This window comes from Staurois parvus, unplaced genomic scaffold, assembly GCF_062004578.1.
Source record: "Staurois parvus isolate SC_StPar_1 unplaced genomic scaffold, SC_StPar_1.0 ptg000151l, whole genome shotgun sequence".
NCBI classification, from domain to species: domain Eukaryota; kingdom Metazoa; phylum Chordata; class Amphibia; order Anura; family Ranidae; genus Staurois; species Staurois parvus.
Window position 1 is genome coordinate 4,111,922 of NW_028317947.1, and position 60,948 is coordinate 4,172,869.

Consider the following 60,948-nt stretch of genomic DNA (forward strand, 5'->3'; position numbering starts at 1 on the left):
AAAATGCAACGCTAGTGGGATCAGCCCCGACACCTACGCTTACCCCCCCTTCTCCCCCAGCAAGTGCAGTGTCAGTAGGTCACTGTCACTTGATACATTGCACACAAAACCACAGTGTTGGCAGAATCAGGCCTGATCTCTGTTAGCACTTGTCAGTAACTTTTGATGACTCTCATATGCAGCAGAGTGTCAGTACTAGTGCCACGCTACCTTTTGGTGAACTGGCAAGTACTAGTGGCCTATTACATCCTGGTCTCTCACATATCTCTTAGATTGTGGGCTCCTAGGATCAGGCCCTCTAACCCTCTTGTATTGAACTGTATTGTTCTGTATCGTCTCCTGTTATATTGTAGCGCTGAGCAAACTGTTGGCGCTATATAAATCCTGTATAATAATAATAATACCAGCACTGCAGTATCACTTGGTGATGTGGCGAGTCCCATAAGTCCAGTACAAGCCGGTGCGGTGGCGAGCACAAGTATTGTCCCGCAACCACCAAGAATTCGCACACAGGCCTGTAGAGCCCCTAGTATCCTTCCAGATGTGCTTGCAAATCCCGATTGACAGCCCACAAATTCTGCAGCACCCGTACTTCCCCCATTCACTGCTCAACTCAGAATTCAGGTGGAAATAACAAATTTAACTCCTCCCCTTGATTTTTCTAGCTGTTTTTCACGGAATATCTGTATGCGTTGATTGTGAATCAAAGCAATATATATGCACAACAATTTATCGACGCCAACCCAAATTCAAACCTTGCCAGACCAGTTGCATGGAAACTCATTACGGTTTTAGAATTTAGATTTTTTGGGGGGCCTAACCCTCAACATGGGCATTACTAAAAAAAATGAATTCCGGTTGTATTGGTCCGCAGACCCGATTCATCATATGCCGTGTTCTTTGCTGCCATGGCCAGGCATAGATATGAGAGTATAATATGTTTTCTGCATTTCAACAACAATACACTCTGTCATCCTCGGGGTAACCCAGAATTTGACCGGCTCCACAAAATTCAGCCCCTCGTAAATCACCTTAACCAAAAATTTGCAGATGTCTATACTCCCCAGCAAAACATCTGCGTTGATGAGTCCCTGATGAATTTTTCTGGCTGCCTTGCATTCAAAAAATTTCTCCCCAGCAAGCGTGCCAGATATGGGGTCAGGATGTAGAAGACCTGTGAGAGGGCAACAGGCTATACTTATAAGTTTTGGATTTGTGAGGAAAAAGATAGTCACGTGGAGCCCCCCGGATGCCCAGACTACATGGGGAGCAGTGACAAGATAGTTTGGGACTTGGTGACATCATTTTTCCATATGGGGTACCACTTATACGTGGGCAATTTTTATTCAAGCGTGCCACTATTTAAACATTTGTTCAATCTTGGAACTGGTGCATATGGCAAAGTGTGACCTAATGTGTGCCCACCATTAGAAGTGGGTGGATGCAGGGCGGTATATCCTAATGGTGGGCATACCACACACTTTTTCTGGCAGAGATTTCTTCTCTTTTTTTCATTCAGTGCACAGGCTGCATACAAAAAAAAAAGAACATAGCATATATACCCTACAAGGACCAGCGACATACTGGTACATCACTGGACTTTGAATGGTTATATCAGGATGATGCCTACAGCTGCAGGCATCATCCTAGTATAATTTTTTTCAGCCGGCGATCGGCTTTTATGTAAAAGTGGCTAATTAGCTGCAGGATTTCTTTTACAAACAGGGAGATGACGCCCCCCACAGCCTTCTCGGGCAGTCCCGTGCCACCTGAGAGTCCCGTGGAACCTGAGAATGCAGCCGGTGTTTCTGCCAGCTGACCATAGAGCTGATTGGAGACTGGAATGGTGCCAATTATCTCTATGTTTAAGAAATCTGAACTTGCGAGTATTTCATCATTTCAGTTTTGCAGGATATAAACAGAACCATTTGTAAATTGGGAAAGCATCTGATCACACCGATCTTGGTTTGATTAGATAATGTAAGGGCAGAGGAGATATCCAGAGTCTGATAGACCCCAGATTTCTCAAAAAAGAATATATGACAATGCCCATTGAAGTTATAGAGGATATTTGCATTTCCTGTGATAGCATTAAAAGTGATAAAAAAAAAAATGAAAGGTACAGTGTAAAAATAATAAAATGAAAATAACCTAAAAAAAAATTAAAAAAATAAAAAACTCGCCCCTCCCATGCGCGCACACCTGTGTGCACAAGCGTTGACCCTGTGCCGGTATGTAAACAGAGGTTGCACCATGCATGTGAGGTATCGCCACGAACGTCAGATCAAGGACAGTAATTCTAACACTAGACCTCCTCTGTAAATCTAAAATGGTAGCTTTTAAAGGCTTTAAAAGCGTTGCCTATGGATATTAAAAATGTATGCAGTTTGTCGCCATTGCACGGGGCATGCGCAGTTTTAAAGCATGTCATGTTTGGTATCTATTTACTCGGCATACCATTATCTTTTATACTCTACCAAATAATTGGCCAATATATTGTGTTTTTGTGCATTAAAAGTAAAAAAGTGTATTCTTTAAAAAAAAAATTGCTTTTGAAAAATCGCTGTGCGAGTACTATGTTCCATAAAAAATTGTAGCACCCACCATTTTATTCGCAAGGATTTCTGCTTTAAAAAAATATTTAATTGTTTAAATTAAATATTAATTTAATAATGTTTAAATTAATTTCCTAGCAAAAAATACATTTTTTTATGTGAACAAAAAGTGTCAGAAAAGGCTTGATCTTCAGGTGGTTAGAAGTGTGAATGATGTGTGGCATAAACTTCTAATGATGGGCATAAAACGCCCTCACCCCCCAAAACGACCCCTTTTTGGAAAGTAGACACCCCAAACTATTTGCTGAGAGGCATGTTGAATCCATACAAGAATTTATTTTTTACCACAAGTTTTTGGAAAATGACAAAAAAAAAATAATTTTTTTTTTTACACAAAATTGTCACCTAAATGATTTACTGCTCACACATGCCATGGGTATATGTGGAATTACTCCCCAAAATACATTCTGCTACTTCTCCCGAGTGGGGGGGTACCACATGTGAGAGACGTTTTGGCAGTCTAGCCAAGTACAGGACCCCAAAATCCAATAAGCACCTACAGGCTTTTAAAGGGCTTTCTTTCCTCATTACACTTCCAGACTACCTATCACAGTTTCGGTGGCCCTGAAATGCCAGGATAGCACCTAACCCCCCCAAATGACCCCTTCTTGTTCCCACAAGTTTTTGAAAAATGAAGAAAAAAAACAAAAACATATTTTTTCTATTCTTTTTTTATATTTCAAAACCTTGTGAGAAAAAATTAGATCTGCAAAATACTCACCATGCCTCTTATTAAATTCCTTGGGGTGTCTACTTTCCAGAAATGGGTCATTTGGGGGGGTTTGGTGCTATCCTGGCATGTCAGGGCCTCCGAAACTGTGATAGGTAGTGAGGAAGTGAAATGAGGAAATTACGCACCTTCAGGCTTTCAAAGTGGTCATTGGATTTCAGGCTCCTGTATGTGGCTAGGCTCCCAAAAAGTCTCACACATGTGGTATCCCCATACTCGGTAGAAGTAGCAGAATGTATTTGGGGTGTAACTCCGCATATGCCCATGGCTTGTGTGAGAAATAAATCATTTAAATGACAACTTTGTGTAAAAAAAAAAAAAGGTTGTCATTTTCCAGAAACTTGTGGAAAAAAAATAAATCTTCCATGGACTCAATATTCCTCTCAGTAGATAGCTTAGGGTGTCTACTTTCCGAAACGGGGTCATTTGAGGGTGTTTTTACTATCCTGGTATTTTAGCACCTCAAGAAATGTGATGAGCAGTCAGAAAGTAAAAGCTGTGTAAATTCCATTAACTATACCATAGTTTGTAGAAGCTATAACTTTCACACAAAGCAATAAATATACACTTACTGGGATTTTTTTTAACCAAAAACATGTAGCAGAATATATTTTGGCCTAAATTTATGCCGAAATTTTAGTTTTTTTGGATATTTTTTATGACCGAAATGAGAAAATATTGTTTTCCTTAAAAATATTTTGTTTTCAAAACTTTTTGTTTTTAGCACCAAGAATAAAAAGTGCACAGGTGATCAAATACCACCAAAAGAAAGCTCTATTTGTGCAAAAAAAGGACGTAAATTTAATTTATGTACCATATTGCATGACCGCACAGTTCTCAGTTAAACTAGTGCAGCGCTGTATAGCAAAACAATGACATAAATTGCAGTATCTATACCACAGTTTGTAGATGCTATAACTTTCGACCAAATCAATATACACTTATTGGGATTTTTTTTTACCAAAAACATGTAGCAGAATACATTTTGGCCTAAATGTATAACTAACTTTGAGTTTACTATATATTTTTTATAGCTGAAAGTATAAAATATTGTGTTGCTTAAAAATTTTCAGGTTTTTTTTTGGTTTATAGTGCGAAAAATAAAAAGCACACATGTGATAAAATACCACCAAAATAAAGCTCTGTTTGTGTGAAAAAAGGACGTAAATTTCGTTTGGGTACAGCATTGCATGACTGTGCAATTATCAGTTGAAATAGTGCAGCGCCGAGTAGCAAAAAGAGGCCTGGTCATTAAGGGGGGTAAATCCTCAGGATGGCAAGTGGTTAAACACGCTCCCGCCTCAGTTACTGGCGCCTAACAGAAAGCATCGATCAATACTTGCAATCGGGAGCTTTCTTATCATGTACAGTAACTGCTGTGACAGCCAACCACAGTGGTCGCATGATCATAAAAAAAATAATTAAAGGAAGAAAAAAAAATTAAAGGAAAAAAAATAATTTAAGAAATGAAGGACTTGCTGAGCAGGAGGGCTGTACTGTCTTATTGCTGACACCGGTGACTCTCGAGGATCCCCCTGCAGCGCTGCCGGCTTCTACTCCTTTCTCCCTCCAGCTGCATTGCAGGGGGGTCTGTTCTAGGATCTGTACCCCCTTCCACCTGCTGTCAGATCGCTCCTGTGCCCATTCATCACTGAATGCATAGTGAACTGTGTTTATTAAGATTCAGTTTTTGAATGATCAGGAAGCCTCAGAGCACTTCCCATTCATTCGCTGTTCAGTGCAAATATGCCTGATGATTTGCAGCCTGGATCTGAGACTTATTTTCAAGGTTCCAGTCTTCTCACACTTTTTAGGAGGTGGTAGAGTCACCAGGCTGACTGGCACTGACTTCCTCTGGATGACACTCTCCTGGAGGAGTCCTTTTCGCCTGTTCCAGATCCACGGCTTCCAGAATCACCTCTTCCAAGCCTGTCTGTTCTGTGCCTGCCTGTTCCAACGTTCTCTTTTTGAATTCCAATAGTTGTTTGTGGTCATATAGTTTCTGATAAAATTAAAAAACAAACAAAAAAGTTGTAATCCGTGTTTGTAAACAAAATTTAAAATTTTGAAAAAAAAGAAGAAAAAAAAAGGTATTTTATTTATTTCAGGTACTTACATAGTGCTGTTAATTTATGCAGTGTTTTACATATATATTATACATTCACATCAGTCCCTAACCCTCAAGGGATGTACAATTTAAGGTCCCTAACTTACATTCATACATATACATATTAGGGCTGTCTAAATTAGTCAGGATCCAATTAACCTACCAGCATGTCTTTGGAGTGTGGGAGGAAACCAGAGTACCCGAAGGAAGCCCACGCAGGCACAGGGAGAACATACAAACTCCAGGCAGGTGGTGCTGTGGTTGGAATTGGAACCAATGACCATAGTACTGCCAGGAGGAAGTGGTAACCATTTAGCCACCGTGCTGCCCCATATGCTTCTACGTACCAAAAGGACGATGTTCAATCCAAGGATAATATATGCCAGGGCTACAATCGTCACTGAAACAGAAACAAGTACTGTAGGGTTTCCAAATGCTTCAGTAATTCTTTGGTCTGCTTTCTTTAGTGCAGTTCTTAACTCTTCTATGAAAAAAAAAAAAACAACATAACAATGTTTTAGCTTCCTTTTACATAAAATGTTTGATTTTTATAAGAAATATATTCTGTATATCGGTTTTGGACAAGCACTTTCTATTGCTTTATTTCCATTAGTTGTAAGACAGTCAAAAAGTTCTTAAAACATTCCAATTGTGAAAGTTATTTTTATCAAATGATGGGTTCACAAACAAGCATGATCCTTTACTCAGGTGACAGGGATCAGTTTCACTATAAGTTTCTTATTTTTTTAACCACTTGCCATCTACCCTATAACAGAAGTACTGCTACAAGGTGGCACAGCTGCGCAAAATCATGTGTGTGTGTATATATATATATACAGTATCTCACAGAAGTGAGTACACTCCTCTTATTTTTGTAAATATTTTATTATATCTTTCCATGTGACAACACTGAAGAAATTACACTTTCCTACAATGTAAAGTAGTGAGAGTACAGCTTGTATAACATGTAAATTTGCTGTCCTCTCAAAATAACCCAACACACAGTCATTAATGTCTAAACCGCTGACAACAAAAGTGAGTACTCCCCTAAGTGAAAATGTCCAAATTGGGCCCAATTAGCCATCTTCCCTCCCTGGTGTCATGTGACTCGTTAGTGTTACAAACTCTCAGGTGTGAATGGGGAGCAGGTGTGTTAAAATTGCTGTTATAGCTCTCACTCTCTCATACTGGTCACTGGAAGTTCAACATGGCACCTCATGGCAAAGAACTCTCTGAGGATCTGAAAAAAAGAATTGTTGCTCTTCATAAAGATGGCCTAGGCTATAAGAAGATTGCCAAGACCCTGAAACTGAGCTGCAGCACGGTGGCCAAGATCATACAGCAGTTTAACAGGAAAGGTTCCACTCAGAACAGGCCTCGCCATGATCAACCAAAGAAGTTGCGTGCACGTGCTCAGCGTCATATCCAGAGGTTGTCTTTGGGAAATAGATGTATGAGTGCTGCCGGCATTGCTGCAGAGGTTGAAGGGGTGGGGGGGTCAGCCTGTCAGTGCTCAGACCATACACCGCACACTGCATCAAATTGGTCTGCATGGATGTTGTCCCAGAAGGAAGCCTCTTCAAAAGATGATGCACAAGAAAGCCCGCAGTTTGCTGAAGGCAAGCAGATTAAGGACATGGATTACTGGAACCATGTCCTGTGGTCTGATGACACCAACATAAACTGATTTGGTTCAGATGGTGTCAAGCGTGTGTGGAGGCAACCAGGTGAGGAGTACAAAGACAAGTGTGTCTTGCCTATAGTCAAGCATGGTGGTGGGAGTGTCATGGTCTGGGGCTGCATGAGTGCTGCCACCACTGGGGAGCTACAGTTCATTGAGGGAACCATGAATGCCAACATGTACTGTGATATACTGAAGAAGAGCATGATCCCCTCCCTTCGGAGACTGGGCCACAGGACAGTATTTCAACATGATAATGACCCCAAACACAACTCCAAGATGGCCACTGCCTTGCTAAAGAAGCTGAGGGTAAAGGTGATGGACTGGCCAAGCATGTCTCCAGACCTAAACCTTATTGAGCATCTGTGGGGCATCCTCAAATGGAAGGTGGAGGAGAGCAAGGTCTCTAACATCCACCAGCTCCGTGATGTCGTCATGGAGGAGTGGAAAAGGACTCCAGTGGCAACCTGTGAAGCTCTGGTGAACTCCATGCCCAAGAGGGTTAAGGCAGTGCTGGAAAATAATGGTGGCCACACAAAATATTGACACTTTGGGCCCAATGTCGACATTTTCACTTAGGGGAGTACTCACTTTTGTTGCCATTGGTTTAGACATTAATGGCTGTGTGCTGAGTTATTTTGAGGGGACAGCAAATTTACACTGTTATACAAGCTGTACACTCACTACGTCACATTGTAGCAAAGTGTCATTTCTTCAGTGTTGTCACATGAAAAGTTATAATAAAATATTTTCAAAAATGTGAGGGGTGTACTCATTTTTGTGAGATACTGTATATATGTGATTTGCATTTTCGCTATTGGCAGCTGGAGCTGTCAATAACTGGGTCCCGGCAGGTGAATCCCGGTTGGCACTGGTTGATCATAGGCAAAGCTGACGGGAGAGACCTGTGTGTAAACAACACAGGTCTCTCTCCTGTCAGCATGGACATGCTGCTTTGTATCTCTGTACACAGCACAGAAATACAAAACAGCATGTCTTCCTAGTAAAACACAATACAGCACACAGTTAACCCTTTGATCACCCCACATTAACCCCTTCCTGCCCAGTGTCATTAGTACAATGTCAGTGCTTTTTATTAGCACTGATCACTGTATTAGTGTCACTGGGGATGTCAGTGGCAGATAGTCAGTTCCCACCCAGTGTCAGAATGCCCACCTCAGTCCCGCAGTCCCACTATAAGTCACTGATCGCTGCCATTACTAGCATAACATTTTTTTTTTTAATTCCAGTATATATACTGCCATTTGTAGATGCTATAACGTTCACGTAAATCAATTAATATACAGTTATTGGGATTTTTTTTTAGCAAAGACAGTAAGCAGAATACATTTTGGCCTAAATTTATGATGCAATTTGATTTTTAAAATTTTTTTATTGGACATGTTTTTAGTAAAAAGTCAAAATATTGTTTTTGTTTTTTTTTTTAAATTGTCGGCTTTTTTGGTTATCACGCAAAAAAAAAAAAAAAACGCAGAGGTGATAAAATACCACCGATAGTTTCAATAATAAAAATTGATTATGGAAAAAAAAAATACCACAGAAAGAAAGCTCTATTTGTGGGAAAACAGGACATAAATTTCATTTATGTACAGCGTTGCATGACCATGCAATTCTCAGTTAAAGTAACACAGCGCTGTATCGCAAAGAATGGCCTGGTCAGGAAGGGCGGTAAATCCTCGAGGGCAAGTGGTTAATTAAAGATATTGCGGTTGATTTGCTAAAGGCATATACACTGTGCAATTTGCGCGGTTGCACTCTTCATGGGCATTTGCTTCAGAGCTCAGTAACTGAGAGGACTGAGAGGACTACCAACTGCTGACTACCATCATCCAGTCAATCATGTGCAAATAAAAATGCTGTTTTTCCTTGCATGTGATTGGGTACGCTTTGCAAAGTGAAGCTTCATCTTATTTACGAAATGCTTTTGCTGAGTGCAACTACACATGTAAAGTGGTTGCTTAAAGTGCAACTGTGCCAAAACTATCAACGTTAAAAGTAGAACTATAGACAAATCTATAAAAATACTTTAAAATGTTTATATATTCTTAACAAGCAGTAAAAGACCTTCAACACAATATCCCCGACCTTTCTAGATGCTTGTACTATAAAGTAGTTCCTTCTCAAAAATCACAGCAAAGTGACTGAACCTGTTGTGTATTTTCTTTAGAGAGCTGGCAGGCTGCAATAAATGTGTGAAAAGGTGCATGAACAAGTTTGCTGTGCATAGGACAACCCTCTAAAATGAATGGGTTGCCCCATGCTTGTAGTGCAACAACACAAAGAGAAAGCACATATGCATAACATCTTGTCACGTGTCATAGTGTGGATGGACCCTAAGGGGAAAAAGCTAGAACTTCTGTGCCTCTGTTGTGAATTTTGAAGATGAATTTCTCCACAATGCTTATAGATACAGAGGTTATTGTGGGCTTGTTTTAAAGTGGTTCTAAAGCCTTAAGGTATGTTTACCGTAATGCATTAAGGTACGAAACCTTCTGTGTCCAGGATCCTCCTTAGCACATCCCTTATACTTACCTGAGCCCAATTCTATCCAGCGCTGCTGTCAATCAAATCCTATGATGAGGGATCAGGGAAGCAAGCAGTAGGGCTAGGAAGAGAGCCTGAGCAAATGCCTTCATGCCTGACGATGGGGTCCTGCGCTGCTCCGAAACGTTGCACTTTTGTGATGTGATCTTTTTTAAATAAAAACCTTCTTTGGACCATATTGGAGATCCGTGGTGTACTGGCAAATATGTACGTTTCCTTCATAAGAAGAGGCTTCCTATGGGGGCACTCACCGAAGAGGAGGAGCGCCAGCAGGGGACCCCAGAAGTGGAGGATGAGGGCTGCTTTTTGCAAAATCATTACACTGAGCAGGTAAGTATAACATGTCTACTAGTAAAAATGAAAACGAAGGGAGAGAATCACTTTAACCCCTTCACGACGGCGCCTCCCGGCCCTTTAAGAGTTTCAGAAGCCGGGAGGTGGGGCGGGGTTTAGGGTCATGTGACGCGCCATCACGGTGGTCACATGATCGGGAAAGGTCCCAATCGAAAGAGAAGATCGGGACTTTTCCGTGAGTACCGGACACGTGTGCTGGGAGCGCCCAGGGCGCGCGCTCTCGGCACATATGACCTTTTTTAATAGAACGCAAATGTGCGGCCGCTCGGCGTCTAGGCCCAGACACCGGGAGGCCGCACATTTGCGTTTGGTCAGTGTGAAGAGGTTAAAGTGTCTCTAATGCTTGTTCAAAAACATGTCTATAATTTAATGAGCAAGTCTGGGCACAGGTTCACTTTAACCTCCCTGGCGGTATTTCTGAGTGTAGCTCGGTGTAAACTTTCAGTACCAAAAGCGGTAACCCCGAGCTACACTTGGGATTACCCTGCAGTGTTGCTCTGGGATTCCCTGTTTTACTTACCTTGTCCTGTGCTCCCGCGATGTCCCCCCTGCAGCGTCCCTGGCCGATGCCAGCATCCATCTTCCGGGTTCCGGTCCCTGCAAGCGACGGGACGTACGGGGGCCGGAAACGGCAGGAAATTTAAAAATGTTAAAAAGTGACATTCACTAAATACATTAAAATCACATAGTAAAACATTACTGTATCAAACCATTTCACAAACATTTTGTCCCGAGTGCTTTGTCCTGTGCCCTGCCTGCATTTTTACTGTTCTTTCTGCCTGGAAACTGAGAATCGTCCATGGCACCTAAAAAGCGTCCCTTTAGGTCAAAAGCGGTTTTAGACCAGCTAGAGAACAGCGATAGTAAATTAGAACTACTTGCAGAATTGAGTGATAATGATTCGTGGGGGAAATTCGTCATCAGACACTGAAAATGATTTTGCGACTAAGCTCAACGATATGCGAACTTGGTGCTCTATTTCAAATTTCAGTGTTTTTGGTTTTAATAATATTGAATTAAATTTATTATTATTATTATTTTTCATGATTATTTATTATAATATAATTTATTATTTCAGTTTCAAATTTTATCATACCCGGGATGTTTACTAGACTCTTGTTCGAACAGATTTCAGTGAGTTATTCCTACAAATTACAGGCCGACAGTAAAAAAACGACATATTGCCATGCAAAAAAAAAATCGCTATGAGCACAGAAATATTGACATAATCATACCGCTAGGGAGATAAATAATTAAAAAAATTAAATAGGAATACGTTTGAGGCAGTGCTCAGCAAAGCACCGCAATCATCAAAAAGCCATAAGAACAAAGGATTTCTACTAGTAAGGATGATGTGATGATTGAGAATATACCGAACACTTTTTCAATAGATTAGAGAAGGGTTAAAACCTCTGTCAGGTCTGCTGTCTGCATACCCTTAAAGGGGAGATTTAGCTCCATATCCTGTCCCAGAGATGCAACAGGATTTAGAAGAAATCTCCCAAAGTGAGGGAGACAGCTGTCAACAGCTCCAACAGCTGTCAACAGAACAGGTAACAACTGTCACACCTCCTGTCCTAGCGACAGCTCTAAAATTTTGGATTGCTCCTCTCTTTTTCAGTGATAACGGTCACCAGTGACTGACAACAATAAAAACCTACCAGAGGGGTCCAACTCTTGCTCACTCTAACCAAACTTTACAGTAAATAAAATGTTTTGCCTATACATACCCTTTTAAAGAGAAGGCAAAAAGGTATTTTAGAAAAAAACAAAAAAACACAATAAATGCATATATCTTACTTTCTTCAACAAGAGCTGACCTAGTAGGTTGTGGTTTCAGGGTTGGTTCATCATAATCATCGTCAAAGATGTCTGAAGAAGAATGGAGGAAAAAACAAGTTGAAACCGATCAAGTGTTAACTGCATTTAGAAAAAAAAAAAAAAAAGATTCAGTAATGTTTGCCAATACAGGCGTACCTCAGTTTACGAACGCCTCAGTTAACGTAATTTTCGGTTTACAAATGAAAAATCCATTGAAAATAATGCTTCTGTTTAGGACTGTTTTTTCACAATACGAACGGATTAATTGGTTTTCAATGCATTTACGAATTGTTTTTTAATCATGTCCCTGTACAGTACTATGCCTTTATAAAGAGTTTTGAACAGATAAGACTTTGCTTGACTTTTTCAAACCTCCGGAACGGATTAATTGGTTTTCAATGCATTTACAAATTTTTTTTATCATGTCCCTGTACAGTATTTATGCCTTTAAAGTGCACTTTATAAAGAGTTTTGAACAGATAAGACTTTTTTTTACTTTTTTCTGACCTCCGGAACTGATTAATTGGTTTTCAATGCATTTACAAATTTTTTTTATCATGTCCCTGTACAGTATTTATTATTATTATTATTATTATTATACAGGATTTATATAGCACCAAGAGTTTGCTCAGCGCTTATTTATGCCTTTAAAGTACACTTTATAAAGAGTTTTGAACGGATACATTTTTTTTTTACTTTATTCTGACCTCTGGAACGGATTAATTGGTTTTCAGTGCATTTATGAATTAATTTTTAATCATGTCCCTGTACAATATTTATGCCTGTAAAGTGCACTTTATAAAGAGTTTTGAACAGATAATTTATTTTTTTACTTTTTTCTGACCTCCAGAACAGATTAATAGGTTTTCAGTGCATTTACGAATTAATTTGGAATCATGTCCCTGTACAGTATTTATGCCTTTAAAGTGCACTTTATAAAGAGTTTTGAACAAATAAAATACTTTTTTTTTACTTTTTTCTGACCTCCGGAATGGATGAACTGGTTTTCTATGGCATTTCTATGGGAAACCGCATTTCGGTTTACGAATTTGTTGCAATACGAAAAGTCCCGCAGAACGAATTAAATTCATAAACCGAGTTACACCTGTACTGTCTGGCATTTCTGGATTGCCTATTGATAAGCGTGGTAGGCGTTTATCATCACCTTCATCAGAATACTATTTTAACTAGGTGATTGCATTACATTTCTCCTCAACCTTCCTAAGGATATTTAAATACCGGTGGCCTTTTCTAAAGCAGAAGCTATAAACAGGAACCGGGAGGGACTTACTGCTGTCCCAGGTGGTGGTTTACTAGCGTCACCAGTGACACACACACTTTAATCTAGTTTTCTAGCATGTTTGCTGTATTCAATGTTGTCACCCATTATAGAAATAAATTGAACATTTAAATGTTAAAACATATAACCTAAGAAAGCCATAATTAGTTATACATAAACTATATATCTTAGTTATTAGCCTAAGAAGGTCATAATTAAGGTGCTGACAAATGTTTATCAGCTACAAGTTCTATATGAGCATTTCTGGTGCACGGCTGTTTGTTACTAGAAGCCCATAAACCAGATCTACCAGCACAGCTGATATCAGAAAAGGTACACAACTTACCTTGTTTCTTCTTAGGTGGAGAAGGATGCTTGGGAGGCTTAGTTGTGGGCCTGCCAGGTAAGTACCCGGCCTCGGGACCTACAAAGTCAGCCCAATCGGGTACGAATACGGCCTCGGGTGGCATGTTGTCACGCTCGACAATTATCCATTTGCCGTCAGGAGCTACATACTCGGTATCGGAAGGTATAGATTCAGCCATGGAAGGTGTATTGTTAACCTGAGAAACCTTGGGAGGGTTTTCATCAGCCTTGGGAGGGTTTTCATTGACCTTGGGAGGGTTTTCTTTAGCCTTGGGAGGTTTTTCATTGGCCTTGGGAAGGTTTTCATTGGCCTTGGAAAGGTTTTCATTGGCCTTGGGAGGGTTTTCATTGGCCTTGGAAAGGTTTTCATTGGCCTTGGGAGGGTTTTCATTGGCCTTGGAAAGGTTTTCATTGGCCTTGGAAGGTTTTTCATTGGCCTTGGAAAGGTTTTCATCGGCCTTGGGAGGGTTTTCATTGACCTTGGGAGGGTTTTCTTTAGCCTTGGGAGGTTTTTCATTGGCCTTGGGAAGGTTTTCATTTGCCTTGGAAAGGTTTTCACTGGCCTTGGCAGGGTTTTCATTGGCCTTGGAAAGGTTTTCATTGGCCTTGGGAGGGTTTTCATTGGCCTTGGGAAGGTTTTCATTAGCCTTGGGAGGTTTTTCATTAGCCTTGGGAGGTTTTTCATTAGCCTTGGGAGGTTTTTCAGTGGCCTTGGAAGGTTTTTCTTCGGCCTTGGGACCTACGTCCTCCATTCCAGGAGGCAGGTCTTTAAGGTCAGGAGGTTTATTTTTGTCCTTGCTAGGTACATTTTCAGCCTCAGGAGGTATGTTTTCACCCTCAAAAGCATTGTATTCAACCCCTGGAGGTATGTAAAATGATGGTTCTTCTAGAATAGGAGAGAAGAAATCAAAATAAAATATCCATTTTTAGAGCTTTGATTTAGTTTAAAATCTCACATGAATTTTTATAAAAATGTAGTAGTACTTCACTGGTAGAGCAACAGATGATATAGTAAAATAGCGTTGATGAATTTGGATCCTCCCCTGTTCTTGATATTCTATAACTAAAGCCTAGGCATTTGGTCACGTGACTGGCATTAGTAATAGCAATGGCTGCATTTTCTGCAGGCCAGGCATGTATTTCAGGATGTCTCCTAACATCTACAGTAAGTTGTCCCACTCATGCAATGAAGGCAAATTAAACCGGGATCACTGATTGAGGCTCCATGCACACGGGGCGTTTCAATAACGCTGGTAACGTTAGTTGTGAAAAATCACATTAAAAACTTGAGTTTTTCAGTTTTTTTAGTGTTTTTGCATTAGTGTTTAACCGCGTTTTTCCGTGTTTGCGTTATTTAGCGTGTTTTCTTTGTCAAAAAAGTCCAAAAACGCGGGTTTGCAGTGTTTTGCTGCGTTTTTTAACGTTAGAGCATTTTTACAGCTAAAAATCTCCTGTAGAAACCCACTAATCCTGGGTTTTTTGTCCATCCAAAAAACGTCGCAGCCAAAAAAAATTGATTACAGTCTATGTGTGCATGGGCACATAGGATAACATGCTGGGGAGTTTACTGGTTATAGAAAAAAACATCAAAATCCAAAAACAGCCACTGTAAAAACGTGAAGTGTGCATGAGGACTGAGGGTTATTAGCAACTTATGCTGCTGCTGCCCTGCTAACACAACCAGCTGCATCCAATGAAATGTTAAAAGCAAGGGTAGAAATTCCTGATGATAGAATGTGCTATTATGTGATATCACCAGGCCACGATGATCTTGTAACCTCTGTGGAGATCTGACCATGTATAGCCAGATTAGATCAAGGAGAGCTTCCTCCTTTGTGAATGGGTTGAATGTTTAATTACACTGGTAGCTTTTATACATATCATGGCTGTGACTGCTTCACAGTGATCACAAGGTACAGAGCCACTCTGACTGACTCTGTACATTTTATCTCTGATCTGTTCTGCCCGATGGCAGCTCAGATCACAGTCTTTCTATGAGTTCACTGGGTTGCTCCAGAATTGTAGTAGGCTGTGCCCTCAGGCGTATTATCATAGATCATAAAATAATGCCCTTTTCAATAACAGCATGAGCTTGACAAACAAACTAGTGAAACAATATAAACTAGCAATAAAATCTCTGCCCTAAGGACTTACTAAAGCTGAGCCTTGTCATTCCCCTTTTTTTTGTGTGGGATGTTTATCAGATTAAAGGAATACAAATTATAAAGTTCAACATACCAAGATAGATGCGGGATCCAGACGTCAGATCTGCAGGGACTGTAAAGAAAAAAATGGAAGTCAGTAACAGAATAAAGCCTGGTGAATTTAAAGTGGAACTGAAGTCTTCTGTATGACAGACTGCAGGCAGGCAGGCTATTATTGCAGAAGAGACATGCAATGTCTCTTCTGCAATAACATGCACCTACCTGCCTGATCATAGTAATCCCTGCATGTAAAACAAGCTGTGCATGCACAGCTCAGCTTACAGCACCGGGTTGATCCCTGTGTGCCATGGTGACTGGCTCATGCGCATGCATATGAAGGAGTGGCTTCATCCTGAAATGAAAATGTCAGAAGACTGGCACACAGGAGAAGACAAATATTGAAGACATCCACATGGAGGAAAAATATATTTTTTAAATATTCTTCCTAAATATATTGACATATATTTGAAATACTACAATGTTGGCCATATTCAGTATATTTCAAAATATATTTCAATAATTCAATAAATAAATATATATATATACATACACTGTATGTTGAAATGCTTTTTTATTACAAAATATATGAAAAATATTTAAAAAAATACATTTTCAAATATACTGTATGTCTTTAAAAATACATTTTTGGAATGCATTTACAAATATATGTAAAAATATGTTAAAATTACCTTTTTATATGTTAAAAAAAATCTGAAGAATATATTTACAAAAATATATTTAAAAAATTATTTTTCATATATAAAAAATGCATTTCAACATTCTTGCTGTATTCAATGTTGTCACCCATTATAGAAATAAATTGAACATTTAAATGTTAAAACATATAACCTAAGAAAGCCATAATTAGTTATACATACATACATACAGTTATACATAAACTATATATCTTAGTTATTAGCCTAAGAAGGCCATAATTAAGGTGCTGACAAATGTTTATCAGCTACAAGTTCTATATGAGCATTTCTGGTGCACGGCTGTTTATTACTAGAAGCCCATAAAGACCATATCTACCAGCACAGCTAATCTGATATCAGAAAAGGTACACAACTTACCTTGTTTCTTCTTAGGTGGAGGAGGATGCTTGCGAGGCTTAGTTGTGGACCTGTCAGGTAAGTACCTGGCCTCGGGACCTACAAAATCAGCCCAATCGGGCCCAAATATGGTCTCAGGTGGCATGTTGTCACGCTCAACCATTATCCATTTGCCATCAGAAGCTACATACTCGGCCTCAGAAGGTATAGATTCAGCCATGGAAGGTGTATTAATAACCTGAGAAACCTTGGGAGAGTCTTCATCGGCCTTGGGAGGGTTTTCATTGGCCTTGGAAAGGTTTTCAGTGGCCTTGGGAGGGTTTTCATTGGCCTTGGGAAGGTTTTCATTAGCCTTGGGTGGTTTTTCATTAGCCTTGGGAGGTTTTTCATTGGCCTTGGAAGGTTTTTCATTGGCCTTGGGAGGTTTTTCTTCGGCCTTGGGACCTACGTCCTCCATTCCAGGAGGCAGGTCTTTACGGTCAGGAGGTTTATTTTTGTCCTTGCGAGGTACATTTTCAGCCTCAGGAGGTATGTTTTCACCCTCAAAAGCATTGTATTCAACCCCTGGAGGTATGTAAAATGATGGTTCTTCTAGAATAGGAGAGAAGAAATCAAAATAAAATATCCATTTTTAGAGCTTTGATTTAGTTTAAAATCTCACATGAATTTTTATAAAAATGTAGTAGTACTTCACTGGTAGAGAAGCAGCTGATATAGTAAATAGCGTTGATGAATTTGGATCCTCCCCTGTTCTTGATATTCTATAACTAAAGCCTAGGCATTTGGTCACGTGACTGGCATTAGTAATAGCAATGGCTGCATTTTCTGCAGGCCAGGCATGTATTTCAGGATGTCTCCTAACATCTACAGTAAGTTGTCCCACTCATGCAATGAAGGCAAATTAAACCGGGATCACTGATTGAGGTTCCATGCACACGGGGCGTTTTGATAACGCTGGAACGTTAGCTGTGAAAAATCACGCTAAAAACTTGAGTTTTTCAGCTTTTTCTTAGCGTTTTTGCATTAGCGTTTAGCAGAGTTTTGCCGCAATTAGCAGTGTTTTTGGGGGGTCAGAAAAAGTCCAAAAACGCTGGTTTGCGTTTTTTTACCACATTGTGCCGGGTTTTTCAGCATTAGAGCATTTTTACAGCTAAAAAACTCCTCTAGAAACCTACTAGTTCTGTTTTTTTTTCCCAGCCAAAAAACACCTGTGCCAGAAAACGTTGATTACAGTCTGTGTGTGCATGGACACATAGGATAACATGCTGGGGGGTTTACTGGCTGTGGAAAAAAATGTCAAAAGCCAAAAACAGCCACTGTAAAAACATCCAGTGTGCATGAGGACTGAGGGTTATTAGCAACTTATGCTGCTGCTGCCCTGCTAACACAACCAGCTGCATCCAATGAAATGTTCAAAGCGAGGATAGAAATTCCTGATGGCAGAATGTGATAACACCGGGTCACAATGATCTTGTAACCTCTGTGGAGATCTGACCATGTATAGCCAGGTTAGGTCAAGGAGAGCTTCCTCCTTTGTGAATGGGTTGAATGTTTAATTACACTGGTAGCTCTTACACATACCCTGGCTGTGACTGGTTCACAGTGATCACAAGGTACAGAGCCAGTCTGACTGACTCTGCACATTTTATCTCTGATCTGTTCTGCCCAATGGCAGCTCAGATCACAGCCTTTCATGAGTGCACTGGGTTGCTCCAGAATTGTAGTAGGCTGTGCCCTCAGGCGTATTATCATAGCTCATAAAATAATGCCCTCTTCAATAACAGCATGAGCTTGACACGCTAGTGAAAATATATGAAGCTAGCAATAAAATCTATGCCCTAAGGATTTACTAAGGCTGAGGCTTGTCATTCCCCTTTATTGTATGTGGGATATTTATTAGATTAAAGGAATACAAATTATAAAGTTCAACATACCAAAATAGATGCGGGATCCAGACGTCAAATCTGCAGGGACTGTAAAGAAATAAATGGAAGTCAGTAACAGAATTAAGCCTGGTGAATTTAAAGTGGAACTGAAGTCTTCTGTATGACAGACTGCGGGCGGGCAGGCTATTATTGCAGAAGAGACATGCGATGTCTCTTCTGCATTAACATGCACCTACCTGCCTGATCATAGTTATCCCTGCATGTAAAATGAGTTGTGCATGCACAGCTCAGCTTACAGCACCGGGTTGATCCCTGTGTGCCATGGTGACTGGCTCTTGCACATGCATGTGCAGGAGTGGCTTCATCCTGAAATGAAGATGTCAGAAGACTGGCACACAGTACACCTGTGTGAGGGTCATGTTTTGCCGGCACAGGATTCACAGGTGTTCCGTGCATCCACATGCAGATAGTGCTATTCATGTCAATTGGGACATGGGTTGATTTACTAAAGGCGAATAGACTGTGCACCTTGCAAAGTGCAGTTGCTCCAGAGCTTAGTAAATGAGCAGACGCTCTGCTGACTTCCATCATCCAATTATGTGCAAGCAAAAACACTGTTTTTTTTATATTTTTCTTGCACATGATTGGGTATTCTTTGCAAAACATTGCATAGTGAAGCTTTCCCTCATTTACTAAGCTCTGGAGCAGGGGTGGAGTGACCATTTGGAAACTCGGGCACTGCCCAAGGGCCCGGGGTCAGTAGGGGGCCCCATGAGATGCCCCTGGTACCTTTTTCATAGGCTTTTTTGAGTTTGGGCAAGGACACAGGGGCCCCATGATCCTCTATTGCCCGGGGGCCCCATGAGTTGTCAGTCCGCCCCTGCTCTGGAGCAACTGCACTTGCAGCCTATTTGCCTTTAGTAAATCAATCCCAGTGGCTGCAGGGACACCCGTGTGGGTGCCCCAAACTCACACGGTCTGCATTTGGGGACCCACTCAGATGTCAAATTGGAAGCAGCGACTTTTTCTGTGCATCAGCTGTGTCCCAATTGGAATGGAACTGCCTGCTTGGAGATGCGTGGGATACCACATTCCGTGCAGGCAAAAACACAGCCTTCACACAAGTGTACACTCAAGGATACTTGTGTGACTGAGGCCCTTGTGAGTGGGGGAGGTAACTTGCACATTTTATATATATATTTATATATATATATATACACACACATATTATATATATATATATATATATATATATATAAATACATAATGTACAAGCATATTAAATATATATATATATATATACTGCACACACACATTATTTATTTAAATATATATATATATATATATATATATATATATATGTATATATATTAAAAAAAATATATATATATATATAATGTACAAGCATATTAAATATATCTATATATATATATATACACACACACAGATTAATTATAATTTTTTTAAATATATTCTTCAGAAAAAAATCTGAAGAATATCTTTTAAAAATATATATTTATAAAAATATATATTTTTTAAATATATTCTTCAGATTTTTTTTAACATATAAAAAAGTCATTTTAACATATATTTGTAAATACACTCCAAAAATGTAGATTTGTATTTTTAAAGACACACAGTATATTTGAAATGTATTTTTAAAAATATTTTTCAGATATTTTGTAATAAAAGCGCATATCAACATACAGTGTATATATATATTTATTGAAGTATATTTTTAAATATATTGAATATGGCCAAAATTGTAGTGTTTCAAATATATGGCAATATATTTGGGAAGAACATTATAAAAATATATTTAAAATATATTTTTCTTCTATATGGGTAGGGAGCGGGATAAAGGCAAGCAAAGGGCCACATCCGGCCCCGTTTGGAGACCATTGTATTAGAAGATCCTTACAATGGATGTCAGCTTTGTGACATGAGCATGTTTTCTTGAATGTACAGCCACCATTCCTATAAAATCTATAGGAGATGACTAAAAAACAATATGAAGGTTTTTAAATATAAAAATACACAATGTTTCACAAAATAATTCTACCTGGCCACCCCTTCGAAGGTTGGTCCACTGAAATCGCTGTAACTAGAAAAATAATCGCCAGTTTCCTGCAGAAATCCATGTCGCGTGTGGAGCTCTCTCTCAGGGATGCATAGGGCACTGCTAGAACTGTTATGCTGTAAACATGGCTGCAGCTGCCATTTGTTAGAAACAGCCCCACTGCGGTCATGTGACCTCTTCTGGAGCAACTGTGCCTAGCAACCAATCAGCTCTTCTCTCAGTCTGTGAGTCAATGTGCTGATATGAATGGAGCCCAGCACTCCATATACATCACATTATATAACCGCTTTCCTGTCTGTCCTACAGCATAAATACTTCTACAGGGCAGCATGGGTGCGCAAAATCATGTATATATACGTGATTTTGCAGTTCCGGGTAGGGGTGCGCGCGTGCCCTACCCAGGGGTGTATTTACCACAAGGCAAACAAGGCATTTGCCTAGGGCGGCATTTTTCAGGGGGGCAGCAGCTTTTTTCAGGGTGACAGTACCATCCCCTGAAAGAAGGAAAGAAAGAAAGAAGGGACACACGCAGCACAGGGATCTGAGAGAGGCTGCAGGCTGTTAATGGTGTCGGTGGAGCCTAACTCTTGTTTCAGGGGTTGTCTGGAGCTGTGAAGGTGAGTGGCTTATCTCTTGCCGGAGTGGGGGGGGGGGAGTGTTTGTCGGTGTATGGGGGCAGTGGTAGTAAAAGGCTCTCTCTGGTGGGGGGGCTGGGGTGTTGTTGGTCAATGTTAGGCTCTCTTCATGGGGGAGAGGGGGTGTTGGTTGGTGTCAGGGTCTCTCTGTGGGGGGGGGAGCCAATTATTGTGTTGCCTAGGGCAGCATGAAACCTAAATACACCACTGGCCCTACCCGCGCCACTATTCATGGCCTCGGCTGTCAATCACCAGGTCCTGGCTGGTGATTACTCGCCAGCACCCAGTGATTGAGGAGCATTACCGATGGGGGGGGGGGGAGAACTGTATGTAAACAATACAGATCTCTCCCCTGTCAGCTCCTGCACACTGCTTTGTATGCCTCTGCATAGCACAGCCATACAAAGCAGTGTGCTTACAGTTGAAAGCACAGACACAGCACACAGTTAACCCTTTGATCGACCCCACCTGTTAACCCCTTCCTGCCCCCAGTGTCATTAGTACAGTTTCAGTGCTTTTTATTAGCACCGATCACTGTATTGGTGTCACTGGGGATGTCGATGACACCAAGTCAGTACCCCCAGTGTCAGAATGTCCGCCGCAGTCCCGCTAAACAAAATTGATATTAAACAGCCTGTAGATCACAGTCTGAGTTCACAAAGCTATATGACAAGGACAAGGATCTGTTGTTAGCCATGTAACTGTCAAATTTAACCCTTGTTGTAGCCATGAATATTAAATCCCAGATGCAGTATATTTTCTGAAACCATAGACCCTATAGTATAAAATGGTGGTAATTGTAATTTTTTAAGTTGCACTTTATTTGCGCAGCAATTTATCAAGCGTAAAATTTCAGTAAAAAATACATTTAGGTTTATTTTAGGGCTCACAAATGGAATATATTACCAATTTTTTTTGGTACAATATAAAAGATTAGGTTGTGCTGGGTAAATATACGCCTATCATGTCAAGCTCTAAATCTGCACGCACCCGCAAAACAAAAATATTTTCCATAGGTGGCGCTTTAAAAGCCACTACAGGTCTACCGTTTAAAGATAATTGTGAATATTTCCCACATGGAAGAAAAGTATATTTGAAATATATTTTAAAAAGATTCTTCCAAAATATATTGACATATATTTGAAATGCTACAATTTTGGCCAGATTCAATATATTTCAAAATATATTTCAATAAATATATATATATATATATATATATAAATATGTATACACTGTATGTTGAAATGCGTTTTTATTACAAAATAAATGAAAAATATTTTTAAAAATACATTTCAAATATACTGTTTGTCTTTAAATATACAAATCTACATTTTTGGAATGCTTTTCCAAATATATACAAAAATATATGTGAAAATTACTTTTTTATATGTTAAAAAAAAATCTGAAGAATATATTTAAAAAATATTATAAATAATATATATATATATATATATATACAGTATATATGTATATATATATATATATATATATATATATAAAATAAATAAATATTTTAAATATACATATATATATAAAAAAAGAAGTAAATATTTTATATATATAAATATATATATATATATATATATATATATATATATATATAAAATGTGCAGGTTACCTCTCCCGCTCACTAGGGCCTCAGTCACACAAGTGTCCTTGAGTGTACACTTGTGTGAGGGCTGTGTTTTGTGGTATCCCATGCATCGCCGTGCAGGCAGTTCCATTCCAATTGGGACACAGCTGATGCACAGAAAAAGTCGCTGCTTCCAATTTGACATCTGTGTGGGTCCCCAGATTCACATGCCTGATGAAAGGGTCCTGCAAAACTCCAAAACTTTGCCTTGCTGTAAACCTTCATTAAAGCCTTTTCGGACCCACATTGGAGATCCTTGGTATGCCGGTGACATTCCTCTCTGTTGACTCTGCTCGGTTCCAGCCGGCGGTCGCTGCAGCACCCACCTATGAATATAAGTATGGGGCAGGGGCAGGGGCGGACTGACCATTAGGAAACTCGGGCACTGTCCAAGGGCCTGGGGTCAGTAGGGGGCCCCATGAGATGCCCCTGGTACCTTTTTCATAGGCTTTTTTGAGTTTGGGCAAGGACACATGGGCCCCATGATCCCCTATTGTCTGGGGGCCCCATGAGTTGTCAGTCCGCCCCTGGTATTGGGATACCAATCTGCAGTCTGTAATTGACTTCTCTACTTTCTGAGTCATCACCATTGAACAAGTATGCAGATCAGCCAGAGGCAGCCAGGCGACTAGTATTATCAGAAGAGGGTCAGCATTGGCGACTTCATTTCCCTCCCTACATACAGCTTTTACTTCAAAAGCAGATGAGTAAATCTATGTATTGTGCATGTGTGACCTCTACTGGCAGGTCCAGGTATGTGCAGCTTTGAAGAAAAATATTTCTCTTCGTACTGTTCATGTGCTGCCGAAAAAATAATAATAAAAGCAGATCTTCACCCATATTTTCAGCTTTTGATGATCATAATGCCCAGCCATAGCACAATAACAAATGGATATTATCAATACTTTATATAATATTTATAAGTACCTTTTTTTTTTTTAAGTTGGCACTTCTGGTCGTGTCCGCCTAGGCGATTACATCATTAGGCGATCCCGTTGACTCCTGGGATATCGGCATCATCTATCCCAGGAGTCTTCAGGTAGCCTAATTGTCTAGTCTGCTGTATTTTCAGACAGGAAAATGGCACAATCAGGAGGAGTTAGGCGCCATATTTTCAAAAAGAGGATCTGCCAGGAGGAAGTACAAGCTCTGTGATGCGCAAAAATGGGAAGTATATGCTGGATAGCCAGCTGCACTTCATCCCGGAACTCACTGGCACCGGCTTTGGATGCCCACAACTAAGATGGCTGCCACCAGCATTTCAACATAGGCCAGTAGACAGGACATGACATTTGGCAAGCAAGGAAGCTAGTTAGAATATTGATCATATCCAAAGTAAAAGCAGTGAATTTTAAGGCTCGAAAGGATTTTTTTTTGAGTAGAAGACTGTAGTTTCTCTTTAACCACTTACCCCCCTTCTTGACCAGGCCATTTTTTGCATTACGGTGCTGCGCTATTTCAGGTGGTAGTTGCGTGGTCATGCAATGCTGTACTCAAACAAAATTTATGCCCTTTTTTGTTACACAAATACAGCTTTCTTTTGGTGGTATTTAATCACCTCTGGGTTTTTTTTTTATTTTTTGCGCTATAAACAAAAATTTAAAAAAAAAACAATATTTTCTTATTTCTGTTATAAAAATATCCAATAAACTCAAATTTCACCATAAATGTAGGCCGAAAATGTCTTGCAGGAAAGTGTGTGTTGGGATTGTGCATTTTCATCAGAGGTCTAAACAGATCACTGCTATCTCACCTTGGAGATAGAGAAAGGAGATTGAGGACACAGCCTTCACTCTCCATCTCTGCAGCCTCAGCTGCACAGAATGAATGGACAAGAATAGCTCTGTACAGAGCTTCCCGTTCTTTCAAAAACCGAAGCATAGTAAACATCAACAATATCTCCAATGCCAAGAATATCCCTGCTGGGCCTGGTTGACCACCTAGCCCTACAATAGCTGAAAGGACACTTCTAGGCCTATTGCTATTCTATTAATCGCCATGTACTGGAAAAAAAAGTTCCACCTCCCTCTGTTATTTTTTGGAAATGGTTAGATCAAACCTTTCTTTATACTGGGATACGTACAAAAATCAGGGTTGCAAAAGAAAATTTAACAAAGTGTCGGCATGCTGGCTTGAGGACCTATCAACCACTGTGGACCCAGCCTCAGAGGCATAACTAGAACCTTCAGGGCCCGATGAAAAATGATGAAGGGCCCCCCTGGCCACTGGCCAGGGCCCTTCCCACTAATCCCTTACTAGTCGTCGGACCCTTTATTACAGTCCCATAGTGGGCCCTCTTCCTGCCGTCTTTTAATTCCCCCAAATTTGGCAGAACACCAGGGACCAGTCACAAGTGCAATCTTTGGACCCTGGTGGTTCTGTCAGTAGTTTTTTTTATTTTTGTTATTTTATTTTTTATAACTTTTTTTATCATTTTATTTATTTTATTTTATTTTTTTTCATTTTTGTAGGAACCCCAGTTGGGGGGCTTTGGTGAAATATCACAGGTTTAAACAGACCTCTGATGTTTCACCTTTGAGGCACAGAAAGAAGATTAAGGACAATTCACTCTCCATGTCTGCAGCCTCAGCAGCACAGAATGAATGAACAGGAATAGCTCTGTACAGAACTTCCCGTTCATTCACAAACTGAAGCATAGTAAACACAACCTCAGCTTTGAATGAATTTAAAAAAAAGTCATTGTTTCATCTCTCCATACACCGGGATGCTCAGTATGCTTTTCTTCATGGTCCCATACCGGGCCTGTTAGCTCACCTGCAGAAGTTGGCTTCCTATTTGTTCTTGTCGGCCACTAGAACAATTGTCAGGCATGGAAGAGCCCATCTGTCCCTCTTCAGGGGGTTTGGGACCGTATGACCACTCTGATGCTCCATGAATAGATGTCGAGTATCTGTAATGACTCCCAATGGAAATTTTTGAAAATATGGGAGGCGTGGTTGACATATGCTTTTCCCATGCTGCCCCCTGGCTAGTCTGGGGTTGTGATGTTGTTCTGTGTTGGTGTCCCTGGACCCCGCTCCTGGTCTTGTCTTCTTCCTTTTCTACTTCTTTTTCCTTTCTATTTTGTGAGGCGGTGGATAGCTGCCTTTGGTTGGAGCTACTGTCAGTGTTATATCACGGTTTTTGTAATTTATGTGCCATTGATAGCTTGGCCAAGCCGCTGCATCCAAGCCTTTTGTTGTATTTTATTTTTATATTGTATATATTTATATTTTATTATAACGCACATTGCATGCATTAGAGCATTGTGGTGCATTTCTTTTTTTTGGGGGGGGTGGGGGTGTTAAAATGGAACTAACTCCCCTTATGGAATAAAGTTCCGCTTTAAGCTGCCCATACACTATACATTCTAATAGTACCATCTCTTTTATATCTACCATAAGCTCTATACTACAAAGGCCTGCCTGATTTATTACCGGTGGAGGGGATGGTATCGTTTTAGTAACGCGAAAGAAGATTATACAGCAATTGTGCAATGAGATGGCATAGTGTATAGCCACCTTATTAATTATGGAACTTAAAGTTGTACCCGTTCTCTATCCTGAAAAAGTGCAATGACTAGCTCAAAACTATGAGAAATAACTACAGGACCCTATGGCCTGCCATCACTGGAGCAAGTAGTAAGTAAGTTTATCATAATTTAATAATAAATATTGACTAGCAATATTATGATGATGTTGATTAATATTATTATTACTATGATCGTGGTTAATAATAATCATAAAAAACTATATATATATATATATATATATATATATATATATATATATATATATATGTGTGAATACTGTAATTATTATTATTCATTCTTTTTTATTATTATTACCTATTAGTTAAAAAATAGCTCACTGTCCACTGAATGACTTACTAATGACGTGTTCTTTTCCCTAATTCATTATAATTAATAAAACCAATAACTAATAACCAATAACTACAGGACCTTTGTACTGCAGGACTGCTTGTTCCAGTTAAGGAACCTTATTATAATTTATTAATAAATATTGACTATCATTATTATGATGGTGTTGATTCATTTTTTTATTACTATGACAGCAGTTAATAATAATAAATATGAAAAAAAATAAAACTACTACTAATAAAAAAAATATATTATTATTCATTATTTTTTATTATTAATACTTATTAGTAAAAAACAGCTGTTTGTTCACTGAATGACTTATTAATGAATTGTGTTCTTTTCCCCAATTCATTATAATTAATAAAACCAATAACTACAGGACCTGTGGCCTGCCATAACTGGAACAAGCAGTAAGTAACCTTATTATAATTTATTAATAGATATTTACTATCATTATTATGATCACGTTGATTACTTTAATTATTATTATGACAGTGGTTAATAGTAATATTCATGAAAAATAACACTAATAATAATTAAAAAAATATTATGAATTATTCTTTATTATTGGGCAGCACAGTGGCTAAATGGTTAGCACTTCCGCCTGGCAGTACTAGGGTCATGAGTTCGAATCCCAACCACGGCACCACCTGCCTGGAGTTTGTATGTTCTCCCTGTGCCTGCGTGGGTTTCCTCCGGGTACTCCGGTTTCCTCCCACACTCCAAAGACATGCTGGTAGGTGAATTGGCTCCTGTCTAAATTGGCCCTAGTATGTGTATGTATGAATGTGAGTTAGGGACCTTAGATTGTATGCTCCTTGAGGGTTAGGGACTGATGTGAATGTCCAATATATATGGAAAGCGCTGCGTACATTGACTGCGCTATATAAGTACCTGTAATAAATAAATATTATTAATACTTATTAGTAAAAAACAGCTGTTTGTCCGCTGAATGAATTATTAATGACTTGTGTTCTTTTCCCCAATTCATTATAATTATTAAAACCAATAACTACAGGACCTATGAACTTCCATAACTGAAGCAAGCAGTAAGTAACATTATTATTATTTATTATAAATATTTATTATGATTATTATTTAATATTATTATGCACTATTATTAAAGCGGAACTTCACTCTAAAAGGGAAGTGCTGCTTTATGCCTCCCTCCTCTTCTTATTTTGGAACCTTTCATTTTTTTTTAGGGGTGGGGGGAGTGGGTACCTGGTCTTGACAGGTACCCGCTCCACTATTAGTCAAATTGCCTAGGCAATGCCACCCGATGTCCCCCCCTTCCTCCTTTCTGGTACACTTCATTGGTCCCAGAAGGCTGCAGGACCATTCGCAAAGCACAGAAAAGCTCGCCCATGTGCAGTGGGAAGCCAGATGTGCAGTTGCAAGGAGTCACAGCTGGCTTCCCACAGTTATCATGCCGGCCCCGGGACATGAAGACCAACCAAAAACTGGCCTGTGTGAGGACAGTGCTGGATCCCTGGTTCTTTGATTATAAGTTAGCAGCTACAGTATTTCTAGCAGTAGCTGTAGTTATTATTATTAAATCGGAAATTCCTCTACTTTTTGGAACTTTTCTTTTTTGGGAGAAGCGTGTATCTGGTTTTGACAGGTACCCACTTCCATGTCCAGTTGGATTGCCTGGACGATTTCACTGGAAGTTCTCTCCATCATCTCATCTTCTGGGATAGATCCCAGAAGGCTGCAGGACCATTCACAAAGCGCAGTGCATGTGCAGTGTGAAGCCGGCTGTGAAGCTGCAATGAGTCACAGCTGGCTTCCTACAGTTAATGTGCTAGCATCGGGGATGCAAACAATGTTGAAAAACTGGCCTGGGTGAGGATGGCGCTGGATCCCTGGACAGATAAGTGTCCTTTTATTCAAAGTCAGCAGCTACAAAATTTGTAGCTGCTGACTTTTAATTTTTTTCAAACACAGTGTAGAACCTCTATAATAATAATGATAATAATTTTTTTTTTTAATAATTATTTATTATTATTACTTACTAATAAAAGACAGCACACTGTTTGTCCACTGAATGACTTATTCGTGTTCTTTTCCCAAATTCATTATGACTACCAAACCAGATAGTATAAGAATCATAGACATGGCTTGATCATTACCCTTACATGACCGTTAGAAGTCAACAATAAATAATAATCAAGAATAATAATAATAATAATTATTATTATTATTATTATTAATAATAATAATAATAATAATAATAATAATAATAATAATAATGATAATAATAATAAATAATTAAGAATAAAAATCAAGAATAAAACACAGATGCTTTTGTAGTCGGGTCATGTCTGCATGTCCAAGCGTTCTCTGGTATTTTTGGTTAATATAAGAGAGTAATTGTAAACTCCGGGTTCCTAAAGGTTAGGGTCACATAAAATATGTAGCACATTGAAAAATCCAGCTCATTATACTGTAGTCGCTGACCTGTTAAATAAATTAACCTGTGCGTAATTAAAACTGTCCTTATAAAACCCTTTTCCAGTTCTAAAACTTACCTTATTTGCAATAAAAATACTTAAAAAAAACCATAATAATAGTCTATGTGACTAATATGGTGTGGGCATAAGAAATTAATTTTTATGGATATCTTCTAATTGGCTGCCTATGTAATATCCCATTATTTATGGTTTATAGCGTGTGTTAAAGGGAAAATGCATTCCTCAATAAAATATAAAAAAACAAGAATTCACCAAATGCTTTACGGAGCAACCCCCAGTGCCAAATAAAATCAGTCAGTGATAAAACCTGTTCCTGACATATGTTTAAACACTAGTATTGTATTGTATATGTAGATGGAGTAAAGCTAATATTTCCAGAAATGTTTGTAGCTGTGCTAAATAAAATCAGCCTAAACTAATAAATATGTACCCTTGTGATAACATGAAATATTATTAGGTTGCTTACTGTGTCTGATTTAATGCCATTCATGCCGGGAGTTAATCTGATATTAAATCTTCAGTTTTTTAAGCACTTTGAGCAGCTGATGTAATCATTTACTGAGGCTGACTTATTAAAGGCAAAAAGATTGCTCATTTTGCAAGGAATGTTGCACTTTGCAAGAGAAATTTTCTCCAGAGCTTAGTAATTGAGGTGAAGCTGTGCTGGCTTTCATCATCCAATCATGTGCAAACAAAACAGCAGTTTTTTTTCTTTGCATGTTATTTTAACCTCCCTGGCGGTATTCCCGAGTGTAGCTCGGGGTAAAGTTTCAGTACCAAAAGCGGTAACCCAGAGCTACACTCGGGCTTACCATGTGGCGCTGCTCCAGGATTTGTTTGTCACTTACCTTGTCCTGCGCTCCTGCGATGTCCCTCCTGCAGTGTCCCCTGTAATGTCCTCCTGCAGTGTCCCCGGTATCTGTCTTCCGGGTTCCGCTCCCTGCGACGTTGGGACGTACGGGGACAGAACGGCAGGAAATTTGTAAATGACAAAAAGTGACATTCACTCAATACACTAAAATCACATAGTAAAACATTACTGTATCAAACCATTTCACATACATTTTGTGCCGAGTGCTTTGTCCTGCGCCCTGCCTGCATTTTTGCTGTTCTTTCTGCCTGGAAACTGAGAAACGTCCATGGCGTCCAAAAAGCGTCCCTTTAGGTCAAAAGCGGTTTTAGACCAGCTAGAGAACAGCGATAGTAAATCAGAACCACTTGCATAATTGAGTGATAATGATTCGTGGGGAAATTCGTCATCAGACACTGAAAACGATTTTGCGACTTTGCTCAGTGATGTGCGAGCTTGGTGCTATATTTCAAATTTCAGTGTTTTTGGTTTGATTATATTATTGAATTAAATTTATTACTATTATATTATTATTTTTCATGATTATTTATTAAATTATAATTTATGATTTTGTGTTTCAAATTTTAACATACCCGGGATGTTTACTAGATTCTTGTTCGGACAGATTTCAGTGAGTTATTCCTAAAAATTACAGGCCTACAATAAAAAAAATACATATTTCCATGCAAAAAAATGTGCCGCTTTGAGTACAGAAATATGGACATAATCAGACCGCTAGGGAGGTTAAAGGGAGCTTTTTGATTTTGATAAGTCCCCCTCCACCAAAAAGCCTCGTGACCATTGAGTATTAGGTATTAGGAAAGAGTCCCTTGTCCCCAATAACAAAGGGATATGGTCCTCTGGCAGGGTAACCTCCTCATGTTATATCTCAGGTGGAAAAAAAATATATTTGAAATGCTACAATTTTGACCATATTCAATATATTTCAAAATATATTTCAATAAATATATATAAATATATATATATATATATATATATATATATATATATATATATATATATATACACACTGCATGCTGAAATGCTTTTTTATTACAAAATATATGAAAAATATTTTTAAAAATACATTTCAAATGTGCTGTATGTCTTTAAAAATACAAATCTACATTTTTGGAATGCATTTATGTAAAAATATATGTTAAAATTACTTTTTTTATATGTTAAAAAAAATCTGAAGAATATATTTAAAAATATATATATTTTTTTTAAATTGCCATTGAAAGAGACAGATTTGCAGTTAGTTACCACATTTTACCATACAGGTCCAGCTCAGCGTAATGCTATGGCATATGGTGATCCCTGCAGAGATTTTCTTTAGGTGATTACCAATTTTTCCTGGCACCAAAGGTTTTATTCCAGAGTGTTCCCCCTCCCTCCATAAGTACAAAGCAGAAATGTTCTCCTGCGGAGAACGTGCATTTGTTTGGACTGTGGAGAAATCTTTCATTAGAACATTTGGCAGCCATGTGCATGAGCATCTACCTGCCATTGGAAGTCTATGTTACTCTAGCAATAGGCAGTTCTAGAATGTGAACAAAAATTAGAAGGACATCCTATCCCCTTTACTATAGACCAGGGGCGGACTGACAACTCATGGAGCCTCCGGGCAATAGGGGATCATGGGGCCCCTGTGTCCTCGCCCAACTCAAACCGCACCCAAAAATGCCTATGAAAGGTACCAGGGGCATCTCATGGGGCCCCCTACTAACCCTTGGCCCTCGGGCAGTGCCCAAGTTCCCGAATGGTCAGTCCGCCCCTGCTATATACCCCACTGCTATGTCTATATAGACATGGTAGGGTAGTACACTGTATGTGCCTCTGTGCTACACTCGCTTGCAATGACCAGGTTTCAGTTCCAGACAAACAGGACTTTAAACCCTACTTATTATTCCTATCTGTTAAAAACACAGTAAAAGCTATTAAATAAATTATGTACCATACTGTGTGGGGTTTGCGTGTTGATCCAAATCATACCACTGGAAATTCTCTAGTTTTATTGCGCTCTCTACTTGCTTATCACACCAAATGAATGGATAACATCACATTTGCTGTAAAACTTCATGGTAAGGGCCGGAAGTATTTATACTTTAGCAAAGCTAAATAAGTGCATGAATTAAAAGTAATAAAGTACTTTATGTTAAAAGTACACAAGGGTGAAGGTCAATAAACAGCACATATTATTGTCAATAAACAGCACGTGTTAATGTTAAATCAATCCACGTGTTAATATCAAATCAAACATTCATTCAGTTGGATTCATTCCTTGTTGCATGATAACAAATATAAGTAGTCCTTATTTTGTATAAGTTTTAATTACATTACAAATATCAAACCTACAAAAACCACATTAAATAACAATATTATTTTATAAATAAAACCATGCAGCAGAATGCTTAATTTTGTTTTACAGACTTTACTAGAAGGTGACAGCTGAAGTCTAATTGATTGTTATTTACATATTTATATTTCATTTATATTAAATTCATTCATTCATTATTTTCATGTATTTATTTATATATGGGGATCTTATTTAAAAAAAAATTAATACAATTTAAAATTTGAATTTACATTTATATTTTTTTTTTATTTAAATGAATATTTATTTATTTATTACAAATTAAATTTATATTTTTTTTAATAAATAAAGGTTTTGGGGTTTTTTTAAATGCTACAAGATGTATTTGAACAGGCCAAATCCCATATTTTTTCGGACTCCATAGACCCCTCCTTCTTCTCTTCGTCAGCTGGTGCGGCAGATCATCCAGCAAAACCAACGGAGGCAGGAACTGCAACAGCACCTCCAGAAGGCAGCACAGTGGCTAAATGGTTAGCACTTCTGCCTGGCAGTACTAGGGTTGTTGGTTCAAATCCCAGCCACAGCACCGCCTGCCTGGAGTTTGTATGTTCTCCCTGTGCCTGTGTGGGTTTCCTCCCACACTCCAAAGACATGCTGGTAGGTTAATTGGCTCCTGTCTAAATTGGCCCTAATATGTGTATGTATGAATGTAAGTTAGGGACCTTAGATTGTACACCCCTTGAGGGTTAGGGATTGATGTGAATGTACAATTTATATATGTGTAAAGCGCTGCATAAATTGATGGCGCTATATAAGTACCTGAAATAAGGCATGCTAATGCTTGCCAGCTTGGTATTACCTTGAGCAATCACCTCCTCAATCTTCTTGACGCTGTCTAGAATCTTCTGTAGGTCAGCAATGGAAGGGTTGTCATTACTACCAAGCACAGCCAAAAGATAGGAAGCTATGTAATGCATCTTCACAGAGGACTTGGTACAACTCCGAAGAGCAGAGAGTCAACAGAACTTTCTCTAAGGAGGACCAGGGAAAGAGCTACTACAATTTAAATTTATATTAAACTGGTACTTTATTGAATGGTTTAAGTTTCATAGATTGTTAAGAAAAAGTAATGCCTGTCAAGGATACAAGTTGAGATCCTCAGCCACGTCTTAAATCCGGGGCAGTAAATACTCCTGCAGTGAGCCTGAACAGGTTCAACTTACTGTCTTTTAGTTGAGGAATAAATATCGTGTGCCTAGGATCCCCAATTGTGGAGTTCTGGAAGGCACTGGCATACTCAAACATTAAAGAAAAAAAAAATAAAGCACATCTTTCCAAGTGTCCTACCCTGTGCCCTTACAATCAAACTGCTGGCATTGCCATATTTTTTCTCCTAAACTGGTTACTTTAACCAGGTGAAAGTACAGGATATGTAAAGCAAAAAGTTTTTTCTAGTTTTGGATAACTTGTTGAAATTACTTTTTATTCCTAACTAAGGTGTCCGTTTATGAACCAGCGGTAATACATCGCTGCTCAGTTCTCCGGCATTCTCGGAGAACACAGTTCTCCTGTGAATGCCGTTTATGAAGCATATGTAGATCAGTTCTCCAAACGAAGGGAGAACGGTCTATAAACGCTGGAAAACGGCTGATTTTACTATAATCTCGCGAGATTACAGTAAAAAATCAGTTTACTAAGCAGAGGTAAATTATCTCTGCTTAGTTTGCGGTCCCTCCGATTCTCAAGCTCTGGGCTGGAGAATCTGGAGGGAGAACACAGATCTCCAGTGAAGGGCTGAACATGTTCTCCTGAATGTTATAAACTGTGAATGACCAGAGAATAGCTGAGATCCTCTGAATCGCAGCTATTCTCTGTGTCATAAAAGGACACCTATGGTCATTCACAGTTTATGACACTCATGATTTCAGCAGAGAACATGTTCAGTCCTTCACTGGAGATCTGTGTTCTCCCTCCAGATTCTCCAGCCCAGAGCTGGAGAATTGGAGGGACCGCCAACTAAGCAGCGATAATTTACTTTTGCTTAGTAAACTGATCTTTTACTGTAATCTCGCGAGATTATAGTAAAATCAGCCACTTTCCAGCGTTTGGAGACCGTTCTCCCTTCGTTTGGAGAACTGATCTACACCGCTTCATAAAAGGCATTCGCAGGAGAACTGTGTTCTCCGAGAATTCCGGAGAACTGAGCAGCGATCATTTAATGCTGGTTCATAAACGGACACCTATGTGTAATTTGGAAATTTTCCCCTAGAGAAAAGCAGCAAGTCTGAACAGTTGTCACCAGAACAGGTTTACCTATTGGAGGAGTCTCGCCTCCTGTTCTTGTAAATCTAACCAGCGAGGACATAGACAGCAATAAAACTCAGACACTGGTTCTAACACTTCCACAGTCTATCCAAGACTAAAGAAAAACTTTTTCCGTTTACATACACTTTAAGGGCCTGTTCACACAATACAGTTCTATTCATCCATTCAACGCAGTGGCATTGCGATCTGGTAGTGTGTGTAGCAACCTACTATACTGAAAAAAAGTTCTGCATGCAGTACTTTTTTAACACACCCCGCAAAAATGCTGTAGTGTAAACTGACAACATCAGAAACAAGGAGTTTTTCCAGCATTGCTGTGGTGCACACTTAGAAAAAAGTATTGCATTCCATACTTTTTTTTCATCACAGTGGATTGCTAACTCACTTGTAGCACTGAGCAAGTAAGATATACTTCCTATATTTTAATATGTACAGTAGCTTATATCCAATCCATCTCAATTCCCAGTTAGCCCCAGTACCCCCTGCTGCCTCTTTGTAGCCTTGTAGATGGAACATTCCTTTAGTGTGATCAAAGATTCTAAGAAAAGATGCTTGGAACGGAATTTAAAAATCAAAAAATAGAGTGCCAGATGACCCACATGGAAGAAAAATATATTTGAAATATATTTTGAAAATATTCTTCCCAAATATATTGACATATATTTGAAATGCTTCAATTTTGGCCATATTCAATAGATTTCAAAATATATTTCAATAAATATATATATATATATCATTTTAACATATATTTTTAGATATATTTGTAAATGCATTCCAAAGATGTAGATTTGTATTTTTAAGGACATACGGTATATTTGAAATGTATTTTTAAAAATATTTTTCACATATTTTGTAATAAAAATGCATTTCAACATGCAGTATATATATATATATATATATATATATATTGAAATATATTTTGAAATATATTGAATATAGCCAATATTGTAGCATTTCAAATATTTGTCAATATATTTGGGAAGAATATTTTCAAAATATTTTTCAAATATATTTTTCTTCCATGTGGGTCATCTGGCACTCTTTTTTGATTTTTAAATTCCGTTCCAAGAATCTCTTCTTAGAATCTTTGATCACACTAAAGGAATGTTCCACCTACAAGGCTACAAAGAGGCAGCAGGGGGTACTGGGGCTAACTGCGAATTGAGATCATATATATATCATTTTACCATATATTTTTAGATATATTTGTAAATGCATTCCAAAAATGTAGATTTGTATTTTTAAGGACATACGGTATATTTGAAATGTATTTTTAAAAATATTTTTCACATATTTTGTAATAAAAATGCATTTCAACATACAGTATATATATATATATATATATATATATATATATATATATATATTGAAATATATTTTGAAATATATTGAATATGGCCAATTTGGAGCATTTCAAATATATGTCAATATATTTGGGAAGAATATTTTCAAAATATATTTCAAATATATTTTTCTTCCATATGGGTCATCTGGCACTCTATTTTTTGATTTTTAAGTTTCGTTCCAAGAATCTTTTCTTAGAATCTTTGATCACACTAAAGGAATGTTCCACCTACAAGGCTACAAAGAGGCAGCAGGGGGTACTGGGGCTAACTGCGAATTGAGATGGATTGGATATAAGCTACTGTACATATTAAAATATAGGAAGTATATCTTACTTGCTCAGTCCTACAAGTGAGTAAGCAATCCACTGTGATGAAAAAAAAGTATGGAATGCAATATATATATATATATATATATATATATATATATATATATATATATACACTGCATGTTGAAATGTGTTTTTATTACAAAATATATGAAAAATATTTTTAAAAATACATTTCAAATATACCGTATGTCCTTAAAAATACAAATCTACATTTTTGAAATGCATTTACAAATATATCTAAAAATATATGTTAAAATGATATATATATGATATATATGTATATATTTATTGAAATATATTTTGAAATATATTGAATATGGCCACAATTGTAGCATTTCAAACATATGTCAATATATTTGGGAAGAATATTTTTAAAATATATTTCAAATATATTTTTCTTCCATATGGGGATCATCCCAGTAGTCCACAATTCATTAATGTTGATAACAATACGACAACAGGAAACATGAGATATCTAACAAGTTTCGTGGCCAAGGGATGCCTCTTTATCAGGGCTATAATTATTCCCATGATTTACACTCACCGGCCACATTATTAGGTACACCTTGCTAGTACCGGGTTGGACCTCCTTTTTGCCTTCAGAACTGTCTTCATTCTTCGTGGCATAGATTCAACAAGTCCATCACAAAGAGGATCAAAATAAAAATTTACAGGCGATATCATTGACGTTTTAATCCTGATTTATTCAAATTTCATTCAGTTTACTGTCCTTTTCCCAGTTACTTTTTAGTGCTTGGTAATTGCAAAAAAAAAAACTTGAAGCAACATGCTTTAGTTGGAGAACAGAATTGAAGACACAACAGAATGTTAACAAACACAAATAAAAGAAGGCCTACATTGTGCTGAAGTCTGCTTCCTGGTTTTAGAATAAAACAATGATTAAAAAGATAAAAACTGAAGTAAAATGCATTCATGACTATCCCTTAATCAAGGGAGTTGTTTTGTAAATCGTACCGTAATGTCCTCTCAAGTTTTTTTTTTTCTAAGGTAAAAAAAAATCAGACTACCATACATACACTTTCTACATACATAGGGCCCTAATGAAGAGGTTGAGCCCTCGAAATGAGTAAGCCCTGGAAATGGGAAAGCCCTCGAAATGGGTAAGCCCTCGAAATGGATAAGCCCTCGAAATGGGTAAGTCATAACCTTTGAGGTTGTCCCAGTGTGGGCTATTCAGGTTCGGGAGGTTGGACAGCCATGCATGGTGGTCCCAAATTCATTGGTTTTATGATAACAAACTTATCAAGATATTTTGTGAATACAGGCGTACCTCAGTTTACGAACGGCTCGATTAATATAATTTTCGGTTTACGAATGAAAATCCATTTAAATAATGCCTCAGTTTACAAATTTTTTTCGCAGTATGAAGCAAGTTTCCTCAGGATGCATTGCGCCTGGGAGGTTTATAGCGCTGGCCCCGTGACTTTAAAGTGCACATCATAAAGAGTTTTGAACAAATAAAAGACTTTTTCTTACTTTTTTCTGACCTCTGGAATGTATTAATTGGTTTTCAATGCATTTACAAATTTTTGTTCACAATACAAAAAGTTTCCCCAGGATAAATTGCATCTGGGAGGATTATAGCACTGGCCCTGTGCATGCTGGAGTCTCTGGGTAGCACGTGGCGTCGTGTGTGGAGGTGTTGGAGCGGTTTCTGCTTCGAGTTTTGGAGCTATTCTGGAAATTTTTAATCATGTCCCTGTACAGTATTTATGCCTTTAAAGTGCACTTTATAAAGAGTTTTGAACAGATAAAAGTTTTTTGTACTTTTTTCTGACCTCTGGAACGGATTAATTGGTTTTCAATACATTTATGAATTAATTTTTAATCATGTCCCTGTACAGTATTTATTCCTTTAAAGTGCACTTTGTAAAGAGTTTTGAACAGATAAAGGACTTTTTTTCACTTTTTCTTTACCTCCGGAACGGATTAATTGGTTTTCAATGCATTCCTATGAGAAACAGCGTTTCGGGTTTACGAATTTTTCGCAATACAAAACATCTCGGAGAAGGCATTAAATTCGTAAACCGAGGTAAGCCTGTATATTACTTATTTATAATATAGTTTAATTGAGTATTTTACACTTCGTCAGTGCCCTCTCTGTTTTGTTTTTAGTATTTAAAATGGATTTCTCAACCCTGGAGAGAGCTGCAAGGCCAAGGATCCCAATCCATACTTGGTGACTGTGTGAGGGATACTCTTGTTTTGGATATTGCCAATTGCCCATCTTTGCTATCTTTTTTATACTTGAGTGCAGATGATATTTAGCTGTTTTCACACTTTCTACATTCTGTAATTGCAGTTACAATGAAAGGAAATTGATAAAGCTTCTGTATCACCTTTTCCTATTATGTGGTTGCTGTTGAAGTTAAATTAAAGCCAACCTCACTATATGGTGTGGGCACCTATACCAAAGGGGAGAATAAAGCACATTGGGGTTGATTTACTAAAGGCAAATAGTCTGTGCACTTGCATGTTGCTCTAGATCCAAAGGGAAGCTCTGAAATGAAGGGAAGCTCTGATGGTTTCTGCCATCCAATCATGTGAAAGCAAAAATGCTGTTTTTTTTATTTTCCTTGCATGCGATTTGGTATTCTTTGCAAAGTGAAACTTGACTTCATTTACTGAGCTCTGGACCAACTGTACTTGCAGTGCACTGTATATTTGCCTTTAGTAAATCAACCCCATTGGGGCTGATTTACTAAAGCTGGGAAGTGCAAAATCTGGTGCAAGTCTGCATAGAAACCAATCAGCTTCCAGTTTTTTTGAACAAGCTGAAGTTAGAAGCTGGTTGGCTACCATGCACAGCTGCACCAGATTTAGCACTTTTGGTAAGTTGACCCTAAACTATTTTTGCTTGATCCTTTCTTATGCAGGTAGATTTGTCCCATTTTGGGATTGGTCTCCACTGTAAAATCTGGAAGGTGGGAGAAATAGTTTTTAACTGACAAAAATAAGAGAATATATCGGGATTCCAGGGAGCCACATTTCCCGATTCTCAATAGGTGTGCTACTATTTTGTTAACATAGAATTTTTTATCGTGGATGTTAATGTGTATAGTGTTTTTCAAGTTGTTGATCCATCTCATTTTCTGTACTAGTTTTTTAACCACTTGCCCTTCTGAGGATTTACCCCCCTTCCTGACCAGGCCATTTTTTGTGTTACGGCACTGCGTTACTTTAGCTGACAATTGCGTGGTCATGCAACGCTGCACCCAAATGAAATTTACGTTCTTTTTTTAAATTTTAAAAATCAAATTTCGTCATAAATTTAGGCCAAAATTTATTCTGCTCCATGGCTTTGCTAAAAAAAAATCCAAATACGTGTAAATAATTGGTTTACGTGAAAGTTATAGCATTTACAAATGGCGGTATATATACTGGGATTTTTTTTTTTTAATGTTCACTAGTAATGGCAGCGATCAGCGACTTATAGCGGGACTGCGGGAATGCGGTGGACTTTTTGACACTGGGTGGAACTGACTTTGTGTCACTGACATCCCCAGTGACACCAATACAGTGATCAGTGCTAAAAAAAAAGCACTTACACTGTACTAATGGCACTGGGCAGGAAGGGGTTAACATGAGGGGTGATCAAAGGGTTATCTGTGTGCTGTGTGTGTTTTACTAGGGGGCGGTCTCATTGTGCTTCACTGTAATCACACTGCTTTGGATGGCTGTGCTGTCGGAGATCCTTGGAAATCACCATGCATCGGCAAGTAATTACCGGGACCCCGCAAATAGCAGCGCGGGTAGGCCGCGCGCGTGCCCCCTACCCGGAAATGCAAAATTATGTATATATATATGTGATTTTTGCACACCCGTGCCACCCTGTAGCAGTATTTCTGCTATAGGGCGGTTGAAAAGCCGTTAAAGATGGTGTGATTTTTTTCAAGTCACAACTGTAATACATACAGTATATCAGCAAATATATGTACTGTTAGTTTATTGGCATGTGTTTCCAGCCCATTGGTGTCTCTAGCAAACAGAACCATCTAAGAAACTAAGATAGGATTTTTTTTTTTTTTTTTTAGACAAAACTGGCAAGGTGTTACTGGGGTGCCATTCAATATAGATGGCATCACAATATCCAGCAGGCAGTTTTGTGTTACCGTGAGTTGGGTAACACATGGTAAAACATGCACTACCACAACACCCCAGTAAATTTAGCATCTAGATCAGGGTTTCTCAACCAGGGTTTCATGAAACCATAGGGTCCTCCGGAGGTTGCTAGGGGTTCCTTGAGCAATGAGCAATTTCAGCTCCCAGATAAGTTCCCACTAACACCAATGAACTTTTTAGGTATCTGTAAGAGGGAAATTCTTCACATAGACCATAGCTGTAAGGAGCATTTTTCCCTATGACCATCACACTAATTTATCATGAGTTGTTGATAAAGTGATTTTGAGCATGGGTGCCCTGAGTCCGGAAAGTTTTTTTTTCCTACAGTGCTCAGGACTGAGCACACCCTTGAAAAGTAAGATTTGAATCAATATCTCAATGAACACAAGAACAATTTCCAACATTTTGGCAAAACTGAGTTTTATAGAACATTTGTTTAGCTCATTACATGAAAGTAAGGTTAATAATAAAACTTCAATTAAAAAACGTAAGTTTTATTCAAATTAGTTGAGGCAAAAATGAATACACCCCACAACAAAAACTACTACATCTAGTATTTTGTATGACCGCCATGATTTTTAAGGACAGTATCAAGTCTTCTAGGCATGGAATGAACAAGTTTGCAACATCTATCTTCTTCCATTCCTCAAGAACGACCTCTTTTAGAGCCTGGATGCTGGATGGAGAGTGATGCTCAACTTGTCTCTTCAGAATTCCTCATAGGTGTTCAATTGGGTTCAGATCAGGAGACATACTTGGCCACTGAATCACTTTCACCCTGTTCTTCAGAAATGCAACAGTGGACTTGGATGTGTGTTTTGGATCATTGTCATGCTGGAAATCATTGTCATGCACGACGTCCAAGGGCACAGGGTGATGGTAGCTTCTTCTCTTTCAATATAGAGCAGTACATCTGTGAATTAATGATACCATCAATGAAATGCAGATCCCCGACACCAGCAGCACTCATGCAGCCCCACAGAAGGTCACTGCCACCACCATGTCTCCCTGTAGGCACCATGCATTCTTCTTTGTACTCCTCACTATTGCGACACCATACAGTTTTGAAGCCATCAGTTCCACAAACATTTATCTTGGTCTCATCAATCCAGAGTACAGAGTCCCAATAGACATCTTCTTTTTCAGCATGGGCCCTGGCAAACTCTAGGCAGGCTTTTTTGTGCATGGGCCTTAGGAGAGACTTCCTTCGTGGACGACACCCATGCATGCCATTCCTCTGCAGTGTATGCCGTATTGTGTCATGGGAAACAATAATCTTAGTTTGGCTTTCTACTTCTTTAGCTAACTGCACTGACCTTGCATTGCAATTTTCTTTAACCCTTTTTTATCAGAAGATGCTCCTGTCGAGGTGTTAACTTCTGTGGATGGCCTGGATTTCTCTGTGAGATGGTTACAGTTCCATCTTTGTTAAATTTTTGTATCACTTTTGCTACAGTATTCTGACTGATAAGTAAAGCTTTGCTGGTCTTCTTGTAGCCTTCACCTTTCTTGTGTAAAAAAATTGTTTTCTTTCTCAGGCTTTGTGACATTTCTCTTCCATGTGGTGCCATTGCTGATAGCATGAAATGGGAATGGGTTTTCTTTGTTAAGTAACGCCCTTTTATCAACTGTCTGCTGGACACCTGTTTACCCCTGGTTCACATATATGCGGCTGTGTGGGCCGCGTTTGGGGTGGGCACGAGAACCCATTCATTTGAATGGACTCCCGTGTCCCATGACACGCAGGGAAGAAGTCCCTGCACTTCTTCTGAAAACGCAGCCCGCGCGGGCTCCCAGTACAGTTCCGTTTTCCAGTGCGGGCGACATGCCATTAGAACTAATGGCACCCGCCCACGGGTCCGCATTCCTCTGTGCGTTTAGTGCGGCCGCACCACCCGCACATATGTAAACCTAGCCTTAATGAATAATTAGACTCACCTGTAGTTGAATTCTTGTTAATTAGAATTTTGTTGTGTAAAATTTAGATTTGCTCCTTTAGACTTTCATTGGGGTGTATTCATTTTTGTAACATGGTCTTGAATTCATTTGTTAAAAAAAATTATTTTTTTTGTGTGTGCAAATGAACAAATCTTGTTTGCAATCAATGGCCCGCATTTGTGGGAGTATTTTGTAGTACAGTGTCCCATAGAAAATGTTGATTCTGAGTCCTCATGCACTCTGGACGATTTTACAGCGGCTGTTTTTGGCTTTTGACATTTTTTCTACAGCCAGTAAACTCCCCAGCATGTTATCCTATGTATCTATGTACACATAGACTGTAATCAACGTATTTTGGCAGGGACATTTTTTTGGCTGGAAAAAAAACCCAGGACTAGTGGGTTTCTAGAGGAGATTATTAGCAGTAAAAATGCTCTAACGCTGAAAAACATGCTAAAATGCTGTAAACTGGCGTTTTTGAACTTTTTGTGACCACAAAAAAATTTCTTTGGTAAAAATAAAATGCTAAAAAACGCAAACGCTGAAAAATGCAGCAAAACACGTTAAAATGTGGTAAATCGTGGCAAATTCTAGGCAAATCTTGGTTAAAAAAACCCTCTAAAAAAGGCAAACATGGAAAAACATGAAAAAAAGTGGCAAAACAAAAACTCTGAAAAACTCATGTTTTTTTAACGTGACTTTACACAGCTATAGTTACCAGCGTTATTGAAATGCTCCATGTGCATGGAGCCTGAAAAAGGAAAGGTTTTCTGACAAATCTGTTGTGATGTACTCATTTATGCTGAACACTGTATGTGTTGAAAAGGTTGATGGTCTAGATATTATTCCATTTCTGCACTCTTAATTTTCTATACACACCATCACATGCTTCTTACGCCCAAAAACCTCTAATTTAATAAGTCATAGCTTTTTATCTGACCAGTGGAGAAAACCATATCTAGTACTGCTTGATTATGTTTCCTTTTCAACAAGTGCTCTCTACAACCTTTCCATTAACACGCATACTGTTTGGGCGTTTACATTAGCCTAATTACCGCAAATAATACTTAACCTTTTGTGGGAGATTGACTTAACTGGCCCTAATGAAGCAGGAATAATGAGTTTTCTTTCATTTATAGCCAGCATGTTCCTGGGCAACCAATGGGAGGATGTCACTGAGTATATAAAGTTTTTCCCCTCAATAGATGGGCCAGAAGAACAGGACATCTCTAAAGGTAAGTTATTTATATATTTTAAGGACTCCATGGCTGGCCACAATGGCTTGCTTTCAGGAACATCTATATGACAGATCCTGACGTGAATCTGATTTATACACTAAGCTATTTCACATGAAAAACCTCTTTAATTTCTCAGGCCACAAAATTTATCTATTTGTAATTTAATACGCTAAACTTTTTATGACAAAACACTTTACAGCATGCTGTGGTCCACTAAGACAGAAACTTAACTTAGATACCCTAACTGTGCCCCTGGAAATACATTTGCAATGTTGGTAACTATGTTATAAAAAAAAAAAAAAGACTTTATATATTTATGTCTTGTTTATTCCTTGTTTTACAAGATTTATCTATCTATCTCAGACACTTAAATACTGAGATACTCTCATACTTAACCACTTTCAATCTGGCCCTTGTACATAAACGGCCGGACGGGAGCAGTGCTGAAGCGGGTGGCCGTTTATAAACGGTGCCCACATTTTCAGCCTGTGTGCGCTCCCTGGGAACACCAATCGCTATACGGGACCTCTGTGTGAGGTCCCGATCATGTGATCACTGATCAGTGATCACATGAATGTTAGTAAGCAAGATGTCACTTGCTGACATCATTGCTTACTACTAGTAAAATCTGTGAATGATCACAGAGATCACATGGTACAAGGCCTTGTACCATGTGACAAGCTGTGACCAATCACAGCTCTCATAGTATTTCTCAATGGCTGCAAGAATGCAGCCAGAGAGAAGGAGAAATGATTGCTTTTACAGCCTTTATGGGTGTAAAAGCAATCAGTGAAAAAAAAAAAAACTCTTCATCACCCCCCACAAGTAGTACAGTGTCACTATGGTGACACTGTATTGCTGGGGTGACAGTATGTAAAAAAAACAAACGAAAACATAAATAATAATATAAAATTAAAAAGAAATGTAGAAAAATTATAATTTTTGATTATAAACTAATTTGGGTTATTATTTCTTTTACTAAAAAGATAGCTGAATACATTTTGGTCAAGATTTATGAAGAAAGATTATTTATTTGCAAACTTTTATACGAAAAACACTTTTTTTCAACATTGTTGTACTTTTTAATTTATATAACAAAAAATATAAAAATCCCAGTTGTGAATAAATACCACCAAAATAAAGTTTTATCTGTCTCAAAAAATGCAAAAAAATTCATAAGGGTACAGTGTTGCATGACCGTGCAATTGTCATTCAAAGTGTGATAGCACTGAAAGCTGAAAATTGGCCTGGACATGAAGGGGGTGAAAGTGTCCAGACTTGAAGTGGTTAAAGGGAGAAAATGCAGTTTTGTGTTGATTGTTTGCAGTACTCTCCCCTAGGCAGCTAACCTTTATGAATATATAAAGAATCTAGACACAAGTTTAGGGGACACTATCAATTAGTATAGAGTTAGATACATGTCATGGATGCAAAGGTATTTCCAAGTTCTTGGTGGAGGCACATCCACAAAGGCATTTAACAAGATGGTAGGGGATCTAAGTAGCAGTTTGTTTTAGGGGCATACCACCTAAAATGGATGCAAACCCTACAAGTAGCTAATCATTATGGACCCTTACCCTTTTTCCTGTTCTATCATCTAAACCAATGTTCCATGGAACCGTAGGGTTCCTCCAGAAGTTGATAGGGGTTCCTTGAGCAATGAGCAATTTCTGCCTTTCAGATAAATTCCCACTGACACCATGGAACTTTGTACCTATCTATAAGGGGTTCATCTTCCCAATGACCACAAGTGTAAGGAGCATTTTTCCCACTGACCATGAGTGGTCATTTCTAGCAGGGGTTCCCAGTGACCGGAAAGTTATTTCAAGGGTTCCACTCTGTTGAGAAGGTTGAGAAAGGTTGATCCAAAAGCGAAATCAATGTGCAACTCCGAAACCTTTCAGCTTCCATTACCAGAATGCCATGACAGCAAGTCACATGAGCTCTGTCAGATGGTGCTATCCAGGTAGAACCACTCATTCTGGCACAGATTCCATCCTGTTAGAGAGGACATATTTTCCACAGCTACAGTGAACAGTGTAAGTCTCCATGCACACGGGGTGTTTTGATAATGCTGGTAACGTTAGCTGTTTAAAGTCACGTTAAAATGTGAGTTTTTCAGCTTTGTTTAGCAGCATTTTGCCGCAATTAGCGGCGTTTTATCATGTTAGAGTTTTTTAGCATTTTTTTTAACCCCAAACATTTTTTTTTGGTTAAAAAAGTCCAAAAACACCAGTTTACGGTGTTTTACCGCGTTTTTCAGAGTCAGAGCCTTTTTACAGCTAAAAAACTCCTCTAGAAACCCACTAGTCCTTGTTTTTTTTCCAGCCAAAAAACGTTGATTCCAGTCTATGTGTGCATGGACACCTAGGATAACATGCTGGGGGGTTTATTAGCTGTAGAAAAAAAAACGTCAAAAGCCAAAAACAGCCACTGTAAAAACGTCCAATGTGCATGAGGACTAAAGTAGGTTAGCTTTTGGTGTTGGGTTAAAGCCTTTTTAATAAATAGATTTTGTATCATTGCAGTGTAGTTGCAAATTTGGGAATTCCAGGTAAAGCTCCAGACACGAACTTGAGGAAAACAAACTTTTTATATACCAGCTGGGACTTAGCTAGACCAGTGTCTGTAAGCTAAGTGCCTTGAAAAGCATCTTACAGGGTATACCTATCAGCAATTACATCACAATGCATATATTTCCTCTATCACTTTCTGTACATTTAAAAGACTTTCTAATCAGTTCAGGATATGGCCTTGCAGTTTCACATTTAGATAAACTATCTTCAGCTGAAAATAAGGATGCCAGCTGCAGACTGGAACACATTGTTCCACAGGAAATAAGGGAGGGGGGAAGTGAGCTGATGACCTTACTTTGCAAACAGATGCTTTTAGAAATGTTAAAGCTTAAAGTGGAACTTTGCAGTATTTGGGTGCTGCCACATCAGCAAAATAATAAATTGCCCAATTACTCTAAAGTCTGTGTATTCTTTATTCTAACATCAAATAGAAAGGGGAGATACAAAACTAGTAAAATATTAATGCTACATTTTGTTGATAAGCCAAATGGCTGTGATAAGCTCCAAGTTCTGTTTTGCACTGGGTATAACTGATTCATGGCTTGTAAGGGCTGATTGTTTAAGATACTCCAACAAAAACACTTCACCGGACAGTGTTTATATACTCCCTCCTGACACCCGTGCTGCAGTTCGTAGGTGCAACTTTAAGCTCTGTAGAGATGAATAGGGGAGCCCAAACCTCCAAACCTGCACAACATTTTTAGTATGAAAGTAAACCTGTGCCTCAAAAAGTCACTTCACTTAAAATTCATATTTCAGTTTTCAGTAGCTGCTAGAGAGTTAAGCCACCTAACAACTTCTTACATCTGTCACACACTCCGGTAACAAGATCTCAGCAATTCCAGTAGGAACGCATGCCATGGAAGGGACGCAGAAGAGGGCCAGGCAGTGTAAAGCAGGTCCCTGTTGTATCTGAGGTCAGTCTTTAGGAATAATAGGTAGATTGGTTGTGGAGGGAACTCCTACAAAGTTTTAGCATAAATCTAAACTTGTAGATTAAATAGGTCCGACTGACTTATTCAGTAGAGTTGTCCATAGAAATCAATCAGATGGATTCTGATTGCTAGCAAAGGGGAGCACATTTTACGCCTAGAGATCAGCTTTCTGAGCTCTTGTACTGAATACGTTCACAGATGTCTGTGCCTGACCCTACTGATCCTCTAGGACCAATGCTACTTAATGAAAATAGGCTGAAAAGAAAAGATAATCAAAGGGAAGACAGTTAAATTTGGTAGCCAAGTTATATAAAATGCTTTGAAGGATAAGATATAAACTCCTCTTTGCTACTTAATATGTAAAATAAGGTCTTGCTTAGTTCTTCCTCTCTTTTTTTTTTTACAGCTGACAAAAAAAGAAGATGACTCCGAAATATTTTGCCCTCTTCTTCACTTTTTTAGTCATCAATACTGCAAAAGGGGAAGAAACTAATATAAGGTAACAGAGAAGCTCATATTTTGTGTCATAATTATTAAACATGATGGGTCTAATGTACTTATAATGAGAGGTCGTAGGTGTTGTATGTAACAACCAATGAAAGTCTTACTTTCATTGAAAATATGACCTTATATTGTACGCCCCTTGAGGGTTAGGGACTGATGTGAATGTACAATATATATGTAAAGAGCTGTGTGAGTTGACGGCGCTATATAAGTACCTGTAATAAATTAATAAGTATTAGAAAAATGACTTCATTCAAATGGTTTCTAAAAAAAAAAAAAAAAGGAAAGGGAACTCAAGTAAATATACCCATAGGTAGGGCAGTGATCTAGCAAATTAACTTCTTTTAGGTATATTTGGCTCATATTTGGACAACATGGGTAATCATGAACGTCCACCCAGTGGCGTCCCTAGGGTTGGTGTCACCTGGTGCGGTAATACGTGGTGTCACCCCTCTAGAGAGGAAGGAGCGGTGGCGGTGTATCGGTAAAATGAGTATCCCGTGAAGCTTTGTAGCCCCTGAAGCAATTGCACATGTGCCGGTTTCAGGCCGAAGAAGCCGATCTCCGACTTTAGCATAGAGCTGCTACAGTTAACCCCTTACAGGCTGCAAACCGCTGAAGCTGATTCCGCAGATCACTATGGGTTGCAAGATCAGTTAACAACGTATAGGTTGAACCTTTGTGGGGTTAAATGATCTTGCAACCCATAGTGATCCGCGGGATCAGCTTCAGGGGTTTGCAGCCTGTAAGGGGTTAACTGTGGCAGCTCTGTGCTAAAGTCGGAGATCAGCGATTGGCTTCTTCAGTCTGAAACCAGCACATGCACAGTTGCTTCAGGAGATACATATCTTCACGGGCCCGGGATACTCATTTTACCGCTACACCGGGGGCAGCTGTCACTGTGTCGGGGATCCGGGATCACCCCAATAACTGGCCAGGACCTTCACAGAGCCAAGAAGCTCTGCTGGCATCCTGCTCCTGCACCCCCTGTGATGGTGTCACCCGGTGCGACCTGCACCCCCCTAGGGACGCCACTGCTTCCACCATTCATGGAATATTTTCTTGGATACTGAATACATTGAATGGGATATCTGTTGTAAAATAATCACATCTGCCTGGGTCATTTCTCCTACCTCAAGTTTGACTACCTGGACCCAAGACCAAATCAGATCAGACAACCACATTAGGAATTTAAAAAACAATTTTAGTTTATTTATGGATGAATAATAAAACATGCCGTGTTTGATGTGGTGGCTGTTAGTACCACAACATTAGGAATAGTAGCAAATTTTAGCAACATATATTTCAGCTTACAGTATATATTTACTCTATTCATCAAGCACCCCAGACAGGTTATGTTTTGAGGATTTTCTTAATCTTGCCCAGGTGATCTAACCTATATCTTTAGGTCAGAAATGCTCTTAGAAATCCTTAATACCTGGCCCCTTGGATGTACTCATAGACTGGATCTGATAAACACTGTTATAGAAGAATAGAGTAGATGATACCATAATAATTGGGTGTCACCCAATCAGAGGCGAACTGACCATTTGGAAACTCGAGCACTTCCCAAGGGCCCGGGGTCAGTAGGGGGCCCCATGAGATGCCCCTGGTACCTTTTTCATAGGCTTTTTTTGAGTTTGGGCAAGGACACAGGGGCCCCATGATCCCCTATTGCCCGGGGGCCCCTTGAGTTGTCAATCCGCCCCTGCACCCAATCATTGGCCACATGCAGGACATTGAAAAGTGTAGAACAGCAATAGTACATTGTCTTGAGAAAGAGGTGTCACATTTACATATAAATAAGTTAGCAAGCATCACCATCAGGTTTATTCAACTAGTTAGTGAAAATAAAAATGATGATATCCAAAGTACAGTAACTGAGAACAATCAATCAGAAATCATATCTTAACTAACCCACATAAAGTACGCTGAGTACGCATGTTTGCCATGGATTACTGAACAGATCTTGATGTTTAAAATTAGCTTTTAAACACATTTGTTAACAACATCAATATTAAAAGCATCATTTAATTATATGAATTTAAAAATTATTATTGCATAATAACTATTTAGATAAGATTGCAGCTGCTAATGTACAAATGTGAGCAGGCACAAAGGTTAACATAAGTGTTTTTATGTCCTATATAACTCAAACGCCAGTGGATAGGGGCTTTTTTCCTAATCCAATTACATCATTACAGGCGTATCTCAGTTTACGAATTTAATTCGTTCTGCGGGACTTTTTGTATTGCAAAAAATTCATAAACCGAAATGCAGTTTCCCATTGAAAACCAATTAATCCGTTCCGGAGGTAAAGAAAAAGTGAAAAAAAGTCCTTTATCTGTTCAAATGCTTTATAAAGTGCACTTTAAAGGCATAAATACTGTACAGGGACATGATAAAAAAATTTGTAAATGCATTGAAAACCAATTAATCCATTCCAAAGGTCAGAAAAAAATAAAAGAAAAGTCTTATCTGTTCAAAACTCTTTATAAAGTGCACTTTAAGGGCATAAATACTGTACAGGGACATGATAAAAAAAATTTGTAAATGCATTGAAAACCAATTAATCCATTCCAAAGGTCAGAAAAAAAATAAAAGAAAAGTCTTATCTGTTCAAAACTCTTTATAAAGTGCACTTTAAGGGCATAAATACTGTACAGGGACATTATAAAAATAATTAGCAAATGCATTGAAAATCAATTAATCTATTCCGGAGGTCAGAAAAAAATTTAAAAAAAGTCTTATCTGTTCGAAACTTTTTATAAAGGCATAAATACTGTAAAGGGACATGATAAAAAAATTTGTAAATTCATTGAAAACCAACTAATCCATTCCGGAGGTCAGAAAAAAGTCAAGCAAAGTCTTATCTGTTCAAAACTCTTTATAAAGTGCACTTTAAAGGCATAAATACTGTACAGGGACATGATAAAAAAATTTGTAAATGCATTGAAAACCAATTAATCCATGCCGGAGGTCAGAAAAAAGTAAAAAAAAAGTCTTATCTGTTCAAAACTCTTTATAAAGTGCACTTTAAAGGCATAGTACTGTACAGGGACATGATAAAAAAAATTGTAAATGCATTGAAAACGAATTAATCCATTCCGGAGGTCAGAAAAAAGTAAAAAAAAATCTTATCTGTTCAAAACTTTTTAAAAAAGGCATAGTACTGTACAGGGACATGATTAAAAAACAATTTGTAAATGCATTGAAAACCAATTAATCCATTCGTATTGTGATAAAAATTCATAAACCGAGGCATTATTGTCATTGGATTTTCATTCGTAAACCGAAAATTACAATAACCGAGGCGTTCGTAAACCGAGGTATGCCTGTTTATCCATCCATCAGAGAAGTTGCATGAACTGGAAAAAAAAAAACTGGTAAAAAAATGAAAATTCATTGGCTGCATTAGATTTTTATTTATTTGATAAGATGACTATGTCCCTTTCCCTGTCCCTTTCAGGTCTCCAGTAAGCAGTGAGGATGCTCAGCCCATGCAGAGACGCTACTCAGAAGCCATCCTAGCCAGTGACTATAGCAGATCAGTTGATAACATGCTCAAAAAGAACTTTGTGGACTGGTTGCTGGGCAGAAGAGAGAAGAAAAGCGAGTATGCTAAGTACAAATCCTTTAAGCACAATGTCTGTAATATACTGCATGAGTTTTCATTTACAAACACAATAATATCCATAGAAAATAATATCAAATTAATTTTTTTCTGGTATAAACATAAATTATGATAAAAGTCAATTAACCAACAAAGTTAAATTATGATGTATTTGCCATATAGCAACTTTAACTATAATCAATGCTCTGCTGCAAAACCTAATCTTAAAAAAAGGTAGGAGGCAGAGTTTTTTGTTAAAAGGAGAAAAGAAAAAGAAGTGATTCCTTTTCTTTTCTCCTATTTCCACATACAGAGTTGGCTTACTCTGGGATGGCTGCCACTGGTGCATCATAGGACCATAATTGATATTAACCTCCTTGATGGTATTCCCGAGTGTAGCTCGGGGTAAAGTTTCAGTACCATAAGCGGTAACCCCGAGCTACACTCGGGAATACTCTGCAGTGTTGTTCTGGGATCTCTTCTTCACTTACCTTGTCCTTTGCTCCCGCGATGTCCCTCCTGCAGTGTCCCCGGCAATGTCCTCCGGCCGATGCCAGCATCTGTCTTCTGTGTTCCGTTCCCTGCGATGTCAGGACGTACGAGGACCGAACGGCGGGAAATTCAAAAATGTGAAAAAGTGACATTCACTAATACACTAAAATCACATAGTAAAACATTGCTGTATCAAACCATTTCACATACATTTTGTCCCGAGTGCTTTGTCCTGTGCCCTGCCTGCATTTTTACTGTTCTTTCTGCCTTGAAACTGTCCATGGCGTCCAAAAAGTGTCCCTTTAGGTCAAAAGCGGTTTTAGACCGGCTAGAGAACAGCGATAGTAAATTAGAACTACTTGCAGAATTGAGTGATAATGATTCGTGGGGAAATTTGTCATCAGACACTGAAAACGATTTTGCGACAAAGCTCAGTGATGTGCGAACTTGGAGCTATATTTCAAATTTCAGTGTTTTTGGTTTGATTATATTATTGAATTAAATTTATGATTATATTATTATTTTTTATGATTATTTATTAAATTATAATTTATGATTTTATGTTTCAAATTTTATCATACCCGGGATGTTTACTAGACTCTTGTACGGACAGATTTCAGTGAGATATTCCTAAAAATTACAGGCCTGCAATAAAAAACCAACATATTTCCATGCAAAAAAATGCCGCTTTGAGCACAGAAATATGGACATAATCAGACCACTAGGGAGGCTACGGATATCTATGGACTATTATATTGCCAAAACAAGAGCGTTTATACAGCCCTTTTGTGGTAAAATAGAACATAGTAAGCCTCTGGCAATAAAAAGCTTTTACCCCACACTTCTGGCTGATTCCTGGTATCTGGGGGGGAGGCATTTGAGCAGTACCATTTTCACTGTTTTGGGCTACAAAAAGATAGAACCCCTTCTCAAATATTCATCCTACAGCTGAACTTCACCCAGTGAAGTTTTGATCATAACAGCCAGCAATAACTCAATTGTTATTTATGTAGAAATATTTTGGATACAACCAAGAGGCAAGCTGAATTCCAAATTCCCGATCTCAACATGATCAGAGACACAATGGACCAGTTTGAGGTGAACAAGGACTTCACAACATGGCTACAGAATCATAACCAACAAAATAGGTAATTTTGAAAAATGCATTAAGACATTTGTAGACATGCTGCAAGGACACATGAAATCGTTATTATCCTTGGGGTGCTCATTCAGAATGAAGGTGGTATGTTCTCAATATGTTCTTAAGATGTTGAAATACTTCACACATACTGGTCAGGAACCCCAGATTTCCTAGGAAGGGTATAACGGTTCTGGGTAGAGTTGGTTACAGTTTGACCGATATGTTTATAGGTGATATTGACAAATACGGCTGAAAATGAGTGGGATGCAAGTTACCTGACAAAAATCTAGCCCAATGTTGGGTACTCCCTATAGTAAAGGAACAGATATAGTTACATTATTATTATTATATTATTATACAGTATTTATAAAGCGCCAATAGTTTGCTCAGCGCTGTACATTACAAAGGGGGACAGAACATGTGACAGAACAATACCAATACAATGCAAAACATGAGGGGATTGAGGGCCCTGCTCCTTGGAGCTTACAATCTAGGAGGGAGGGGATGGTGGCACAGGAGGAGATAGCTGTGGGGGATGGAGTGGTAGGAAGAGTGGAGGAGGTCAGCAAGTTAGTAGGGGTGGGGTAGGCTTCCCTGAAGAGATGGGTTTTCAGGGTGCGCCTAAAGGAGAGGAGAGTAGATGATAATCTGATGGGTTGGGGCAGGGAGTTCCAGAGGATGGGTGACACCCTGGAGAAGTCCTGGAGGTGGGCATGAGGGAGGAGACCAGGGAACTAGAGAGAAGGAGGTCTTGTGAGGAGCGGAGTGTGCGTGCTGGGCGGTACTTGGATATTAGGTCAGTGATGTAGTTCGGGGCATTATGGTGGACGGCTTTGTACGTCAGTGTTAGGATTTTGAATTTGATTTGTTGCGCAATCGGAAGCCAGTGGAGGGATTGGCAGAGAGGGGTGGCGGAGATGGAGCGGTTGGAAAGGTGAATGAGTCTGGCAGCCATATTCAGGATTGAGTGAAGTGGGGATAGCCAGCGGCGAGGCAGGCCAGTGAGGAGGGAGTTGCAGTAGTCGAGTTTTGATATGATGAGGGAGTGGATGAGCTGTTTAGTGGTTTCTGGGGTTAGGAACGTGCGTATTTTGGCGATGTTACATAGTTACATAGTTAGTCTGGCTGAAAAAGACAAAAGTCCATACAGTTCAACCATAGAAAAAAAAAGTACCCACAGTTGATCCAGAGGAAGGTAAAAAAAAACCCCAGCAAAGCATGATCCAATTTGCTCCTGCTGGGAAAAAATGCTTCCTGATCCCCCCCTGAATAGGATTAAATATTTTCTCATGTGGTTCAGGAGTTAAAATTTCATAAAGTACTTCCTACTGAAATATTACCTAAGAAATGTCAGGAATGTAGAGCGGTGTGAATAAGATAAAATCGTAGCTTTGTCTAGGACTCCCTATAGAGTAATGCCTGGGAAACCCTCAGTCCAGCTCTTCCCGTCACTTAGCAAACACTTCTTTAACCATATGAAAGTTTTTATCTGTCTCATGTATTCAATAATCACCCTTGATTATAGCTCTGTAAGATGATGTAATGTACCCAGACTGGGCCAAAAAAGTAGATTCAGACAAATTTTGAAAGATTAAACATGATTTTATGGCTTTTGCAATGTAACAGAATATGTATATTATGTGCTTTCTATTGTCTGGCAATAAAACCTTGTAAAAAAAACATTTTGAAAATGTATAACCAGAAAGGTTATTGTGGGATAGGACAAAAGGGACCAAAAAGCCCTTTATTGAAGCACAGAAGAGCTTTCTTAAAAAAGGAGGATATCTAAAGTATCACAAATGCCAAAAATAAGGTGTTTATTTCTCATTTTGGGATTGTGGGAGCAATGCAGACTATTCCTTTATGCCCCAATTCAACTGGGCCATTGGTTTCCATTCATGTTGAACAACATACAGCAGATTTTTGTTCATCTTTGATCTTTGATATAGTGCATGTGTAGCACTATTCCCTTAGGGGCCGCTGAGTTTGATTGGGTCCCCCTAAGCCTTGCACGGCCAGGAAACACGTATTTCCCACACTTCCACATTTAGAGTCAGTAAAACAATCTTTCAGCAGTTTTTTAGTGGTTTTTATTAAGGGGTTAACAACTTGGATGGGGTCTAGGGGTATATGGGATGCCCAAAGAACTGTAGAACTCGAGGAAAAACATCTCAGCAACTATGTACAAAAAGGGTTGACTGGCAAAAATAAAATGAAAATAGCATTGTCCATTTTTTGGTGTACCTCCTCAAACCCTGGTTGAATCCCCCTCTTTACCCAACTGTGCTTAAGGTATCCTTGAGCAAGGGGGCCCCAAGAGCTTGCAGTTAAGTAGTCCCAGGTGAAGACTAGTTGGGTATTGTACCTGTCCTCTCCTGCTAGCGTGGTGGGTTGGTGACTGCTTTCAAGGTTTACATTAGGCTGGCTCCTTCCCTGCTAACAGCTTGTCCTCTCAAGGAGACATTGAGGCAGCAGAGATCCTTCGGTTCAGCATCCTGCCTGTGGGTAGGCTTCCTACCCTGGGGCCCCCTCCCAGGCTCCACATTCCAACCTTCTCTCAGTCCATCTTCCACCCAACTCCCCCTGCTCCCCAGGGTCTGTCTCCTTGGTTTGCCCTGGTCACCATGCCCAGCCTCCTGCTAGGGGATTGGCCAAGATCCCTTTAACGTGCAGATCTGGGCCTCCTCCCCTCCTTCACCCCTCTTTCAGAAGTTCTCACAGTTTCTGGAAGGGTGGGAGGGCTCCAGAAGCCCTGACATGTAGAACCTCCTGTCAGGAACCACCTGTCCTGGGATGAACTCCTCCCTCACTCCCAGGCTGACTCATCCCAGACTGCTACTCAGCTTCTATATTAAAGAAACAACAAACCTAGAGGGCATTACACATGGAAAAAACAGCTTCTATTGACTAGTACTTCGGACAAGAAACAAGAAAGTACAATGTGGTATAACCAGACAGGATTTGGTGGGGTAAGCTAAAAAGAACTGAAAACTGAACAAGTGCAAAATTTGTAGGAAACCTGCACTAAGAAAAGCATAAAGGCCTGCCTTGATGATGTCCTTCTAATTCAGCAATGGCAGTCTCCATATCCTCCTGGTACATTTTTATTTTAAGCATACTGAGGGCAATAATACCTATGAACTGGAACCACTAAGGACTGCATTTGTACTGTGCACTAATAGGAAATTATGTAGGTTGCAGTAAAATGTAACTGGTTAATAAAAACAGCATTGACTGAAAATGGCCCAGATATTCTTACAGGTACCATTCTTTCTGCCAGAGAGCAGTCCCCACCTGGTTAGGTCTACTTTAGTAAATCCAGCTATGTAAACCAAGATTTAACCACTCAGCGCAGCATGGGTCATGTTTAAAAAGCCCATTCTATCATATGTTTGGCCATTTGTCAATACCTATAGAGGTACAATCATCCTATACTGTCTGATATAAAAGCACTAATGCATTGGCTAATGGGGTGTCTGCTTTCCTGCATAAACCTACAGCCAACTCCATAGCTGTCTAGTGCATTAGCACCTGCATTATATAGGGCAGTGTTTCCCAACCTTTTTTCAGTCAAGGCACGCTGTAAAATTATTGACAGTTCCGAGGCACCCTTTAAAACTAAGGACAGTCTTGAGGAACCCCATTCTAAAATGCCTCAAGACTGTCCATAATTTTAAAAGGACACCCCATTCTAAAATGTGAAAAACTATTCTATTAGTTTTGTATAACGCAGCAACATCCACACAGGTAGGACACCCAATATTATAGGTGATTTATTCTTCCAAAGCAAATACACTTATGCACACTGGTACTGACTAGTATCCAATGTTTCTCCTCTCCCTCAGTTTTTCTCCATCACTGAGCTAATGTTACCCCAGCACTGATGGAGAGGAGCAGGGGAGGGTCAAACTAGGATGCTGTGCAGGCAGCTGACATCCTCCTTATCAGCTGATGATGTAATTGGTTGTCAGGACACCAGCAGCTAGAAAAATGCAATGGTGCACAAAGAAAACCTGTGGCTTTGTGTAACTAAGAGGCAGGCGTGTTCCACCCGCTGGCTTGTATACAAGCTTTGGGCAATTTTTAGACATTTTGCCAAGGCACCCCTGAAGAAACCTCAAGGCACCCTAGGGTGTCTGGGCACCCTGGTTGAGAAAGACTGATATAAAGTAAGTTAAAGATAGGTACGTTGTAGCATAGTAAGGCTGAAAAAAGCTACAAAATCTACAATTTAGGCACTGTAATTTTTATCTATATTGTTATTCTAGAAGTTAATACAGCAGCTGACAATTTATGCGCATAGGGAAAAAAAAAATCCTGATCCTATCAAAGGTATTCAGTTTAACAAGCCGTACACAGTGGCATAGCAAAAGGGGTTAAGGCGATGTTACTATCAAGATAAGATCTCTGTTATTTTCTCAAATGCCCTGTAATAGTCCCAATATAGTGTCAATATAATGTCTAGTCATTGTAAAGGCCCTGAGTCATGATGCCACTGCCCTTCAGTGGCAATATTGAGCGCGATATTGTTTACCTATTACTTATTTAATTCAACATATCCAGTTTTTCCTACCTCTGAACCCTATCAAACCCTTCTTGAATATATATTATTCTTCACTTCATTGGACAGTGTATAGTAGTTTAGTAGGACCCATGGAACATCATAGTATTGTCTTACAAGGATATCTTTAACAAAGTGGATTGATGCAAGAGAACCCTGATAGCAACTGTACCCTTCTACTAGTGTGTCCAGCCACAAGACGTGGTCATAAAATGTGTACTTCTCTTATAAAGAAAACATACACTCTTTTAATAATCTGCTATTGAAATTTCTTATTGTACTATTAATTGTTTTTTATGATCAATTGCAGCTTCTATGATGATGCCAAAGTAAAACTATGCCAGGAGACCATAGATATACTCATGGCAATGGATTTGTGCAAAGCTAGGTGAGTTTCATTTCAACAAATCTTCTAAATTACTGTACTGGCTGAGGTAATAAGCAGAGGTAAACAATACTTTGTAAAGAATCTGAAGTTTGCTAATTTAAAAATTAAAGTGTGTCCAAAACCAGTTTTTTTTAACAGTGTAGAGAAGGGATAAAAACCCCGTCAGGTTGGCTTTACTGTCAACTGGTCATCAGTGCAGCAGGATCCACTGCAGTAGTGAAATAATTATCTAATATAAACTGATAATGTCCAATGATCTAAAACAGTGGTCTCTGGACTGCGACCCTTTGCTTGCCTTTATTTGACCATTGAGGCACTAGTATTTCCAGTGATACGAACCACAATTCCACGTACTGACACCAACAATGGGGCAGTATTCCTGCTAATGACATCAACAACGGGACACTATTCCTTCCACTGACACCAACAATGGGGCACTATTCCTTCTACTGCCGTCAAAGCTGGGGCACAATTCCTCCCCTAAAACCAAAGATGGGGCACTGTTTACTCCCACTGACACCAGCACATGTTTACCTGCCACTGCCTACAATTCAGCCCCCCTAGAGTATGAAGGACAGAAAACTGGCCCTTTCTTTAGAAAGTCTGGAGACACCTGATGTAGAACCTGAGTTTTAGTATAAAATTAGGCAGGCAGTTGTCTGGTAACCAGAGCCATGAAAATTAAAACCTCTACAGCAGTAGTAGAGCCCAATGTAAGGAATGTCAATAAAGTTATTAGTCATCTATACCAGTGTTTCTTAACCTTTTTTCAGTCAAGACACCCTTTAAAGTTATGGACAGTCCCGGGGCACCCTTTAAAATTATGGACAGTCTTGAGGCACCCCATTCTAAAATGGGGTGCCTCAAGACTGTCCATAATTTTAAAGGGCACCCCATTCTATAATGTGAAAAACTATTCTAATAGTTTTATATAACGCAGCAACATCCACATATGTAGGACACTCAACATTAGAGGTGATTTATTCTTCCAAAGCAAATATACTTTTGCACACTGGTACTGGGTAGTATTCCAGTGTTTTTTCTTATCCCTCAGTTTTCTCCATCACTGAGCTAATGTGACCCCAGCACTGATGGAGAGGGGCAGGGGAGGGTCAAACTAGGATGCTGTACAGGCAGCTAAAATCCTACTTATCAACTGATGATGTTGGTTGCTGTTGACTGGTTGTCAGGACGCCAGCGGCTAGAAGGTCATAATGGTGCACAATGAAAATCTGTTTGTGTAAATAAAAGGCAGGCTTATTGCACCCACTGGTCTGTATATAACATTTGGGCAATTTTTAGACATTTTGCCAAGGCACCCCTGAATAAACCTCAAGGCGCCCCAGGGTTCCTGGGCACCCTGGTTGAGAAAGGCTGGTCTATACATTAACAACAGTTCCTGATATTCATTTAAGTTGCATTTAGTTGACCAAGCTCAGACTCAAATATGTCATCATCGTCCAGAGCCCACAATATTGTTGTGTGGAATGCTTCTGGCAACCCCCATTGTAATCTTCCCCGATTATAGTAATAAGCATAATGCAAGCAGATCCCTGGATTGAATCCATGGTTAGGGTGGTAATCATCTGCTGCGCAAATAATACACATTTTTGGAGTCTTCGATTACACCTCTACAAAGTGAGGATCCTATCAAATAATGCAGAGAAAACTATTTCTGAAACAATAATTATTCTTTTTATCGTTACAGATTCTCATAATTGGTAATGACATCTTCTACATCAGACATCAGTATTTTTGACTTGACAAGCTGTGTTAATGTTTGAAGCCTTTACAGTGATAAGATTTATATATGTATGTACACTGCAAGCAATAAAGCAACCTCATGATTAATAAAGCGCATTCTGCCATATTTTTGTGAAATATAGTATAAAGGCGAGCAACGCTATAAGATGTTTACTAGTAAGTGCCATGCAGCAGTAATTCACTGGGTATCTAATGTGCCAAGCATATGCAAAGTCCTTGGGAACATTTTATTTAATTAGGAACCAGACCACAGAAACACAGCAATATCACAGGTCCCATTTTACTACAGACCAAATTTATGGGAGGCACCATAAGTTCCACGCTATTGAAATGGCTGTCTATCACAAGTTCCAAGCTACTAATACTATATTACATATTACCAGATGTATCTCAAATAAATTGTCACTACTACTGTAAATAAAGAGGCAAAGCTGGCACCGAAATATAAGTTGTGCTCTCATAGCAGATAGTCTGATTGCTGTTTCATATGTTTGATGAGTATGTAATACCATACCCCCTTTGTGTTGCAACTAAGTAAGTCAGGCCTAGCTCTACCATACCCAACCCTACAATGCTAGTTCAGCTCTTCCCAGTCAGAGTTCCTCTAGAGCAGCTTTCTTCAATCTGTTTAACATGGAGGAATACTTGAAATCACTTTCAGGTCTCAAGGAACCTCTACTAAGAATGACTATCAACAGCTCATAGTACAGTATATTAGCGTAATTGATGGACCAATGTCTTTATTCAACCTTACCAACTATGTAACCATGTAATGGTGACTGGGAAGAATGCCTCTTACATTGTGGTCATTGGAAAGAATGCCCTCCTTTCTGGTTGAGATAGCTGCTCTAGAGGTGGTTCAGAGTTTCTTGAACAAAGAGCAAGTTCTAATTCTCAAATAAGTAACCCCTAATGATCTTTTAGCTATCTATAACGGGGCAATGCTTCCATTGACCGCCCATGTATGGAGCATTCTTCCCAGTGACCACCAGTTTAAGAAGGATCCTTCACATTGACCACTAATTTACTAATTTAAGGAGCACTCTTTCCCCTAACTAGCATTTTAAGGAGCATTCTTCCCACTGACCACCAATTTAAGGAGCATTCTTCCCACTGACCACCA

The 60,948-nt window shown here is 38.9% G+C and overlaps 1 protein-coding gene and 1 pseudogene across 3 annotated transcripts; one reads left to right on the forward strand and one right to left on the reverse strand.

The window, feature by feature from the left end:
- Positions 1 to 32,904: 32,904 nt before the first annotated feature.
- Positions 32,905 to 33,509, reverse strand: LOC149463846 (uncharacterized; annotated as a pseudogene).
- Positions 33,510 to 43,800: 10,291 nt separating this feature from the next.
- GIP (gastric inhibitory polypeptide) lies at positions 43,801 to 59,916 on the forward strand. Of its 3 annotated transcripts, none has more exons than XM_089674711.1 (6): positions 43,801 to 43,848; positions 47,769 to 47,861; positions 51,336 to 51,491; positions 52,985 to 53,119; positions 57,984 to 58,061; positions 59,770 to 59,916. In XM_089674711.1, the coding sequence occupies exons 2-6, from the start codon at positions 47,785 to 47,787 to the stop codon at positions 59,777 to 59,779; spliced, it is 456 nt and encodes a 151-aa protein (XP_089530837.1). In that variant the 5' UTR covers positions 43,801 to 43,848; positions 47,769 to 47,784; the 3' UTR covers positions 59,780 to 59,916. The 3 variants fall into 3 exon arrangements, with proteins under 3 accessions (XP_089530837.1, XP_089530836.1, XP_089530838.1); XM_089674710.1 differs by lacking the exon at positions 43,801 to 43,848 and adding an exon at positions 47,215 to 47,344; XM_089674712.1 differs by lacking the exon at positions 43,801 to 43,848 and adding an exon at positions 47,215 to 47,344 and having other exon boundaries at positions 51,336 to 51,482.
- The last annotated feature ends 1,032 nt before the right edge of the window (positions 59,917 to 60,948 follow it).

Coding starts and splice junctions, on each gene's coding strand:
- GIP (XM_089674711.1), top strand. CDS start 47,785: ATGACTCCGAAATATTTTGCCCTCTTCTTCACTTTTTTAGTCATCAAT. Junction 47,862..51,335: donor GGGGAAGAAACTAATATAAG/GTAACAGAGAAG, acceptor TGTCCCTTTCAG/GTCTCCAGTAAGCAGTGAGG. Junction 51,492..52,984: donor AAGAAAAGCGAGTATGCTAA/GTACAAATCCTT, acceptor TTATTTATGTAG/AAATATTTTGGATACAACCA.